The sequence below is a fragment of the Canis aureus genome, chromosome 26, assembly GCF_053574225.1.
Source record: "Canis aureus isolate CA01 chromosome 26, VMU_Caureus_v.1.0, whole genome shotgun sequence".
Taxonomy (NCBI): Eukaryota; Metazoa; Chordata; class Mammalia; order Carnivora; family Canidae; genus Canis; species Canis aureus.
The window spans coordinates 38005192-38058529 of NC_135636.1; the positions used below are offsets into that span (position 1 = coordinate 38005192).

General features: G+C 43.6%; 3 protein-coding genes across 7 annotated transcripts; 2 read left to right on the top strand and 1 right to left on the bottom strand.

The window, feature by feature from the left end:
- Positions 1 to 417: 417 nt before the first annotated feature.
- Positions 418 to 33557, bottom strand: WFDC5 (WAP four-disulfide core domain 5). 5 transcript variants are annotated; one of them, XM_077873319.1, is made up of 5 exons: positions 33303 to 33557; positions 7086 to 7299; positions 1543 to 1683; positions 1313 to 1453; positions 418 to 927 (listed from the first exon to the last, which is right to left on the bottom strand). In XM_077873319.1, the coding sequence occupies exons 2-5, from the start codon at positions 7147 to 7149 to the stop codon at positions 923 to 925; spliced, it is 351 nt and encodes a 116-aa protein (XP_077729445.1). In that variant the 5' UTR covers positions 7150 to 7299; positions 33303 to 33557; the 3' UTR covers positions 418 to 922. The 5 variants fall into 5 exon arrangements, with proteins under 5 accessions (XP_077729445.1, XP_077729443.1, XP_077729447.1 ...); XM_077873317.1 differs by having other exon boundaries at positions 33224 to 33557; XM_077873321.1 differs by having other exon boundaries at positions 7086 to 7200; positions 33303 to 33556.
- Positions 17529 to 19108, top strand: PI3 (peptidase inhibitor 3). The gene is made up of 3 exons (XM_077873315.1): positions 17529 to 17684; positions 18483 to 18728; positions 18938 to 19108. Exons 1-2 carry the CDS (start codon positions 17606 to 17608, stop codon positions 18725 to 18727), a joined length of 324 nt encoding a protein of 107 aa, XP_077729441.1. The 5' UTR covers positions 17529 to 17605; the 3' UTR covers position 18728; positions 18938 to 19108.
- Positions 30854 to 34175, top strand: LOC144298412 (uncharacterized). The gene is made up of 5 exons (XM_077873322.1): positions 30854 to 31036; positions 32389 to 32403; positions 33243 to 33401; positions 33720 to 33763; positions 33989 to 34175. Exons 1-5 carry the CDS (start codon positions 30938 to 30940, stop codon positions 33990 to 33992), a joined length of 321 nt encoding a protein of 106 aa, XP_077729448.1. The 5' UTR covers positions 30854 to 30937; the 3' UTR covers positions 33993 to 34175.
- Positions 34176 to 53338: the final 19163 nt, after the last annotated feature.

The following is a 53338-nucleotide window of genomic DNA, read 5'->3' on the forward strand; positions in this document are numbered from 1 at the left end:
AATAAAGCTATCCCAACTGTTCAAGCAACATTCCCCACATGTGGAGCAATCTGAAATCATCTTAGGGTGTACCTGGATGCAAAATTATACAACATTGACTCTTGAGAAAGTTCTCTCCTCGGTCCTTCTGATTATCCCAGGAAGGAGGCCACGGTTTTGAGAACTGTGTCTTTAACAAGTCTTTAACCCTTGCTAATCTTCGTTTATTACCAGAGTCAGAGAGCAGCCTTCAGGTAGGTTTCCCAGTGTTGGCAGGTGGCAGCATCCAGGTAGAATTTAATACTATTATTTAATATTGTTTAATCTGACACATCTCCTTTAACAGCCCTTCGCTGTTTTTGTTGCATTTGCTTTTACCATTACATTTTATTCATGGCAAGTGATCCTGCATATGCATTTATACTGATGATATCAAGATTTTCTTTTGAAATAGATTTATTTATATACAAAAGTGATTCCGTTTAAAGAAAAACATTAGATAAACAGTAGTATAGGCAGTAAGCAAGATATTGTGATGCTGTTTTGAGGGTGTGGTAAAAATGGTGGAAAGGAGTATGCGAACAGATCACGTCTGGAAAACTCTGCTAGAACGTACCTTCAAGGTGGCTGGGCTGCCTAATGGAGGGGTTTGGACCCCACAAAGAGAGGCCTACCCGAATTGGGCATTTTAGGTGGAGAAACACATAGACAAAGAGATGTGGCTATGGCACAGGGTGATAGGAGTCTATCTGTGCACCTTGACTCCCAGGAGGAGAAACCAGGGGTGGATGGATGGGTGGCAAGGGAAGTGACAGCAGATCGGTATTCATCAGAAGGTTGAAACTGCCTCGGGTAGAGATAGTGCTATCTGGGTGGCAGGGTCCCAGGCCCCCATCATCATCTCTTCCTGCTAGGAACCCCTCCTGAAGATCTGAAGCCAGAATTAGCCTGGGGAGAGAGAAGGAAAGGATTACACCCCCATCACAGGGCTCTGGGTTCTTGAGAAACTTTGATCCCCGTCTACCACATCAACCCAGCCCTGGTGCCCAGTAAGACAGGATGGCCCGGCCTGCTTCACAAGGGCCAGCTGAAGCTCAGGGCAGTGGAGGGCTGTGGTCCAGGTGACATAGCAAGTTCAGCAAGAGAAAGGAGGATCGCCAGTTCCTCCACGGTTCCTCCAACGCTCCTACCCCAACCTCTTCCCCAGGCCTGACATGGGCAGCCCCAGGCTCCTGGGAAGGCAGGTGTCCTGTTAGGTTTATTGAACTGGAAGGAGTCTAATGCCAGGGCTAAGAGAGGAAAGAACCTGCCCCAAGGTGCATAGGAACCATACCTTGGATGGGGTTGCGACAGTCTCGGCCGCAGGCGCCAAGGCAGCAACGACTGGAGCCCCTGCAGTCTGCGTCCTTGTGGCACAGATGCTGCACGGGGCTGAGGCACTGCAGGCGGTCCTCGGGGCAGCTGCCCGGCTTTACTGCAACACAGGGGCCTGGTGAGCCCTGTCTGTGCCCAGCCCTGGGGCTCGGGGCTTGGGTGCTCAGCAGGGGTGACAGGGATACTCACCAGAAATCATAGGGACACACTGGCGGAAGCAAGCTTTGGAGCAGCACTTCATTCTTGCAGGACACTGGCTGTCATCCATGCAGTGGTCAGGCACCGAAAGGAGGCAGGGCCCATCGTCCGGCGGGCAGCCCCCAAATTTCTCTGTAAGAGAACCCCCCAAATCTTGCAGCTGGAGGCAGTTCCGACTCATGTAATAAGCGCCAATCTGGGAATCACAAGATCTGAATTCTCTACCCCTTACTTCTTGCCTGTCCTTTGGCCAGTTTCTTTGTTTTTGTTTTCTGGGGGGCCTGGAGTTGCTTTTATTTATTTACTTTCATTTATATTTTTTATTCAAGTATAATTGACCTAACATTATGTTAGCTTCAGGTGTGCAACAATATGATTTGGTATTTCTATATATTGGGAAAGGATCACCACAAGTCTAGTTAACATCTGTCCCTATACATAGTTACAAATTTTTTTCTTGTGTCTAGTACTTTAAGATATTTTCTCTTAGCAAGTTTCAAGTCTGCAATATAGTATTACTACCTAGAGCTGCCATGCTGTACATTACATCCTCAGGACTTATGTCTCTTACAACTGGAAGTTTGTTCCTTTGACTCCCTTCACCTACCTCTCCCACCTCCCACCCACGCCCCCTGGCAACCAGCAATCTGTTCTCTGTATCTATGAGCTTGTTTTTTGTTTTGTTTTGATTTTTTAAAAAATCCAGTGTGAGATCATACAGTATTTGTCTTTGTCTGGCTGATTTATTTCCCTCAGTGTAACATCCTCAAAGTCCATCCATGTCGTTGCAAATGGCTGGTCTTTTTTTTTTTTTTTTTTTTTGACTGAAAGCCTCAGTTTTCTCTCTGTGGAATGAGAAGCTGGACTCCGATCTCCCGGGGCTGGTTTGAGATTCCGATGACATGAAGGATAGCAAAAAATGAAGTTCAGCATCTGTACCTGGGCCAGCAGGACATGCCTGGTCTGGGGCTGCCCACCTCTCTGTTTTTATCAACATCTTTTCCATTTGGAGCTCCTGCTCTGCTTTCAGCTGCTTCTCTTCGTGGGGACTTGCTTTTGCTGTGTGCTTCGCCTGGTGCTCTCTTCTCCACCCCATTTACCAGGTCTCAGTGGAAACACCGCATCCTTGGGAGACCCTACCTCTCTGACCTCAGGCTAACTAGGTTGGCCCCCACCCCTCCTCGCACTCTTGCCTTCAGAGTTTGTGACTCTGCATCTATTTGTCTGCTTCTCTCCCTTGGCTGGAGGCTATGAGAATAGGCTTCCCCCCCACCTGCTTCTCTCACCATTAGGCTGATGCACAGTCCTTGATGCAAAACACCAGCAGCTCAACGACTCTTTGAAGGAAAGGATTTTGAAGGGTAATCCAGCATCACAAGCCTGGTGCACTATGAGCCACACTTGCACTGTGTGCTCGTCCTGCTGCAAGTGGCCTTTGTGTCAGGGATCTGTAGTAATTCGATCTTTGAGGTGGTCCTCTGACAGCTCTAGAATGTTCTGTTCCGGAGCTTATCTAGCCATTTTTCTTGTTAGAATTTTGGGCCATTTCCAGATTTCATGCAGAAGGCTTGAATCTTCTTCCAGTTAGAGCGAGAAGTCAAAGGTTGGAAGGACAGTTAATGTCCAGACCCACAGGGGCCTAGGCTAGGACTCTGAGTCCTCTGACCTCCAGCCCCTCTGCTCTGGCCACCAGAGCCCTGGGGAGGGTGGAGGCTGGTCCCAGGCCTTCACTTTAGCATCTGAGTGAAGTTTCTAGAGCCCGCAGCAGCAGCTGGATACATGTTATGACTTTACCTGGTGTCTACCTTCCCTCTCTGGCTCCTGACTGGACGCTGGCCACGCACATAGTAGGCACCTTACTCATGCAATAAGCACTCAAAACCAGCTTCACCCGTTTGACTGGGTTGTTTTAAACTGAATTGCTGCCCCCTGCTGGAGAAAGAGCAGCTAGTCTGGGAAGGAGCCACCTGGGAGGAGGAGCCCCTCCTCCACAGGCTGGAGGTAGGGGGGACCCTGGGAAGGCTCCGAGATCCAGCAGGGTAGCCCTGGCCGAAGGTGCTCGAAGGTGCTCAAAGCTGCTCGGGCCTCAGGGAGTGAGCCGAGAGGAGTTGCCTGAGTCAAAGAGGCACCTCCCTGTGGGCTTGGGTGGTGTGCTGGGGACCTGGTCATACAACCGGGAGAGCTTCTGGGTGGAGGGGCTGGGAGCTGAGCCTTGAGGAATAGACAGACAGGAAGAGAGTCAGAACTGGCATTTCAAGTGGCTCAGTTTTCTCACCTGCAAAATAGGATAATAATGGTACCAATCTCAGAGCATCTCAGTGAGGAGGAATGCAGTGAGGGCACCTGAATCATACCCAGTAGGGCTCTGGCCCTGGAACTTGCCAGTATCCTTTTCTCCTCAGCCTAGGCCTCAACACTCTCCTGCCCAAACCAGCTCACACCCCAGGGAATGAGAGCCCAGCCTCTGAGGAAGGCATAGGTTAGGTAAGAGGGGGCAGAGAGGATGCACAGAACTACTCCCAGCACCTGTGGAGGAGGGAGCCTGTCCCCATTACTGTCCCCTTCCCGCAGGGCATAGCCAGGAATGCACAGGTGTATGTAGGCCGGGTGTGTGTGGGTCACAGTGTTCTAGCCCCAAAAAGGCAGGAAGAGAGGCCTTGCCCAGGAGGGGAGTCACCGTGTAGCTTCTCAGCAGCCCCATCCTCTCCCCCCACCTATTGATAGGTCAGCCCCAGCTTTTTGAGGAGGCTTGGGAGAGGAGAGGTAGGGGTGAAGCTGCCTCCCAACAGATCCTGGCAACCACACCCCCTATCCAGTTTGGGAGAACCTTGCACAGATTGGTCTCTGGGATGGGAAGGACCAGAGAAAGACAGAAAGCAGATGGACAGGGGCGGACCAGACACAGCCTTGTTAGCAACAGAAGATGACAGGAAGGCTCATCTTGCTGTCATGGGGGCCCACAGATCCTAATAATCCATGGAGATAACAACGGAAGAGCAGGTGTGGACAGGTTTGCTCCCCCCTCCTCCTGTAGAGACACACAGGTACGGGCACACAGACACACACGTGTGCAGCCACGCCTAAACCGATGTCTGCAGACACAGGTTCATACAGACAAGCAGACACAAAGATACACACGTACACACATGCACACACAATCCACATTCAGATGTACAGATGAGCACCAAGAAGCTGGCATGAACACATCCACAGCTACAGACAGGACAGGCTGGCAGCCCAGACCTGTGTAAGCTGCTGGAAGCATCACGAAGCAGGCCTCCAGCTACACACACACAGACATCACACTGCATGGCCTGCCTTCCCCAAACCCCCACCCAGTCCTTGGATCAGAGGAAACTAGCCACACTCACCTCCCTTCCTCCTAGCTGAGGCCGCAGGCAGCCAGCTCCCCACAACCAGGAGGGCCACCAGGAGGAGAAGGCTCCAGGCCCTCATGTTTCTGCCGCCGGCTCTTAATGAGGCCAGGGCCCAGGGGCCCCTAAATTAACACCTGCAGCTCCAGGGAGGCTAGAGTAGCTGAGTCAGGGGAGGAAGAAGAGGTGGATGGAATGGTGCATGTTTGCCTCATCCTGGCCCCACCCCCGACCAGGAGCCTAAGTGCAAGTGTGCTTGTGCAAGAACTGACGAGGGGTGGGAGCAGGTGCTGGGTGTCGGGGGGTGGGATCCGGTTCGGCCTGTATTGTTGACTTAGGCTCTGATCTCAGGCAGTCTGCTCCTTCCTCGGGCCTCAGTTTTTCTTCTCTGAATAAAGAATGAAGGTTGTTGGGACAGATAATCCCTTTCCTGACTCTCTAAGGTCTTGAAGCCCCAGCAATGGTTTAGGCAAGGGACAGAAGTCAGCTGTGAATGGCAAGGAGGGGGTGGCGGAGTCCCAGATGCCTAGGAGGCAGTAGGGTTAAGGTCAGAGCTCCCTGCTGGAGAATGTGGGTCCAGGCAGGCCCTGTGAATGGGGCCGACTGTGGCCTCTCCTCCAGGACTTCTGTGGATGGGGGAGAGAGACTGCCCTGCCTTTGGTGAATCACCTCCTGTGGCATCATAGAACCTCCCCTTGCCTAGGACTGGCTCAGCTGTCAGGGTGGTTGTTTGTCTGGCTGAGGTTCCAGTCGCAGCAGATGTAGGTGGCTTTTGGGACCCCTTCCCTGGCCCTAAGAGATCCTGAAAAAAAGTCACCGCAGGCAAGGGCTGCAGCTTAGATTTCACATCATCTGGCTCCTGCATTTGGTGGATGAGGTATGGGGGCTCAGGGTCGTAGGGGGCCCCAAATAGAGATCCCCACTGAACCATAGTACCTTACCAAGACTGCAGGAGGTCAAGACCATCCTCGCCACCCTCGCACTTGAAAGATGGGGAAACAATAGGCCAGAGGTGGGAGGGGACTGGCTTAAGGACCCACAGCTGATTCCCAACTGAGTTGGAACTTCTATCATTGCCTCCCCATGATCCTTATTAATTACTGGGTCTTGGAAGCAAGGCATTACTTCATCTGACCCTAAGAAAGGAGGGGTTTCCGTTCCAGGACAATCCTCACAGTCGGAAAGTTCTTCACTGGGTTTAACCAGAATCCCTTGTGCTGTCTTCTAAGCTCTCAGGAAAGGAGGGACCCTATATTCTATAATCTGATGTTTCTTTTGCAATAGGAGGAGAGTTTTATGTAGTTTTCCTGACTACAAACTATACATGTATATTGAATAAATGCTTTTTCAACTGAGATGATTTTGTAGACGTTTTCCTGTGTCTTGAAGTATCCTACAATACCATCATTTTTAATGATTACATGGTATTTTGTAGGACTGATATGCTAAAACATAAAGTTTCCAATTATGAAACATAGGTTTCCAGTTTGTTTCTCACTCAAATAAAACTGTGACAACAATCTTTGTATATACATTTTGGGTCACATCTCTATTTTCTTAGTTCAAATTTGTCAAAGTAGAAATGGTAGGTCAGTCAAAAGGTACAAACTTCCAGTTACAAAAAAATAAGTCCTAGGGATGTAATGGACAGAGTGGAGGCTACCATTAATAATACTGTATTGCATATTTGGAAGTAGCTAAGAGAATAGATCTTAAAAGCTCTCATCACACACAAACAAAGTTGATAACTCTATGTGGTGATGGATGTTAACCAAATTTATTTTGGTGAGCATTTCACAATATATACAAATATCAAATCATTATGTGTACATTGGAAATGAATACAATGTTATATGTCAATTCTATCTCAATAAGAAAACTCAAAACTAAAAATCAATTTTTAGAAACCCAAACAAGGGTACCTGGCTGGCTCAGCTGGTAGAGTGTGTGACTCTTGGTCTTGAAGTTGTGGGTTTGAGCCCCACATTGAGTGGAGAGATTACTTAAAAACAAAATATTTTCAAAAATAATAAAATAAAAACCCACACAAATAAAAAGAAATGCTAGGTCAAAAGGAGCGATTGCTTTTCAGGTTTTGAATATCTGGTCAAATTGCATTTCAGAAAGGAAGTAAATGAGTGTATGAGAGCCTCTACCTACCTCTACCTGCAGCAGACGTCTCTTGCCTTTGTCTGCCAAATATCTCTTCCCTTTGTGAAGTCATTGCTCCTGAGTCCTGTAATTCTGGTTGGCTGCCAATCACCAAGTACTTCTCCTGTCACAAGTGAAGGCACTTGACTCAGGTTTGAATAACTGGACTCTTCTCTCACCAGCCCACTCCTCCATGCAAATCCCAAACCTAGGAGGCAGGAGGCTATAAAGAAAACAGTCTGAAATTCAGTTGCTGCTGCTTGCAACCAAAGATCCTTAACAGATACACTCACCAAAGCAAGACAGGATATTAAAAGAGAAGTATATAAAGTCTTTGCCAATGGAAAAGTATCTCATTTTAATTTGCCTTTCTCTGAAATTAGTGAAAGAGCATTTCTTCATCTGTTTATACTGAACAGCTGTATTTTGTTTTTGAATTGCCTGTTTTTGCACTTTGCCCATTTTTATTGGGGATACTTTTATTGTTGAGTTGTAAGAGCTGTTTATATATTAGGGATACTAACTTGTCATACACAAGAGGCAGTATGGTAAAATGGTTAGCAGATGTAAACTGGAGTCAGGCAGACCTGAGTTTGAATCCTAATGCCACCAGGTTCTAGCTGTGTGACTTTGGACAGGTCACTTAACTTTTTTTTAACTTCAATCTATTTATCTACAAAATAGAGATAATACTTATTTTATAGAATTGTTCTGGGGATTGAATGAGATGAGCTTGATAAATGCTTATTTTAATCCCATCCTACAAATATCAGTTTCCTTGTTTTTGCTTTGTACCAAAGTTTTAAATTTGGGGAATTGTCAAACCACTCTTTTATATTTCCTTCCTTGGCTTTTATGCTGAAAAAAGTCTTTTTGACTCTGATGTCAGATAAATATTCACTGTATTTACCTATAATTCTTTTGTGTTTTTGAAAAACATGTTAATTCTTTAATCCATCTGACATTTATGTTGGGATAGCGAGTGTGACATATAGAAATACCTTTTTTCGAAGTTACTAAGCAGCTGCCCTGGTATGGCTTAGTGAGTAATTCAAACTTTGGCATTGCTTGGAATTCAGAACTTTATAAAAAACTGAAGTCTTATTTGTAACAGGGGCAGTTTCCAGGTTTTCTGTTTTTTTTTTTTCCTCCTTGGTTATTTATTCCTTTGCCAATACTACTTTTGTAAGTAAAATTTCACAATACATCTTAGTGACTAGTAGTGTTCATCACCCCTTGCTAATCTACATTTTCAGTTGTCCATGGCACAAGGATTCCATTCTTCCCGACGAATGTAATAATCTTTTTTTAAGTTTCAAGAACAAATTTGTTGCTTTTTGTTAAATATTTTATCATAAAAATTTCAAAACTACACAAAAGAACAGTAAGTACTGGGGCGCCTGGGTGTCTCAGTCTGTTAAGCATCTGCCTTTGGCTCAGGTTGTGATCTCAGGGTCCTGGGATGGGGTCCAACATCGGGCTGCCTGCTCAGTGGGGAGCCTGCCTCTCCCTCTCCCTCTGCCTCTCCTCCCATTCCAGCTCACTCATGTTCTCCCTCTCTTTCTCAAATAAATAAATGAAATATTTTAAGAATAGTAAGTACTTTTATGAAGCCTTGTATACCCATCACCCAGATTCAACAATTAACACTTTTCCCCAGCTTTGTTGAGATATAATTGACCTATAACACTGTGTAAGCTTGAGATGCCCAATATGATGATTTGATACATCACAATATGTGATATATATTACAAAATGTTTACCATGATAAGATTAGTTAACACATCCTCTATCTCACACAATTACAATTCTGTGGTGGTTGTTATGGTGAGAACATTACATTTTTTTTCATTTTCTTTTTTTTTTTTTTTTTTTGTATCTATATGAGATGGTGGATGTTAACTAAACTTATTGTGGTCATCATTTCATGATATATTTAAGGTAAATCATTATGCCAACAGCATAAACTTATATTGTGCTGCATGCCAATAGAACTTGGGCAGGGGGAGAGTGAGCAGAATTCAGCAAGAAAAAAAAAGCTCTAATCTCTTAGCAACTTTCGAGTATACAATACACTATTGTTAGGTGTTGTCACCATGCTGTACATTAGATCCCTGGAACTTATTCATATTATACATGAAAAGTCCCAACAATTAACATTGTCCAACACTTCCTTCCTGTATACCCCCATCCTTTTTCTGGTTGACACATTTTTAAGTAAATCCAATGTAAGGGGCGCTTGGGTCGCTCGTTTGAGCCTCTGAATGGTGATTTCAGTTCAAGCTGTGATCTCATAGGTTGTGTGGGGTGGAGCCCCACATGGGGCTCTGCGCTCAGCGGGGAGTCTGCTGGAGATTTTCTCTCCCTCCCACCACGTGCACGCGCTTGCACATGCTCTCTCTCTCTCTCAAATAAAAAAAACATCTTTAATGTAAATCCAAATGCATGTCACATTTTACCCCTAAATACTTGAGTATGTATCTCAAAAGAAATAAGGACATTTTTCCACATAATCTCAATACTGTTGTCATATCTAACAAAATTAACAGTAATTTCTTAACATCTAATATTCTATTTGTATCCTATTTTTCTTATCTCAAACATAACTTTTATGGCTGATTTGTTTAAATCAGAATGCAAGCAAGGTGCACATGTCGTATTGGTTTTAATGTCTCCTAAGTTTGTTTTAATGTAGAGCATTCCTTCCAACTCCTGTTTCTCCTCTTTCTTCTCTTTCTCCTCCTCCTTCTTCATCCTATTTATTTGTTGAACAAAACAGATGAAGTGTTCTCTAGTGTGTCCCACATCACTAGCCCACGATATTTTTTTAAAGACTTTTAAAATTAATTTATTCATGATAGACATAGAGAGAGAGAGAGAGAGAGAGGCAGAGACACAGACAGAGGGAGAAGCAGGCTCCATGCTGGGAGCCCAAAGCAGGACTTGATTCTGGGACCCCAGAATCACGCCCCGGGCCAAAGGCAGGTGCCAAACCAGTGGGCCACCCAGGGATCCCCCATGATATCTTTTAATATACTTCTCTATCCTGTGTTATTTCCCAGAGATGGACATTAGCTCTAGAGGCTTCATGGGGTTCACATTCAACTGTCAAGGTCATCTGGTAGGTGATGCTGTGTGCTTCCTGTCACATCACCTCAGGAGGAACACAGGCCTCATTAACCACATTTAGTGTGGTGAAAATAGGTCAGTGTATTGTAGGAGGGGTCTCCTTACATGCCACTCAAAAGTTGTGCTGCCCTACTTACAAACAGTGAATAGACTGTGGGGTGATGGTTAGGCACCCTATAAACGTCTGGTCCCAGTCAAACCATCTCATGATTTCAGAAACTGTGAATGATAATCGCCTGAATCAATGATTTCGCTAGGGATTGCAGAAACCCATCGAGTTTTGATTCTGATTATATTTAAGATATAAATTATGTTAGCCAGGATAGACATCCTTAACTTGTGGAGGCTTCCCATTTGGGGAAGAGCATATGTTTAAAAATCTTTTTTTTATTAGGGAAAATTTCAAACAGTGTATCTAGATCTTTTTTTTAATGTCATGTGTTGTGCCCAAGATTGCGAATCCAAGAAACCACCAAGGAGCCGACACGCATGCAAACACACGAGGGTTTATTACAAGCTCGAGCTTGGGTCCAAGTGTACCCAACACAGCGGAGCAGGGACTTGGACCCCGAGACTAAGAAGCGTAGCAGCTTTATAGGGGCCAGTGGCCCATGGGATACGCAGAAAGTTGCACAGTCATGTCGGTCCACACGCAGGTGGCCAATTGAATTACATCTGACCCTATAGTATCCATTTGAGCTGCCCTATTACTTTGGTCAGAATCTGAGCACAGTTTTGGAGGGCACAAAGCAGGGTTACATCGTTATGAGCCGATTTCCGATTAGGGTGTGCCCAGCGGCTTGACTAGGGTGGGGCCGCGCCTTGAGCAATAAGCAGGTCATGTGGGGGTCATACGGGAGGTGGCGGGTGTAGCACAAAATGGAGTTAGTCCTGCTCTGCTTGTCCAGGGCTAGGGGATTTTTGTTAAATTTCCTGGGTCCCACACATGTAGTAAAGTTTTGTAGTTTTTTTTCCCCCAGAAAATTTCTGTACACTTCTAGCTGAAGTGAATTTCTGTATACTCTAGGTGAGTTTATTTGTAGGTATTTTATAGATTTTGAAAATGTTGGGGATCCCTGGGTGGCTCAGCAGTTTAGCGCCTGCCTTCGGCCCAGGGTGTGATCCTGGAGTCCCGGGATCGAGTCCCATGTCTGGCTCCCTACATGGAGCCTGCTTCTCCCTCTTCCTGTGTCTCTGCCCCCCTCTCTCTTTCTCTCTGTCTATCATGAATAAATAAATAAGATCTCTTAAAAAAAAAAAAAAAAACTTAAAAAAATGTTTGAAAATGTTGAATAGGAAGTTTTTTTGCTATTTTATAACTAGTTATTGGTAGTGTTTAATAATATGAGTTACTCCGACTTATTTACCCAGAGAATTTCTATAATCCTTGAACCTCTTGAAGCTAAACTGTTTTTGCAGAATGGGGAAAATAGGAAGCTCCCCCTAGGGGCTGCTAATGGGAAAGTGAGAGAATGCATATAAGTATTTGCTACTGAGCCTGAAACGTAGAATATGTTTAAAAACATGAATCATGGTCACCACTTACGGTATCTTTTTATTTGCCAGGCCTGCAGGTCAGGCATTGGTTCTGGCCTAGACTCTAAGGAGCTCTGGTGCCAATGTTCTTCTGCAACCCAGCCTGCCTTCTTCCTTCTGTCCCCAGGGAACAGGGGGAGAGAGGCATGGGGTTCTTTGCTCGCCCATCCCCACCTTTCATCTTCTGCTTCCCACCCCACACCCACAGCAGGAAGCCAACTCTCTGAAAGTTAAATTTTAAAAGGTCAACTTCAGAGAAAGACAAATACTTATATTCAATTACATGTAAAATCTAAAAAACAAACAACCCTCACAAACTCGTTAAAAAGAGGTGAGACTTGTGGATACAAGAGGTGGGGATGGGGAGGACGGGCAATTGGAAAGGGAGAGTCCAAAGGTGCAAACTTCCAGTTACAAGATAAATTAGCACTAGGGATGTAATGGACAGCACGAGGCTACAGCTAACACCACGTGTGACGTATAAGGAAGTTGTAGAGAGAGTAGATCCTAAGAGTTCTCATTACAAGGAGAAATTTTTTTCTTTTTATTCTATCTCTGGAAGATGGATATTTACTAAACCAATTGTGGTAATCATTTCACAATATATGTAAATCAAACCATCATGCTATACACCTTAAACTTATACAGTGATGGATGTCAATGACTTCTCAGTAAAAACGAGGCGGGTGGGGTGGGGGGAGGGAGTCAACTTTACTCAAATAGAATTTCTTTCCTATTAATTTTTTTTCAAAATAAGTTAATTTTATTCTTTTTTTTTTTTTTAATTTTATTCTTAGTAAAGGAGTTGATATATTCAGATCCCATAAAGGCGGGGCTAGTATGGCCCTTTGCATCCAACCCTCTCAAGTTCAATGAAAAACAAAAGCAAATAACTGAAGCTCAGAGAGGGAAAGCTATGTGCCTGAGGTCACCCAGCAAATGAGGGGGCAGAACTAAGACTAGAAATAACTTCCAGACCAGTGTTTTTCCCACAACACTCAAAGTGGCTCATCCCGGGGCTTTGACCTTGCTTGGAGCTTCCTTGGAACAGAGCAATGGGACTGGTGCATAGACAGCAGAGTCATGAGGTCATCCAAGTCTGTCTAGGAAGCCTCTTCCCTGTTTGAGGTTTCCCGTCACCCCATGTCTGTCATGCTCCTAAATTACAGGTGTCTAGGGGGACTGCTCAGTCTATTAAATTACTCTAAGATTTCAGCCCTCATCATTTATTTCTCAAAAAAGACCACAGGAAGAGGTTACTGTGTAATCAGGGGGAGGGGGTGCCAGTGGAGGTTGAATCTCAGGCTCTAACAGCAGGGAAGAGGGCCTCCCAGGGGCAGCCACAGCATGGCTTCCTGCTATTCCCAGTGCTTACCGCTTACCTCACCACTGGGAGACCCTAGAGAAAGGAAGGAAGGGGACTGCAGAGTGGGTCTCAGCATTTGTCTGGTGAGCCAGAGGTTGGAGGGAAAGTGGGTCTGCCCAGCTGGGAGCTGCCTACGGATGTGGAAGAGCGATTTCCAGCTGTCCAAGGGCCAGTGTGGAGACTTCAATTCCCTTGACTCCTTTTATTAGTTTCTATGCCCTAGAGAAAGGGGCCACGTCCCCCAGTCTTCAGGGAGTTGTCTCATGGAGGAGATGGACTGCGTTGTTCAGCCGGGCCCAAGCTCCTAGTTATCTCTCAAACCTTTGGGATTGTTGATGCTGCGCCATCTTACATTCTCACCAGCAATATACAAGGGTTCTGATTTCTCCACATCCTCGCCAACACTTGTCCTTTTCCATTAAGAAAAACACTTTTATAGTCACACTAAGGGTATGAAGTGGTATCTTGTGCATTTTCCTAATGGCTAATGATGTTCAGTTCCTTTTGTGTGCTCATTGGCTTTTTGTGCATCTTCATTAGAGAAAAGCCTATTCAAGTCCTTTGCCCATTTCAAAATTGGGTTTCTATCTTTTTTTATCGTTGAGTTGTATGAGTCTTTTGTGTACTGTGGATAGTAGGCCCTTCTCAGATACCTGATTTGCAAATCTTTTCTCCCATTCTGCAGGCGGTCTTCTCACTGTAACGAGAGTGAACACTGACGCACAAAAGTGGTCAATTCTCTTGAAGCATGTTTTAAATATCCTTTGACTTGAAACTGTAATATATAAAGTGATCAGTGAGCTTACTCTTTTATCCATCTTCCTTCTCCCTTGTCCTCCTATTTGATAGAAATTGTACTGTTTCTACATTTTCACAGCCTGGCATATCCACATACTATTTGCTACTACTTAGTCTCACAGTTAAAAAGTCCAGCACTCAACTGTTGTCATTTTGGTAATTTCTACCAACCTTCCCTTAGAAACTGCTCAGGAAAGCTCTTAGAAATAACATCACTTGTGTTCTTGCACTTCCAGAAATATATTCTTGTAGTCTTTTTACTTCCAGGACAAACTCGTGGTGAAAAAAGAAAATCCTCAGTGCATACTTTCTTTCCTTGGGTGCCTTTAAGTTTTGCTCTGCTGTTTCCTGGCTGTCCTTCAGTCTGATTTTTTTTCAATTTTGTTTCTCTTTTTGTTTTTTTCGAGGGGCGTTGGCTTCCTGGAGGCTTCTGTAGCCATCTTTGCAGCCCAGACATTTTACTCACATACCTCTTGTGTTTACTACAGTGTGAACTTTCAGTACATAGACTTGAGCCTGCTTTTATTTAAAAAATATTTTCCTCAATTCTTTCTTATTTTAAAAATAAGTAGATTTTCACGGACCAGCTACCGAAAGGACTATATTACCTGAGTAGGAGTGGTGGAAGTTAGAATGGGTTTCCTAGTTTCTTAGCTCAAGGGCTCCCTCTTCCCTTGCTACAGTCACGGGCAGTTCCTTTTTTTTTTTTTTTTTTAAATAATAAATTTATTTTTTATTGGTGTTCAATTTGCCAACATACAGAATAACACCCAGTGCTCATCAGTTCCTTAAATACTTGGACTGATCCTTAGGTACTAGTCTGAAATAGGGGGGCTCCTACCATCAGCCATGGCCAAGGAGATATTGCTCCAACATTTCCAGATGATAACCTCTCTCCTAAATATGCCTCCTCTTTTCTGGGGTGCATTTCCTATTTCTTTTCTCTCTCCAAATCTCCCAGCACATCTTCCTACAGCAGTTGGAAAGTCAGTGACTATCTGTCCCAGATTTTTCCGCATGCAGGACTGCAGGCATGATTCGGGTTTTTATAATCACATGCATTCATACAATAAATAGCTGGATTCTTTTTCTGCTTGACAAGGATTTCTTTTGACTGCATCTGAATCATACCTGACACACACTATTACATTTTTACGTTATGACACTTGAATATTAAGCATCCCTTCTGAACACTGGTACTCATGGTTACATGTATCTAGCTGTTTATTTAGCTATAACTGTCAATTATGCTGTTTTCTTTATTCACTGGATTCTTTGAGTTCTTTTTTCTATGGATTATAATTTTCTTTGATATTTCAGATCACAATAGTGACTTTTTGTTGTGACAAGTGAAAAAATTAGAAACTGGTATATATAAAGCAAAATCCACTCATCTGTTTTTTTCCCCAATCCCATCACCATGATGTAAGCAATGTTAACAGCATAGTGTGTATTCCTTCACCCCTTTCTTCTCTTCATACATTAATAAACAGTGTGTGTTTCTACTGAAGTATTATCAAACACATATATTACTTTCTAACTTGTTTTCCTTTTGGTAAGATTCATGAATAGTGCTAGAATTCAGTACACAGAGATCTAGTGATATTCATTCTTTTTCTAATATATTTATAAATATAATAGGATCACATTAGACATGATAAGTTTTTTGGTGAAGCAATACTTTTTTTGTTTTTTTTATTTGCCTTTTTTCTCCTTCTACCTTCTTAATGTCTATTCCCCCATCAACTTTTCAGTAAACCTGTATTAATATGATGTGCAGCCTCCTTTATATAACCATAGCCAGATTTGTTTAATATAACCATATTAAAAACATGCTCTTACTATGTGCAAAATAGCCAAACGATAGGAGGTAATGTTCAGATAAGATGAGGAAAGGAGGCCACCCCAAGCTGTTCTGAGCAGGTATCAGAATGTTAAATTTTTTATTTGCAAACCATACCACAAAAGACCTTTATCCATAATATATAAAGAATGCTTAAGAATTAAGAAGAAGAGGGATCCCTGGGTGGCGCTGCGGTTTGGCGCCTGCCTTTGGCCCAGGGCGCGATCCTGGAGACCCGGGATCGAGTCCCACGTCGGGCTTCCGGTGCATGGAGCCTGCTTCTCCCTCTGCCTGTGTCTCTGCCTCTCTCTCTCTCTCACTGTGTGCCTATCATAAAAAAAAAAAAAAAAAATTAAAAAAAAAAAAGAATTAAGAAGAAGAGACCGATGAATCTATAAAAAAAGTAAGCAAAGGAAAAGAAGCTTTCAGAAAAAGAAATGTAAGTGGCTTCTAACATATGCAAAAATGAAAGTGAGAGAAATGCTAATTAAAAACATCAATAAGGTATGATTTCTCACCTATCAGACTGATAAAAATCCCCAAATTAGACACACTGTCTGTGCCAGAGCCTAAACGTACACAGGTGTTTCATCCACTGCCAGTGCAGGAACAAAATGTACAACCCCCATCAAGGGACATAAGATAAGACTATAAAAATTTCAAAAGCATTTGAAAGATGGTAACTATATGAGTTGATGGATATGTTCATTAGGTTGATTGTAGTCAGCTTTTCATAATATGCATGCATCTTAAAACATCATATTGTACACATTAAATGTATATGTAATTCATTTGTCAATCATACCACAATAAGCTGGGAAATAATTTCAAATGCATTTAATCTTTGTACCAGCAAACCTACTTCTAGGACTCTAGCTTACAAGTTAATGCAAAAAGCCACAAGAGGCATAGTTTGTAACAGTAAAAGACTGAAACCACCTAAGAGAACAGGAGTGTGGGTTTATGGAAAGTGAAGGTAATCCATAAATGATTTACCCCTCAGAAAATACACACACACACACACACACACACGAGAAATCACCAATCAACCAAAGTACTAGAATGTTACCAAGAACCAAGATCTTAAACCAACCTGAGTCCTTCTCACCCATCCAAAACATTTCTTGCTTCACTTCCAAAGTTAACCACTATTCTAGATTTCATGTTTATAGCTTCCTCATTTTTATCCACCCCCTGAGTAAATGAGTTGTACCACATATATAAGTCTGCCTAGAAAATCTATTAGTTTTCCTTAGTTTTGAGCCTTTTACACAAGCCTATAATTCAAACTTTTTTCTTTTGAGACCTGTATTTCCACCCAGCATTATTTTAATTAGAGTTGCTATGTGAGATCTAGAATCCCGCCTTCCCGATTACGTCCATGATGCATCTCAGAGACTACTCATGAAATGACAAAGTATAGTGATGTGTTCTTTGATTTTCAGGGCAAATTTCCCTTTGGGAGTTTTCCTCAGGGCCAGGAGGGCATGAAGGATGCTGGGAGGGGTGAACTGTTAGGGTAGGTCTGGGTGTGGCTACGGGAACAGAGAGTAATGGGGAAATCCTGGCTTTGAAATCAGAACACTGGACCCATCACCCAGCCCTCCTCCTCTGTGAGAAAGTGGGACAGTTCTTGGGGCTGTTAGAGGTGATGTAACACAGTGTCTGCCATTTTTCTCTGTGAACAATCCCTGGGGAAAGTCCCAAGTTCCCTTCCAGGATAGGGGTGGATCCTTCCTGGTAAAATGTAGGTCTTGTCCCATAGATAACCCCAGACCCACCCCCCTGGCACCAGGCCATGCTGGGCTGCATAAAACTGGTTGGCCTCAGCTCTTAGCCACACAGCTTCCTGACAACATGAGGCCCAGCAGCTTCTTGGTCCTGGCAGTGTTCCTTATCCTGGGGACTTTGGCGGCACAGGCAGCTGTCACAGGAGGTAGGTAGACAAGTGGCCTGGGAGAGGCTGTGTTGGGTCCTGCCAGAGAGCACTCTGGGCCAGCAGACTGGGCTGGATCTCACACTTGGGTCTGTGATGGCTTCCATTGTATCCAGAGAGAGCAATTAGTGTCCAGTAGAATCGATGTGCTTTCCACACTGGATTGAGATCTCAGGACCATTGCTGGAAGGAGTGTTGCTATGTGGTCTTGGCCTTAGGTGTTGATACCTGGGCAGAATGTACAGTGAAGGGAGGAGCCCCTGGAATCTGGGCCTGAGTGTAGGGTCTGGCCCTTTCCTGTCTGCCCCCTGACAGCACCTGAGAAATCAGCCTCTCAAAGGAAGTTACACACCAACAAGGCTTCAGAAATCGTGTAGTTGGAGGACACCTCCCCACTTCCATTTTACTAAGGAGGACATTGACTGAACCGACAATCTCCAGAGCCAGGAAGGAGCTGGGGTCTCCTGGTGTTTGTCTCAGGCTCTTCCCCCTACCCCAAGGACAGCTCTAGGAGTCACCCCAGTCTGACTTCTGCTCCTGAGAGGATGTGACATGGAGGGCGTGGGTGGAGAAATGGACAGCCAAGGGCACTGTGTGGGGGGCCTGTAGACCCTCTCCCCCAATCCCCAAGCACAGTCTTCCTGGAGCACAGACCCCAGCTGGCCCAGGTGACCCTGTCCTACCTCAGGCCTCGGTTAGGGAAACCCTGCTGTGAGCAGGGGCTGACCATGGAGGGAAGACTAGATGGTGAAGCAGGCACCAGGCAACTCAATGTGGCCACATTCGTTCTTTCAACAGTTCTTCCTAAAGGATCAGGCACGGACAGAGGTCGTGTTCCGGTCAAAGGACAAGATCCGGTTAGAGGTCGAGATCCGGTCAAAGCCAAAGGTCCCGTGTCCACTAAGCCTGGCTCCTGCCCCCCTATTCTGATCCAGTGCGCCATGCTGAACCCCCCGAACCGCTGTCTGAGCGACACCGAGTGCCCAGGGGCCAGGAAGTGCTGCAAGGGCCCCTGTGGGCTGGCCTGCCTGCAGCCCCAGTGAGGTGAGAGGCAGGTGGAGGGATGGGGACCCGGAGGGCACAGAGAAGGCTGAGCGATGGGGAATGACCCCGTGGGTGACAGAGAGGCTGTGGGGAGGTGACCCAGAGACCCAGCATCTCCGAGCCCATGACTGAGTCCTGAGAGGGCTGCCTCCCCTGCCTCTGAGCCCTCTGACCTGCTGTGTCACCTCTCTGGTTCTCTTCTCTTCCAGCCAGGTGGAGCCCATCCTCACTGCACCTGTGAAGTCCCCAGGGCTGCTGGCCCCACCCCTGTCGCATGGTCCTCTCCCTGGCCATTCTGCCTCTCTTTCGCTCAGGAGGCCCAAGCCCGGGCTTGCTGTCTCCCTCATTGACTTGGCAATAAAAGACCACTTTTGGCTCCATTTGCTTGTGGCTTCCATTACTTCTGTGCTCTGCGGAGCCCTGGGAAGATGGTGAGGAGCTGAGACTCCCTCTCCCCAGTGGAATGGAAAAGAGAGCAGGGGTGGAGACAAGAGGCCCATTCCTAGGCCTTAACACTAGAAGTCCACTAATGGATCCCAGAACCAGAGTCTGCATTTCACCAGGGGATTTTGCCTTTGGCCTGAGACCAGAGAATTGAAAAACAAAACGTGACACAAACTGCAGGCCGTTCCTTCCCCCTCCAGTCCACCACTGAGTCCTGATCTGGTTCTTGCCAGACCTGCCAGGATGACCAACCAACCCTATGGATAAAGCTCCCTCCTTTCCTTTCGTGTTCCCCAGGGACCCACATCCTCTCAAGATGCCATAGAGAGAGGCTGGAAAATGCCTACCTGGGAAGCATTTCACTTGTTCATGCTTGAGATGCCTCCATCGACACATAATTCCTTTGGGTTAAGCTCCTAGCTTTCTATTTTAAGTGTGAGTGAGGAGACAGGACGCACTAAGTCCTTGATCCTTTAGTGTGGGTGGTGAATATTGTCCTCTAGAGACGTACAGGGTGGGGGCAGGCAGACATGTATGGTGCAGATCGTCGAGGGTGTGTGTTAGGCAAACCCAAGTGACCTCGTGGCTCTGCTGTTGACCCACCTGTTCCACTAATCTAGAACAAGAACGCTCTCACAAAAGGAGGAGAATTTGGGATGGAATTGAAAGAGCACAGGCTTGGGAGTCAGGGGACCTGTGTTCTCATTCCAGCCCAGCCTCCTCACTTGCTGGATGACCTCAGACAAATGTCTTTCCCTCTCTGAACCTCAGTTGTCTATTCAATTTGAGGGGGTAGGGTGTAATTATTTGGGAAGTATAGTCTAGTCCTGACATCCTGGCCCTGAGACAACTCTTCTTTTTGTATTGGGTTCCTGATGTGAGTGGAGGTGGAGGGCAGAGACTTGGGGTAAGAGAGCAGGGAGCTCTGTGTCCTTTGCCCCTTCCAGAAGCATGCAAGCCAAGGCTCCCTCTCATTCTCCAGAGGACTGGCTGCACTGCCCTGGAGCTGTGATACTAGGACATTCTGGAAAGTAACCAAGATCAGTGCCTAAGCTTCTGGCCTGACAAGTACAAAATAAACCACTGGCGGTCAGATTAGTTCATGTATTGACAATTTCTCTATTCCAGATCCTATGCTAACTGTGTTATATGTACCGACTTATCTATTTTGGATAAGAACCCTCTCACATGGGTATAATCTCATGTCTTTAATTTTGTTAGAAGATTGAAGCCACAAGAGGTGCAGTCCCCATCCAAAATCACATAGTTTGTACATGATAAATCCAATTTTTAGTAAAACAAGCAATAATCAAAATACAAAATTTAAAATCCCGCTTCTATCAGTCAGAGACAAATACCATATGATCTCACTCATAAGTGGAATTAAAAAAACAGATGAACACGAAGGAAAGAGTGGAAGGAGAGAGGGAAACAAAACATAAGACACTTAACAATAGAGAACAAACTGAGAGTTGATGGTAGGGGATGGGCTAGATGGGCGATGGGCATTAGGGAGGGCACTTGTTGTGAGGAGCACTGGGTATTGTACGTAAGTGATGAATCACTGAATTCTACTCCAGAAACCAGTATTGCACTATATGTTAACTAAAATTTTAATTAAAAAAAGTAAAATTCCACTTAAAATACCAACAAAAATCATACCATTTCTTGAAATAAATATAACAAGAGGCAGGCAGAAACTTTAAAAAAGAAACCTATGCAACTTTTTGAGAGGTACATAAAAAAGCTTGAATAAATGCTGTGCTCCTGAATAGGAAGATGCCACATGGTGAAGATAGTAACATTTATCTCTACAATTTATTTTTCCCCCAGCTTTATTGTGATAAAATCAACAAATGGTGGAATTTAAGGTGTTCCTGTGATTATGTGATTCGTGTATATATTGCAAAATGTTTACCACGATGAGGGTAGCTAACAAATCCTTCAGGTCACATAATTACCATTTTTTTGTTGTGGTGGTGAAAACATTAAGGCTCTTCTCTGATAGCGACTGTCAAGGGTACAGCACAACATTGTTGACTGTATTCACCATGCTCCACATTAACTGAAAATTTATGCCCTTTGACCAGACCATTTCCCCTACCCTCCCAGCCCCAGCTACCACCATTTTACTCTGGGTTTCTCTATGAGTTGATATTTTTAGATTCCACCTAAGTGAAATCATACAGTATTTGCCTTTCTCTGACTGATTTCATTTAGCATAATGCCCTCAAGTTCCATCCATGCTGTCAAAAATCCAGGAATTCCTGTTCTTATATGGCTGGATAATATTCCATCATATATAAATATATATATAATGATATTCCATCATCCACTCATCTGTCAATGGGCACTCACATCTCACTAAAACTAGGGGAAAAAACTTGCCAGACTTCCAGGGTAGCTGGTATCCCTATAAATTTAAATCTTTAAGTACATTCTTTTTTGTTTTTTAAAGATTTTATTTATTTATTCATGAGAGACACAGAGAAAGAGACAGAGACATAGGCAGAGGGAGAAGCAGGCTCCTCACGTGAAGCCTGATACGGAACTCGATCCTAGGACCCCGAGATCATGACCTGAGCCAAAGGCAGATGCTTAACCACTGAGCCACCCAGGCATCCCTCAAGTACATTCTTTCATAACTACAGAATTCAACGACAAAAAGAAAACCACAGAACCCCCTTGGCATCAATATAGTCAGAGGTCAGGGAATTGCAAAACTTTCCTATTGCCTTTGCTGAAAAGACTCTTGATTTTCAAAGAGGTATCTCTTGAACTCTTACCTCTACCCATTTCAGAGAGCAAAGTGAGGTCCAGAAATATCTGTGTCAAGTAGAGGAGAGAAGCGGAGGGCCTAGGACTGAACTAAAATCATTCCCAGAGGAGATGTCTCCATTAAGTGTGAAAATACCAGAAGAGAGTCTGAGTAGAGCACAGCATCCTATGGATTAGCCCACCGTTCCTCCTAGTATTAACAAAACACTTCTTGTACAGGTGTGATGATTAATGAAGCATTATTGATGCTTTACTGAAAACTAAAGTCCATACTTTATTTATATTGCCTTATGTTCTTTTTATTTTTCAGAATCCCACCCAGGATACCATGTAACCTTTAGCCATTGGGGGTTTTTAGACTCTTCTTGGCTGTGACCAGATTCCCTGTTTTGATGACCTTGACAGTTTAGAGAGGCACTGATTAGGCATTTGGATAGGTCTGATGTTTTTTCTCACGATTAGACTGGGGTTATGGGTTTTTGAAGGAAGGCCACTAAGGGCAAGTGCCTTTCTCATCACATCATGCAAAGGATAGATACTAGCAACTTGACTTATTGCTGATCATTGGGCTGTCTGGTTTGCCAGGCTTCTACACTGTAAAGTCACTCTTTTTCCTCCCTCTTTCCACATTATTCTCTCAGGGAGAAAGTTAGTATGCATATCCCACACTTAATATACTCCTTGAGGAGGAGGAAGCTCAAGACATTACTTGGAATTATTCTTTATGGGAGATTTGTTTATTCTTGTTTTTTCACTTAACTATATCAATGTGGACTTACAGACATTTTATATGTTGGTTGCATTTTATTTTGTTACTCAAATTGTCAGAAGGATACAAGGTTATTAATGTTAATAACCACAATTCATGGTAAAGATGTGCATTTTAAGCATATAAGCACCACATAACACATATACTCTTCTCCTTTACAAAGAAGTAACTACAGCAAAACAAATGGACAAACAAAAAAACAGAAACAGACTTATAAATACAGAAAACAAACTGGTGTTGCCAGGTGGGAGATGGGCAAAACAGGGGAAGGAGATTAAGAGGTGCAAACTTCCAGGTGTAAAATAAATAAGTCATGGAGATGAAAAGCACGACATAGGGAATATAGTCAATAACATTTTTGTAACACTGTGGTGACTAACAGGTGGTGACTATTCTTATGGTGGTGAGCATTGCATAATGCACAGAGTTGTGAATGCACTACATTGTGCACCTGAAACTAATATTATATTGTATGTCAACCACACTTCAGTTTTTTTTAAAGAAGTAACTATAGGATATACAAGGAGATATAGATTACAGCTCACTAGCACTAGAATTTAACACACTATCTCTGTAAAACTATTTGCATGAACAACAAAAAAACAGGGATGCAGAAGATCAGAGTATTCTGAAATACTTCAATCAATAAAACAAAATGATGAAAATAAGTACATCAAAATTTACATCAAAAAAGCCGAGAAAGGGCAGCCTGGGTGGCTCAGTGGTTTAGTGCCACCTTCAGCCCAGGGCGTGATCCTTGAGTCCCAGGTCGTGTCCCACGTTGGGCTCCCTGCATGGAGTCTGCTTCTTTCTCCCTCTGCCTCTCTCTCTCTCTCTCTCTCTCTCTATGTGTGTCTCTTATGAATAAATAAATAAAATCTTAAATAAAAAAAGACAGAGTAAACCAAAGGACACCTAAAAAAGTAATAATAGTAAAGGTAAAATAATACATTTATAAGGTTGAGAATAAGAAAACAGTAGCTAGAATTAATAAATCAAAATCTTATTTTAAAAAATATTTACCAAATAGACAAACCTCTACCTACTTATCCTAGATAAAAAGAAAGGACGCAGAAATAAATAAAATGAAGCACCACAGTAGAAACCAGTAGTGAGAGAGACACAATCATCCTGAGACCATTTGGCAGACCAGCTTCTTTCCTCACCCCTTTCTGGCTGCTGTCCTGAGGGTGAGGAGGGGTGGGAGGGAGAGAGGACGCTGCTGGGTGTGGCATGTGTGGTTGTTAGGGTGAGGACAGAGGGGACCAGCCACTATCTTCCTTGATGCAGGGCTGGGCTGTTATTTTCAAGGCTGGTGATGTGTCAGCTTTAGAGAGTGGGGCAAGGCACCAACATCAGAATTCCAGTGTAGGCTCTTAAGGAGCTGATCTGCAAAACCAATCCAAAAAGATTTTTCCTAAACTTAGACAGGAGCTCAGTGAGGACAGGACAGGCAGAGCCAGCGAACGGCAGGGAAGCTGCCCAGAGGAAAGGCACAGAACAGAGTTTCTCGGTGGCATCTTTCCTGTGCCACCGCGAACGGACAAGTGCAGCTGCCCTGGCCCGAGCTGGGTGTGGTGACCCTTCAGGAGGGTTTGGGTCACACCCCCTGGAGGTAAGCCACAGAGTGTAACACTGATGGCAGCTGAGGACAAGGAAGCCGCGGAATGGAGTGACCAGCAGGGCAACCAGGGGGAGCGGCTACGGGCCTGGCGCCAGCTGCAGGGGCTGGTGCTGAAATTCGCCCCACTTCCCTGCTGGAAGAGCGCCGGCCCCCTAAGGAGCTGTGCCCCCGTGTGTGCAGAGACACGCACCCCACAGACTGGGTCTGACTGCGACAGGTGCAGCTCAGATTCCCCTCCAGGAGCCCCTGTCCTCCCAGCTGCAGCGAGCATGCACAGCTGAGCACTTCTCAGGCACAGGCGTAGTGCTCCAGTGGGGGACCCCCAGCCAGGGATGGGGTAACGCCCTGGTGCTTTCTGCCCAAGCGATGACTCCTTTAATGGAAAACACTTGCTCCAGAGCTCCCGGGGAGGCTGGCGGCATAGCGATGGCTCTCTGTCTGTGCCCAGCCCTGCTTCTCTCTGGTACTTTTCACTAGTGGCATTTTGCAAAGGAACTTGAGCCCCTTGCTCTGTCTCAGCTCCTGCTTCCCCAAGAACCCAATCTGCAAAACGTGGCTCCAGGGATTATGAAAATTCAGGCTCGGGGGTATCGTAAGAAAGAATTCAGCAGCATGACCACAGCCAGAAGCACAGCTCCACGACTGTGTGATGTGGACACGCGGCTGTTGCACACTCGCTATGGCCACCAGTGCCCCTGACGCGTGCTGCTGTGGATAATGCGACGATGTGGCCCTGGGAAAGAACCCCCCTTCATCCTTGCTGCTTGGAGTCACTCGGGGAGATCTGAAGTGCCAGAGGGAGGATCAGATTTGCTGAGCAGCCCTAGGTGTCTGGGGTGAATGAAAATGAGCCTGTTTGTTCACTATCTACCATGGGAGGGCGTCTCTGGCTCTCAACCAGACTCAAAACAGACTCAAAAAGAAAGGTGCCAAACGTATAAGAAGGGAATTCCACAGAGTGGGCAGTCAACAAACACTAAGTCGCCTCTCCTCTGTGGATTTCCATAAGGTTCAAAACTCCCCCATGCAACTTTTTAAGCTGACACCCACAAAGGGAACGCCATAAATGTTATAGCCTCGGCGACAGAGACCACACTCCCTGGTCCCCAAGGGAACGTCCTGGGAAAATGCCTTCTCATACTAAGCTAGACAGCAAGACAGCTCTGTTACCAGTGTTTCCCTCCGTGGTAACTTATTTCACAAAGTCACTTAAAATAAACCTGAATCACTTTTCTGACCCTATTCTAACTCCAGTTACATTCTCAATTTTTCCACGCTGTGTGATGCTTGGTCTTCCCCAGTCTGTAACCTAGTGTTTTTATGGGGACACTAATTCTTCAGTAACATCTGTCTTTTACTTTTAAAACATGCAAGATCTTTTACTCCCGAGTCACAATAAAGCACAGCACTGCGGCCTCCAGGCAAGCTGATGTCACATCTTGTCAGCGGACACTGTCAAAGCCTTGGCCACCAACACATTCACTCCCCTTCCTGAAAGGTGAGATGCTGTGGCTATCGGCTGCAGCAATAAATTCTTGCATCTTCCTATCTCTGTGTCTGCTGCTTACAACCACTAAGCCTCACATGACAGTCCGTGCCTGCATTGTTTGAACCAGTACTGGTGCACATGTGGTGGCTGCAGAGAAGACAGAGAGAGCAGGCATCCGGACTTTCCTTCATCTGTGGGGGACCTGAGCTCAGCCTCCCACTGCCATCACTAGCCCAGCAGGAGACTTCCTAATTATAGGAATGGTGTTTGTATGCTTAGCTGTCAGGAAATGAACATTGTCTAACCCACTCCCATTCCCACTGTGAGCACCATCCCCTTTGCTCTGGGTCTGGCCTCAGCTTCCAGCCTATAGTTTAACCAAATGTAAAAAGGAAGGGGGTTGAAGCAATAGGGCCTCCGAGGCCTCTGGGCTGGCATTCTCTAAACCACCTACTGCCTCATAAAGACACTTTCAACTTTACGTGTAGTGGTGAGGAGAGGGAGCAAGCATGATGTGGGAGGCCACATGATACTACTGAAATTACCCAGAGATGCTGGTGGCCGAGCCCCAAATGGGAGGCCTAGTCAAAAGGCATGCAATTAACTGGGAGCAGCTCACATGCTTCTGCCAGAGACACAGCATTTTGCAGCTGAGGAGGTTTGGGCTGAGATAAAATCCTGATATCATATCGGCAGGCCTTGTGTGCATTTTGGGGGTTGAGGATCCAGAGTCACTGATCATTTTTGCACATCCTTTGGCCACTTCCTAGGCTCTCCTTGTCCAGAAGTTCCTCAGATGAGGACACTTTGTTCTAGCCAGCCATGTGTGTCTGCCCCGAGGAGTTCATGAATGACAAGGATCATGTATAGACACCATGTGCTTCTCAGCTTGTCACAGATGCCCTGGACCACAACCTTCCACTGCATGTGGAGTTGGAAGTCCCCTTTGACATAATCCAGATACGCACCCTCATCCTGCAGGTGGGAAAACTGTGGAGCCATCAAAGTTCACACTAGGAGTCAAGAGCACAACTGGGCTGGGAGCTACCTATTTTGGCACTATTTTTTTTTTTTTTTCTCTTTCCATTGGATGTTCACAAACCCTCAAAGACAGTTAGCCTTTCAAAAAAAAAAAAAAAAAAAGTCCCTTGCTGATCTATTCATTTTACCTGAACCAGAAATCAAGTTCATAGCAGGCACTCCACGGTGATGGGATGACTCAAGCCAAAGCACAGAGTCAAATACAATGTAGGTTAGGGAAGAAGATAAGTCCGCTTCACAAAATGCCAAGTCAGCCATTATCATGAGGTGTTCTGTATCATTTCATTGTCCTTCCAATGACCTTCCTGCTCTTCTTTTGCCAATTTGCTCCTCACCAGGCAGAGATCTTTGCTTAGACACTTGGAGTCTTTCTCAAGCAAGAAAGGTCCTAAGAGACCAAGCCACTCATTTCACAGTACCCGAGACAGAGGCCAGTGGTAGATAGAATTACCCAAAATCAGTGGTGGGAAACCAGTCTCATAGGCCCCAATAAAAAAAGGAATCATGTTTGTTTTAACTTGAACTTCTTTAATTATGGGTCAAGTTTTATTTATTTTCATAGGTGAATTATCCATTTTTCTGCTTTTGAAAGTACTGACTCTTTCATTTTTATCAATATATTCCTTTTTAATTTTGAAATACTTTTCCCCCCAAATTTCATTGAACCCTATTCTAATATGAGTATCATTATCTTATGTTATTTTTTGTTTGCAGTTGTCTGGTTTGTTTTGCAAATCTTCAGTCCCTCTGTTTTATCTGTATCTTCTGCACACAGGATTAGACAGAGGTTTTGTTCTTTGGCCCATAAATAGGATTAATGCTATCAGATCTTTTCTTCTACTAGTCAGCTTGGAATAGAGTGGTTTCTGGCATTTCTTGAAGGAATAGTGGGAAGGAGTGCATAGGTAATTAGGGCACAGTAGGTACTGTAGGCAGTTATAGTTCAGGAACATTTCTACCTTATCTGCTCAGGTCTCTGCCCCAGGAAAATATTGCCCCTCAGCTCTTGATACTACTACCCTTGGGGCACACACATAACCTTGGTAGGAGCTCGGAATGGCTAAGTGGAACCGTGTAGCTCACATGCCTTATGTCTGACAACTTAGAAATTTTTATTCTATGTTCCTCACATAAAAACTCAGTTGGTCTTTCCCTTTTTCTCTTACACATGGCATTTCTTACAGGGAGATTAGGATTTTAGTATAGAATGATTGGAAATATGTTTTCAAGCCATCCTTCCTCCAGAACCACCTTCCATGTGTTCTGAATGCATACAAGGTCACTCTTGGGATGCTTCACTGGTCCTGTGGTCTGCCCACAAGCCAATTTTCATGGGTCAAAGTAAAGGAATGCACTTAGACTATTAAAGATCTTCTCACATTTGCAGAAAACTGTACTTCTCTAGATAAGTTGGGAATATTCTCTTTGTATCCTCTCTCAATATATTAATGAATTCATTGGTGGTGGCAAATATTCCTCACAGACTATTGGGCTGTAGCTGTTTACTATTTATGTAGGAAATCTTTTGTTAGAAAATTAATTTTGGGGGCACCTGGGTGGTTCAGTCAGTTAAGCGTCTGCCTTCAGCTCAGGCCATGATCTCAGGATCCTGGGATCAAGCCCTGCATCGGGGTCCCTGCTCAGTGGGGAATCTGCTTCTCTATCTCCCTCTGCCCCACTCCCTACTCATGCTCTCTGTCTCTCTGTCTCTCTCTCTCTCTAATAAACAAATAAAATCTTTTAAAAAATTAATTTTGTCGTTTGGTTTAAAAAAAAGGGGAAAGACTGAAAAGAATCCAATAAGAAAACCAACACTCTTACTTTTTTATCCAACACTCATTCCCATCACCACTAAAACATGTTAAGTTTCTCCCAAACTTTGCAAATCTCTGGAGCTCACCTTATCTACAGGTATGGTCCAGACCCCCACTCCATTGCAAATTCAGACTTCTTGAAAATGCTACTTCTATTCTCTATCTTCCAACTGACAACTCAACATAGCAACAGTATTAATCTTCTGTAATTAAAGTTACTAGCAGCCACCGAAGACAGTAAAAACTTTGGGTACATATCAGTCTTTGTCCTGATGACCCTCACAGCCAGTTTTGTAATTGGCACATACTGTTTGCTTCTTGAAACCTTCTTTATTTGGCTTCCATAAAGTTGCACTGTCTTCAATGTCTTTTTTACATATTCTGCTGATGTGGATATTATCATAGGATTTCCCCTTTATTTATTAGTAAGGAGTATTCCACTGGCTGACTTTTGAATGTTAAATCAACCACAACCTCATGATAATGGCTGACTTGGCATTTTGTGAAGCGGACTTATCTTCTTCCCTATGACTATTCCTTCTCAGGTAAAATAGAATGTTATCTCAAGCCCATTTTGAAACAAGGAGAAGTACAGGCTTATACTTGTGATGGAGTATTTAAATGATGGCATCATGGAAGGATTAGTTTTGTAACCTGAAGTAAGTTCTCTTCTCTGGACTGAATTTTTTCTATAAATACAGAAGGCTTAGCCTGATGACCTATGAGTATTGATAAAGATTTGCTGGAGCTTATAGGGGAAGACAAAGGCCTCTGACATCATGTCCATGCACAAAGTCCCTGGGAACTCTGACAATGTCTCCTATTGAGCAGGACTGAGGAAGGTAGCATTTATTGATAAGCTAAGAAAGGGCAATGCCTTTTGTGACTTCAGCTAACCCCTGGCACATACAATCAAGGAAGGCATACATGAGAAACCCAATTCAGCTCTCAGCCAAGGCTTTTCTGGCAAAACGAAGTATACTATTTTTCCTTTCTCTGCTCATTTTTGAGAACCAAGTAGCTATGATGGGACTCAGTGGTAAGTGTAGGAGGTGGGCTTGAGGAAAAGCTAGTCAAGGAGAATGGCTTTTAAGGATATTCTGGGTGCTAGCAGAGAACCTATTCAGGCACATATTCTTTTCCCCGATGGGAATGAATTCTGCTGCTGCAACCCAAGCCACAACCCTCTGGGGGAACATCATGAGTTGGCGGGGAGCAGGTGGGAGGGGTAAGAGATGGAAGGGAACTTTGGAGATTATTGAGGCCAGACATTCTTATTATTAATTACCAGATGGATTATACAGATTTCCAAACAGAACAGGGTCCACACTATTCTGGACAAAAAAGGCAGACAAGAGGTTGGCTCCAAAGGCAGTTATTATACCCCAACTTTAAAGCAGGTATATGTTCAGCCCAGGGTGTGATCCTGGAGACCTGGGATCGAGTCCCACGTCAGGCTCCCTGCATGGAGCCTGCTTCTCCCTCTGCCTGTGTCTCTGCCTCTCTCTCTCTGTCTCTCATGAATAAATAAATAAAATCTTTAAAAAAATAAAATAAAATAAAGCAAGTATATGGCAATGATCATTATCAGACAAAAAATCCTAATCAAGAACAAGGGCATAGTCTAAGGGCAGTGACATGCCAGACTAATATCAAGGTAGAGAATCACTCAATCATATACCACAAGGCAAACACCAAGACAGATCCCAAGGTAGTGACTGTATCCAACCCAACAGCAAGTACATGACAATCATAATAAGTCATACAATCTTAATCAAGTTGAAGGATGGGGCCAATATATAAATCACATGTACACAGCACTTAGGCATATACACAATCCCAGATGTGTTTGTGGCCTTCTAGATTCCCAAGAATTCCCACGAATTCCCATGAACAGGATAGAAAGCTTTAAAACCTCCTAGACATCTCATTCCCCACTTCTTTTTATGTTTTTTGGTCAGCCTTTCACTAGCTCCAATTGGTCTCACTGTCTGAAGATGCCATAATGCCAAACAAATTGACTCAGGGAGAGGATTGACCACAAAGAAAAGCTCTGAGTTGGGTGAAATAAAAAAAGGCTCTTTTTATGAAATTGCCTGGTCAAATCGTGACAATTTCTTGGTGATAGAGTTTTTGAGTAGCATCAAAGGTACTCTGTACTTTGGTGACAGCTATGCTGCCCGTTTTCACACCTCCTGCAATGCGAGCCTGCTGCCCTCAAGGCTACCTCCCAGCCAGGAAGAAAGGGATATGAGTGGGGCATGTCAAATTGCCACAAAGCTCTTTCTTCTTGCTGAGATGCACCTGTTCCTCTTGAATAAACACTTCATGGATTGTTGGAAGCCTTGGGTAAGTTCTAAAGTTCTGAAAAGGTTGATTTTGACAATATTTGTTAGTATTCTAACAGCTTTTATGGAGGAGTAGTCTTTATCATTCTGTAGCAGGGATTTTATAGAGGCTTGCTATCAAAGGAACTCAGTGAACTTCTAATCCTGTACCATTATACTCTTCTATCATTAATAGATACATGATTTTTTACATATTCTGCTGATGTGGAGATTATCATAGGATTTCCCCTTTATTTATTAGTAAGGAGTATTCCACTGGCTGACTTTTGAATGTTAAATCAACCACAAATGATTGAAATAAGTCCCCACTTGTTTATGATGCATCACCATTTTTTTTAAAATTTTTATTTATTTATGATAGTCACAGAGAGAGAGAGAGGCAGAGACACAGGCAGAGGGAGAAGCAGGCTCCATGCACCAGGAGCCCGACGTGGGATTCGATCCCGGGTCTCCAGGATCGCGCCCTGGGCCAAAGGCAGGCACCAAACCGCTACGCCACCCAGGGATCCCTGCATCACCATTTTTATATAGGACAAAATTCACTGGCTAATATTTTCCTTAGGGTTTTTGCCTTACATCTATAATAAGATTGACATATAGTTTCCTTTGCATGTCATACCTTTGTCATGTTTTGGTAGCATAAAACTGCAGTGAATATCAAGTTTCTTTAAAAATAGAAAGGTCATGAGTGGGCATGTGGGACTGCAAACAAAAATCCTGAGAATAAAAATGCAGACACTTTTATGTTATTTGCCTGCTAAACCCATTGGAAAGAATCTTTTTTTTTTTTTTTCTAAACGAGGACAAAAACTTCACAGAGGATAGGCCAAGCTAGAGCTAGAAAGGAAGATGCACAGTGGAAAAATGCCAGGAGGTAGCTATGAGATAGCACCGCAAAGAAAGGAATAGGTGTAAAGAGTTGCCGCTCCAGGGACTGAGCCTTTTCAGCAGCTCTGTCTCCCACAGCTGGTGCGGATTCTCCTGTGAGCATCCAGACACCTGTTTCTTCCCATTGCTTAAGATGGGTATGTTCTTTGCCACCAAGCAAGCAGAAACAACACACACGTTTATGGGAGGGCAGGGAGAGCTAGCAGGGTCTTCAGGCCTGGACTTCAGGTTCCAAAGGGACCTCCATTTAGATCGTATCAGCAAATGAAGTTTATACAAAGTCATGGAGGCATAAAGACAGGAGTTAAGGCACAAAACATCGTACGACTTCCAGCTCTGCCTCTGGTGCCTGACGCCAGAGGTCTAGATGGTCTTGATGGTCTTGATGGTCTCTGTAGGTCTAGATAGCATCTTGCTAACAGCTCATTTTCTTGCCTTGTCTTTGTGTCTGTGTGCGTTTCACAGGTTCATCTTTTCAAAGTAAGCTCTTCAAATGTACCCATTTCTGAAGTTTGCTGGGAGGTGGTGGGCTTTATTTATTTATATTTTTTAAAGATTTTATTTATTTTTTTTGGGGGGGGGGGGGAGAGAGTGTGCACAGGAGCAGGGGGAGGAGGGGCAGAGGGAGAAGCAGATGCCCCCTGAGCAGGAGACTCTACGTGGGGTTGGATCCCAGGACCCGGTGATCATGACCTGGACCCGGTGATCGTGACCTGAGCCCAAGGCAGGGGCTCCAGTGGGCTGGGCTTTAAATTGTTCCGGACACTTAGCGGAGTTTATCTGACCTAAGGAATCGCCCTGGGAAAATCGGTTCTCTCTTATAAGGCTTCAAAATCCTCTCCTTAAAGCAAGAAGTATTAAGGGCCAGGCCAGCCCCGACCCTCCTATGCGCCCGGGGGACTGCAAGGCCTCTCCTGGAGCGGGGCTGGGGGCGGGAAGGAAGCCCCCGCCTTTTCCAGGTGGGAGGGAGGCACCGGGGACCTCGGACCCCGGGGGGTCACAGCGCCCCCTGCCGGCGGGCCCCCGCCAGAGGCGATATAGGCCAAGAATCCCCGCGCACCTTGCGCACAGGCTCGGCGCGATGAAGCTGCTCCCGCCGGCGGCGCTGCCCGCGGTCCTCCTCCTCCTCCTCCTCCTCGGCCTCCCCTCGGCGCAGCCCTGGGGCCGGGGGCGGCGGAAGGGTGCGTGTCCCCGGGCGCAGGGGGCCCGCGGGCGGCGGGGGGGGGGCTCCCTTCGGAGCGGTCCCGGGGACCTGCTGGCGCCGGTGCCCGGCCACGACGCCCCGGCGCCCCCAACTCACCCTGTGGCCTCTTCCTCAGCTGTGCAGAAGCCTGGATATTGCCCGGAGTTTTTACACGAGTGCCCTTTCGTCCTCTTACCTCTGTGCTATCGTGACAGAGGTTGCAAGGCGGACCGCAAGTGTTGCTTCTACAACTGCAGGCGGCAGTGTCTGGAGCCCTGGCTCAGCCTGGACTGAGGTGAGAGCCCCCCACTCCCCCAACAGCCGCCCTCGGGCTGCGCCGGGAATGTTCCCGAAGAACAAGGTGTCCTGGCACTGACGCTGCTCTTAGGAGTCTTTGCGATCAGAGCTCTTCCCAGCTGGGGTGGGCCTTGAGATTGGGCTTGCTGCCCAGGTCGGCCTGCCCAGGGCCCCTTCCTCCAAAGGGCACACAAGTCCACTTCGTGTGACGGGCACCGGAACGATGGGGCCGTTCGGACAAGATGATCCACAAGATTATCCCTCGACTGTTACTGAATTTTTATTGTGTTCAACTGCCATTGTTTTTTTCTTACAGTTTATGATAATGAATCACTTTCATCTCCACATTTCAACTTCCAGGTAAGGGGATTGGAAGATCCTAATTCCTTAGGATGGCTCTTAGAATTCCCTGTCCCCTGTTCCTGACTCCTGGGCAGCACATCTGGGCGCTCCTGAGATGAGGGTACCCAGCAGGATGCAGACCAGGGTGGTCTTGGGATCCAGTGAACATCCTCCTGCCCTCTGCACCCCTCCACCCCCACCCCTTTGCACCTTCTCACATCTGAGTCCCTCCTCTCTCCCCAGGTAGAAACCCCTTCCTAACCAGACCTGAGAAGACCCATCCGACAGGCTCAGACTTGGATAACTGATCCCCAGTTCTTCCTCCAGGCTCTCCTCACTCACCAAACGTCCTTTTATGGAGAGTTAAATGCTTATTAACATGAAAGAATGCAAAGAAATAAAGTGTGACTTATTTAAATCTACATGAAAATCTAAGACTGTTGGATATCCACCCACCACCCTGCCCTTTCTCTGTCTTCTGCCTTTTGGGGGGGATCCTTTAGAGTTTGTAAGAAGGGAGCAGGCTACCCTTTTATATTTAATTTTGGCTGGTTCTTGACTTCTCGTTTTCTGCTGTTTCTCACTCTCAATGTCTCCTGACCCTCAGATTTTCTGTTGGTCAGGTTCCAGGGGCATGTTTTTGAGTCATATCTTCTGTGTGTGGATCCTGTGAACAGTAGCTCCATTACCTGGAGATGGAGGAGGAAGCTTTTCTGCTACATCGTCTGTGGTACTGCTGTGGCCGCCTTAACACTTGGAGTAGGATGGTCTAGGGCCAGGTCCGGAATTTAGGGCTGGAAGTGGAGCAGGCCATGCCTTAGTTCTAAGTTATGACATTAGGGTCTAAAATTTAGGACCATCATCAATCAGGAAAAGGAAAAGCTCTGACCCAGGTTAGCTACCTTAGGTGAGTCTTAGTTTGGGGGTTGAGCCCCTAGTCTACCTAATAATGAAATGTTATTTAGCCTGGCATCTTCTCACCTCTTGCTATGTGATTCAGTCTCAATTAGGGGTCACACAAGGGTTTCAGGTCTGGGAGAGTGATCTTTAAAAAATTTATTTTTCTTTGACACGTACACCTGAAACAAATTTTTGTAAAGGCACTATTGCCTAGAAGGTTTTCAGTTGACATTTTGTCATTGTTTATATGACCGCAAGTGCTAAAATTTTAGGTATGTGATGAAAATTGTCATTTAAATATGGGACCTCACTCTAATTTTTAAAGTGTCTAAGGGAATTTAATTACTATCTTCATTCAGTAGTCATATGTATCAGAGAAAAAACTTGTTCTTTCTTTTCTGACACTCTTGTGTCTCCTGCTTTTTTTCCCTTCACTGCCTGAATAATTCAAGCCCCAACAAATAGATGGGCATGTTCTTTGAAGCCTCTGAAAAGCAGGTGTCAAGATGAGATTAGATCATAAAGAGTCTATTGGGGGAAATGCCAGGGAGGGGTCGCTGGGAGATGAGGAGAGCCATCAGGCCATGAGGTAGGCTGCCTGCCTCGCAGGAGTAGGGCAGGGTGGAGGAAGTTCCAGAAGACAGGGCAATATAGAAGGTCAGCCATACTCACACAGAGCGCCTGAATGAGTGTCACCTGCCACCCGAGTCCTGTGTCTCTCTGAATAATAGGTCAGAAATGGCTGGGCTCCTGGCTAGCTTGGGGGTGACCTCTTCTTTTTTTCCTAAGTCAGGAGTTCAATCAAGTCCTTCCATTGGGCACAGCAAGAAAGGGAATTGAGGCAAACACTGAGGGCTCCATCTGGGAGCCTGTCCAAACTACGTGAAATCATCCCTTGACTAAACAGCTCTGTCTGCCATATTCCGTCCATCTGTCTGTGAACCCACTGCTCACCCTCATGCTCTACATCTCCTTGTGCTCTTATTCCTCACCTCGTTCCCTTTTGATGGCTATCTGCATTTCTTTTAGGTCCTGGCTCATTTTAATCTTTATTACTGTATCTTACTATCTTCCTCTCTCTCTCTCTGTCTCCCTACCCTTTGTCTCTAACTCTCAGTTTTCATCATAAGGTTTCCAGATGTTTGTCTTTATTTTCTCCCTCTCTCTTTCCACCATTCCTTGTTCTGTGTGTCTGTCTTTCCCGGGGGCCAGGGACACCCGAATGTGAGCCCTATGCATAGTTCCCTTCTGAGCCAGTGACTCTCATTGCCTAGCTATGAGGCTGTCTCTGGCACTGTCCCCTGGCTCTTGTCTGGGTCATGACTGCCCCCCATCCCTGCCACCTTCCTTTTGGCTTCTGGGGACTCGTCTCACTTCCTGAGAAGATGGGCTCTTGTGCACTTGTCAGACGCACGCCTTCCTTGTCCATGTTGTCTCTCTTCACAGAAAGAGAAAGCTAGAGCCTGCACCTCTATAACACCCTGACTGGTGCCAGGTCTGTCAGCCCTCGGGTTTGTGCTAGGGTGACCAGCCATGCTCAGAGAAGCAGCAATGCTGGCCTACTGCTTATTATATAAGGTACAGAAATCCTACAAATGTTCCAAACCTGAGTAAGAAGGTTCTGTCTACAAGGAAGGGGCCAAAGGCTGAGACTGAGGACAGAGAGTCTTGGGGTGCTACAGGACTCCTTCTGAAGCTGGCTGGGGACAAAACCTGGCTCTGCCTCTGCTGCTGCCAACTTAGTAAATCTTCTTGATGGCTTGTGGACTGAGGGTCACCTACCATTCAGTCCCTCAGGGGGCCCACTGGATTAAAGGCATCAGGCCTTCCTTTATGAGACTTTTCAGCCTCAGTTTGGATCCTGGGGGCAGGGGAGAGGGACTGGCTTCTAGGGAGAAGGGTGAGGCGAGGCTGGTCCCTGACAGCAGGAGAGTCTTGAGTTCTGGACCTGCTCTGTTCAGTTCAGGTGAAGCCTGGGAAGTCTTCAGTGGTGAAACGCACTTGTAGGATGCCCAACCCTCCAAACTTATGCAAAAATGGTGCTCTGGGTTGGCACAGCCTAAAGTAGTACAAGGGCAAAAGCAGAAAGTGGTATATTGTCCCTGTGGAAGGTAAGATGAACTAGGTAGGCTCAGATGCAGGACCCACTGGACATCACCCTCCCCCAGTGTGGCCTAAATCCACTGGCACTCTGCAGGGTGGGGGTGGGGGGCCTGCCTCACATACAACGGCTGGCAGCACCTCTGCCTTTCAACACCACCTTTTGCTGTCCTCCAGGCACAGGACCTAGCGCATCTCCTGCCCCAGTGCTTCTCTGCCTGAATCTCTCTGACCTGGGCCATGGGAGGAAGAAGCTGGGCAAAGACCTAGGTTTAAATGTCAGCTTTGCCTCTGACTTGCTATTGCCTCAGGCAAGTGGCCTACCTCTCTGAGACTCAGTGACAATTGGTTTCTTCACTATTAAAATGGACAAAACCATGTCCTTCAAGGTAACAGTGGTGCAGGGAATTTGTATGCTATAAAGCACTTATACATGGAGGGCTGTTGGTATGGTTATTCCCCAGGTTGAATGGATTCTAGTTTGATACCAAAGGACAAACCCAATAGGACCACCAGAATATAAATAGCAACTTGGATTAGTCCAATGGCCAGATTTTACAGATGGGAAAACTAAGGCCCTGATGCAGTGAAAAGCCAGGATTTGAACTCAGTGTCCTGACCTCATGAACAGTGCTCATTTAACTATGCCACCATCATTCTCTATCTCTGCCTGACCTAAGGCAATTCTGGGGACTGGTGGCTAGGGGTGCCTATGGACTTGGATGTCACCTGGCTAGTTCTATCACTATAGCTCTGACCTGCTTTTCTCTCTACAGACTAATCTCTGGTGTAAGTGTTCTCTGAATTTTCTTTCCCCACTAAGCCCAAGAACTTCCAAAGCTCCTTGATGAAGACATGGTTTTATCACCAGTACCTTCTCTGGGTTCAGATTTGGCCTGATTCATCTGAGTATCCTTAGCAGCCAAGACAGGACTTGCATACAGTAGACACTCTGGAAATGCCTATTGGTTAGAAAATGAATAAGTAAATGTGTTTCTTCTTCATATCCAGTTTCATTGATCTAGTGGTTGGGTGGAGGAAGTGAGTGGCAAGTGCCACTTGTGCGGCACATGTGGCACTTGTGCGGCCTCCCTGCAAAAGCATGGGGAGTGTAAAGGATAAGGAGCAGATACCTTAGAAATAAATTTGACCAGGAAGGGAAAGATCTGTACACTGCAAACTATAAGACACTGATGGAAGAGATTGAGAAAGACACAAACAGAAGGATATCTTGTGTTCATGAGTTGGAAGAGTTAATATTGTTAAAATGTTAAAATAGTGTTAATATAGTTAATATAGTTAAAATAAAATACTCTCTGAGGCCATCTACAGATTCAGAACAATGTGTATCAAAATTCCAATGGTATTTTTCACAGAGATGGAAAAAACAATCCTAAGATTCCTATGGAAGCACAAAAGACCCTGAAGAATCAAAACAATCTTGAGAAAGTACAAAGCTAGGGGTATCACCCCTCCTGATTTCAGACTATTCTGTAAGGCCACGGGGATAAAAACAGCATATTGCTGGGGTGCCTGACTGGCTCAGTCAGTGTAATAAGCGACTCTTGATCTCAGGGTCATGAGTTTGAGCCTCACACTGAGCATAGAAAAAAACCAACATATTACTGGCATGAAGGTGGACACATGAACCAATGGAATGACAGCCCAGAAATGGATGGTTGCATATATGGTTGACTAATGTTTAACAGGGCAACTGAGAATACTCAATGGGGAGAGGATAATCTTTTCAATAAATGATGTTAGGAAAACTGGATATCCAGATGCAAAAAGAATGAAATTGAACCCCTATCTGCACCACTCAAAACTTATCTTGAAATGGACCTTAAACATAGGACCTGAAACCATAAAACTACTAGAACAAAATATAGGGAAAAACCTTCAGTCAGTCTTGGCCATGATTTTTTGGATACAACGCCAACAGCATGAAAGCAAAAATCAGCTATTGGGACTACATCAAACTAAAACACTTCTGCACAGCAGAATCAACAGTCAACAAAATGAAAAAGTAACCTACAGGATGGGAGGAAATCTTTGTAAACCATATATCTGATAAAGTGGTTGACATCCAAAATATATAAAGAATTCCTGTAACTCAGTAGCAAAATCATCATCATCATCATCATCATCATCATCATCATTATCATCATTTGGGGGCACCTGGGTAGCTCAGTGGTTGAGCCTCTGCCTTTGGCTCTGGTCATGATCCCGGGGTCCTGGGATCGAGTCCTGCATCAGGCTCCCTACAGGAAGCCTGCTTTTCCCTCTGCCTATGTCTCTGCCTCTCTCTGTGTGTCTCTCATGAATAAATAAATTAAATCTTAAAATAATAATAATCTGGACAACTTGAATAGACATTTTTCCAAAGAAGACATAGAAATGGCTAACAGGTACCTGAAAAGGTACTCAACGTCACTAACCACCATGGAAATGCAAATCAAAGACACAATGAGATACCTACCACCTCATGCCTGATAGAGTGGCTATCATCAAAACCAGAAAACAAACGAGAGATAACAAATGCTGGCAAGATGTAGAGCAAAGGGAGCCCTTGTGCTCTGTTGGTGGGAATGTAAATTGATACAGCCGCTATGGAACACAGTATAAGGAATCCTGAAAGAACTAAAAATAGAACTACCACATGATCCAGCAATCTCACTTCTGGGTATATATCCAAAGGGGATTGAACCACTATCTCAAAAAGATATCTGCCTTCCCATGTTCACTGCAGCATTATTCACTGTAGCCAAGGCATGGAAACCACTTGAGTGTCCATTGAGAGATGAACAGATGAAGAAAACGTGGTACACATGTACAATGGAATATCACTCAGCCATTAAAAAAAGAGAAGGAAATCTTGCCATTTGTGATAACATGGATGGCCCTTGAGGGCATTAAGCTAAGTGGAATAAATCAGATGAAGACAAATACTGTCCAATCTCACTCATGTATGGAATCTGGAAACATCAAATTCATAGAAACAGAGATTAGAATGGTTGTTGCCAAGACAGAGGGGTGGTGGAAATGGGAGATAGCCAAAGAGTACAAACTTTCAGTCATAAGATAACTAAGTTTGGAAATAAAAGATGAGTTAACTTCTCAGGATCACTATACAGCATGGTGACTATAGTTCACAAAACTGTATCATATACTTGAAAGTTGCTACCAGAGGAGAGTTTTAATGTTCTCACTACAACAATGCCAACAAAAATGGTAATTATTTGAGATAAAGGATGTGTTAACAAACCCTATTGTGGGAAACATTTTACAATATATACATGTATTCAATCATCACATTGTACACCTTAACTTACACAAGGTTATGTGTCAATTACATCTCAATAAAGCTGGGGGTGAACAATCAAAATTTATATAAAAGGCTAATATTTATAGCAGTTTTTTCCCATACTTATGCTCTTTACTCCACTTTCTCCCAACCCTTATAGGTAATAATTCTATTTTTTTATCCTTCTTACATTTTCATTATGTATATACATTCTTCTTTGCATTTGTTTCTTATGTGAAGGATAACTTACTACATACACTGTTTTCACGTAATGATGTAACTGACGATTACTTCATCTCAGCTCATAGTGACCTTCACTTGATTTTTTAAAATGATGTTATAATATTATATTGTGTGGATATGTCATAAGTTTATTTATGACATTTCCTAGTCTTGCATTAATAAGCAATCATTTGCTATTACAAATGTCATAAATTATGTTAGCATGACTGTTGACATATGTCCTCAGGGTAAATTCCTAGAATGTGAATCCTGACAGGGTAGATACTTAATTTGGTTAAATACTGCTAAATTCCCATCCCCAGAGACAGCACTGTTTTGGATTCCTACCAACTATGTCTGAGAAAGACTCTTTCTTCACAACTGTGCCTATGAAGTTTGTTGTTAAATTTTTAGATTTTTGTCAGTCTGGTAGAAAATGTATCAGAATATAATTTCAATGTGTAGTTTTCTTATATGAGATATTGATATTTACTTTTTCCTTATTTCAGGAGCCATTTTAATTTTTTCCTGTAAATTTTCTATTCCTGTGTTTTACTCACATTCCTATGAGTTTTGTATAGTTTTCTCCTTTATTTTAAAAAGCTCTTTACAGGGAGCCTGGGTGGCTCAGTCATTTGGGCATCTGCCTTTGGCTCAGGTCATGATCCCGGAGTCCTGGAATCAAGCCCCACGTTGGGCTCCCTGCTCAGTAGGGAGCCTGCCCCTTCCTTTCCCTCTGCTGCTCCCTCTTCTGGTGCTCTCTCACTCTCTCTCACAAATAAATAAATAAAATATTTTTAAAAAATAAAAATAAGCTCTTTACATATGAGGGAGATTAGCTGTTTTTCTATGATATTAGCTAACTTTTCCTGTCTCTTGATATTGACTATAATTTCTTTTCTTTTTTGCTATGCATTAAGAAGTTATTATGGCTTTCCTAATATCATTTGTTACAAAGTATGTATTTCTCCAATGACTTGAAATGCCACATTTATCATACATTATATTTCTGTTTGTAGTTGACTCTATTCTTGAACTTTCTACTTTGTTCCTTCAATTTGTCTATTCACATACCAATACCACACTACTTTAACTCTAGAAGCATGATGGTATCTTTTAATGTAAAGCTAGTCCTTTTTGATGCTTTTCTTTTTCAGAGATTTTGTTGCTATTCTTACTTGTTTTCTTTTCATATGAAGTTTAGAATCAACTCTTCTAAGCCTGGGGGAGAAAAAATACCTTACTGGTACTTTTTTTTTTTTTTTTTTAAATGAAGAGCAGCGTCCAATTTATTTTTTTATTTTTTATTTATTTATGATAGGCACACAGTGAGAGAGAGAGAGGCAGAGACACAGGCAGAGGCAGGCTCCATGCACCGGAAGCCCGACGTGGGATTCGATCCCGGGTCTCCAGGATCGGGCCCTGGGCCAAAGGCAGGCGCCAAACCGCTGCGCCACCCAGGGATCCCCTTACTGGTACTTTTATTGCAGTCATGTTAAATTAACATGAAGAAATTTGACATTTTTATTTTGCTGTGATTATTCCATCCAAAGACAAGGGATGTCTTCCAACTTAAGTATACTTTTGAGTATTTCAGAAATGTTCTAAAATCTTGGTAATTTCTTATGGTGCTTATTTCTAGTGTTTAAATTGTTTATTGTACCGTAAACGAAATGTTCCCTCATGTTAAATCTCCTAACTTCTTGTTTACATGTAAGAAGAGCAATGATTTTTTTATTTTAATACAAAATCCTCTCTATGTTAGGTGTAGCATGGAATCTTTCAGCTTTGATAGATACACTATCAGGTCATCTGCAATGATAATTTCAATTATTTATTTCGAATTTTTATGTGTCTAATTTTTAAAAATTTTTTAAATTTTAAAAATTGTACAATACATTGGCTGCTTCTTCCCTTTTTTCAAAAAAATTTGTTTTCTCTTTTTTGGCTGCTTCTTCCAATTTAATATGAAGTAGTAGAGAAGTTAGTGGATATCTTTTTTCTTAACCTTAACGGAAGAGGCTTTGTGTTTCTCCATGAAGAAGGTATTGGTCAATTTTTTAGTTTATCGAATGTGTGTACATTTTTAAAAAGTAATAAATGAGAGTGAGTTTACTTTTTGGAAGATCTTTTCAGCATCCATGAAATGAATCCTATCATTTTTTTCTCCTTAAATATACTTATATATACATTATATTAAGGATTTCCTAATGTTTTGTCATCTTGTATTCCTCAGGGAAAAAACCCTCATTTGGTCATGATGTCTTACTTTTTAAATATGCAATTCTATTCTGTTTACTCATATTTTATTTTGGATTTTTGAATTGGTATTTATTAGTGAAATTGATGTGTGGTTTTCTCCTTTTATGTAACTTTTGCCAGGCATGGGTGTCAATTTTATGCTTACTTTATAAAAAGACCTGGGAAAATTCTTTTTTCTGTACTTTGGAATAGTAGTTTAAGTGACACTGGACTTAATGTGTCATATCTTTGAAGGCTTGAGAGCAGTCTCTGAGGAACCAGAGGGGGGTGTTTTTTTCAATGGTCTCTATTTCTTCTAGGGAAATCTATCTACTTTCACTTTTTATCTCTATTGGAGGAAGATTTGGTAAATGGCACTTTCTTAGGAAATTATTTAACCCAAAATTTTATATCTATTTGCATAATTCTGTGCAAATAAATTTCTTGTGATATTAGAAATTTCCCCTGTTGGAAAGCTATTTCTCCTTCCTATGTCCTATATTGCATATTTGTGCTTTCTTACTTTTATTGATTAGATTAGCAGCCATTTGTTTATTTTTTATGGGTTTTTTTCTGAAGACATTATTTTATTTATTAGTTCAACTCTACTTTTGAGGTTCCTAACTTGTTATTTTCTGCTTTTATCTTTATTAATGTTTTTTACTTGTTTTACTTTAGTTTACCTTTGTGTTTCTTCTGTGCTTTTTTTTTCTTTTTTTTAAAATTTTATTTATTTATGATAGTCACAAAGAGAGAGAGAGAGAGAGGCGGAGACATAGGCAGAGGGAGAAGCAGGCTCCATGCACCAGGAGCCGGACATGGGATTCGATCCAGGGTCTCCAGGATCGCACCCTGGGCCAAAGGCAGGCACTAAACCACTGTGCCACCCAGGGATCCCTCTTCTGTGCTTTTTGAGCTCTGTGTTTATTTACACCCTTTGAATTTTTTTTTTTTTTGCTATTTATATTTAAAACTATGGATTTTTCTCCTGATTACTGCTTAATTCACATCATTTAGAGTCTCTCTCTCTCTTTTAAATATTTTATTTATTCATGAGAGACACAGGCAGAGGGAGAGGCAGGGAGCCTGATGTGGGGCTCGATCCTCAGACCCCAGGAGCATGCCCTGAGCCAAAGACAGAAGCTCAACCACTGAATCACTCAGGTGCCCCCATTTAGTCTTTTTATTTATTTATTTTTTAAGATTTTATTTATTTGTTCATGAGAGACATACAGAGAGAGAGGCAGAGACACAGGCAGAGGGAGAAGCAGGCTCTATGCAGGAAGCCTGACGTAGAACTCGATCCTGGGTCTCCAGGATCACACCCTGGGCTGAAAGCGGCGCTAAACTGCTGAGCCACCCGGGCTGCCCCATTTAGAGTCTTACATGCAACATATCACTATCAGTAATTTTTTAGAAATTCTGTGATTCTAGTTTTTATTTCCTCTTTGACCTGATAGTTGTTTTACAAAGAGTTTCTAAATTTCTGGGAAGAAAGACAGTTTAAAATTTTTTTTTGATCCCTCACCACATTGCATGGCTACTAGAGAATATCGTTTCTGTTGTCTCTTCTCTATGAGAACATATTGGGGATTTCCTTGAGATCTGATATATCATGAATACTTATGAATGTTCCACTGCTTGAGAAACACTATAGTTTCTGTTAATGGTGTCCAAAATTCAACATGTATCCATAAAAGTACTGTATTAATTATTTTGTTTAGTTCTTCTACATTTTCACTGTCTTGGTAAGAAGCATTTTACAGAATTATTGGAGAGTGACAGACTTAGCATGTTTTTCTTTAAGGGGAAGAAAAATGAAATAAGGCAATTCATCTCAGGAAAAAACAAAAACTATAAATGCAATGTAATCATGGCATACAACTCGACTCGGCAGTGACATTAAACTGAGTTGTAATAGTGTTATCCTTGAATATGGATTTTACCAAAATTGTGATATATTTATTTTGGGAGCGTATAGAGATCTTTAGAAGAGTGAAAATCCATAACAGGAAGTGAGCAGATAAGATCTACATCTGAAGAAGTAAAAATTGGCAGGATATGCATACAATTATAAAACACGAAAGTAAATTCCACAGAAAGAATAGCTAGAAGAGTTGACAGCAGTTACTTGTGGGGGAGCAGAAAGGCAGTGAGGTAGAGGTTGGGAACTGGCACACTCTAGAGGGAGGCCTAAATGTACTGTTGGTTGTTTTGTTTTGTTTTGTTTTGTTTTGTTTCTATGCAGACTCCACGCCCAGTATGGAGCCCAACTTCGGGCTTGAACTTATGACCCTGAGATCAAGACTCAAGCTGAGATCAAGAGTTGGACTCTTAACCAACTGAGCCACCCAGGTGACCCACTGATATTTTTTTTTCCACTGATTTTTTTTAAGAAACAAGTACTATTTTAATCTTCAAGCTATGTACATGTATCGCTATGTTAATAAAAATGAACTAATTTGAGGTATTCTAGACAGTATAGTTCCAATTTTGCAAAATAACCACAGGACAAAAGCTGGGATAAATACATTAGAATATTAATATCAAGTATCTGTAATGAAACAGTTGGCAAGTTTTATTTTCTCTCATACTTTCCCACCGGTTACAACCTCCCAGTGTTGCTGCAGGCACCTTCAGAGGGTGTCCACATTGAGGGTTGTAGGGCCCTGGGAGCTGGCTGTGCTTCCCTTCCTCCCCTACCTCTTCTCCAGATGTTCATGCTTTCTGCTACCCTCCCCACATTCCAGGGCCACTCCCCTGGGTACGGATTGTAGTTCATTTCAGCAGAAAATTTTGACACTGCCAGGGATGGAATTCAGCATTGTCAAAACCTCTAAAACTCAAGCCAGGAAGAAGCTGGTTGAGAAGCTCTTGTGGTGATGGGAATTAGGCTGTGAGGATGGGAGGAGTTCTTGGGGGCACAGCTGTCTCCCTCCAATTACTGGGAATAATTTTGTTTGTTTATTTATTTATTTATTTATTTATTTATTTATTTATTTATATTTTTAATTTAATTTAATCTTAATTCCAGTGTAGTTAACATATAGTGTTGTTGGAAGGATTTTATCTATCAGACCCCCCTGTTTTTTCCACTCTTTCCAAATCTCTCTGTGACACTGGTCTAGGTTTCTTTCCTGGAACCTCCATGTCTGCTCAGATCTTGAGCCAAAGGAAGAATTTTCTACTTGTCCTATCTCTGAATAGACATAATTGCCTTTTAAAAAACAAATAGTCTTTTTAAATAGCATGATATAAAATAATAATAACTGGGCAAGGTCAGGTGACCCTGGGGACAGCCAGGTTGATGGGCCTGGGTGAGGAGGGGACTTTTATCCAAGGCAAAGAGGGCATGTGCCAATTGGAGCAGAGACAAACAAATCCAAGACCAGGCAGGTAGTGAAAGGGCCAGAACAGGTGCAGTGCCGACCCAATGGCCTGAGGCTCCAAATGCAGCCCAGCAGCACCTGCTGGGGTGACGTATGCAGGACCCCAATGGCAATAAAAATAACACCCGCTATCCACTGACAACTTTCTATGTCAAGACAACTCTACCAACTGATGAAGGTAAACCCCTCCTTTCAGACAAGAGGAGACTATCTTAGAAGGCTAAGTGATTTTTCCAGCATCATGGAGATCGTTAGTTGTAGAACTGGGATTTTCCAGAAGGTGGGCCAGCTTCATGGGTTGGGAACCTGAACAGTCACACTGGAATAATACTCTGCTGCAGCCATCTTAAAATCCTTAATTTTTTTTTTTTAAGATTTTATTTATTTATTCGAGAGAAAGAGAGAGAGAGAGGCAGAGACACAGGCAGAGGGAGAAGCAGGCTCCATGCAGGGAGCCTGATGTGGAACTCGATCCCACGTCTCCAAGATCACGCCCTGGGCTGAAGGCAGCACTAAACCGCTGAGCCACCCGGGCTGCCCCTTAATGGTTTTTGCACAAAGGATCTTGCATTTGTTTTGCCCTGAGCCCCACAAATTATGTAATTGGCTCCGAGAGGCCTTCAGTAATACTAGTTTTCTGCATTTTCCTTCTTCCCTCCAGACCAAACCTGGTGTGTATGTCTTATGCCCAGAGGATCTGCCCAAAGTCTCCTAGTTGATTATGGAAACTTTTTTTTTAAGTTTCTATTTAAATTCCAGTTAGTTAATGTACTGTGTAATATTAGTTTCAGGTGCACAGTATAGTGATTCAACACTTCCATACAATGCTCAGTTCTCATCACAAATGCACTCCTTAATCCCCACTCCCTCTTTCACCCATCCCCCACCCACCTCCCCTCTGGTAACCATTAGTTTATTCTCTATAGTTAAGAGTCTGTTTCTTGGTTTGCCTCTTTTTTTCTTTTTTTTTTAAAGGAAGCTCTACACCCGACTCATGGGGCTTGAACTCATGACCCCCAAATCAAGAGTCTCATGCTCTACAGACTGAGCCAGCCAGGTGCTCAAATTATGGAAACTTTTATAATAGAATTCACTGGAGGCAAATAGAAAATTGATTACTTCTTTATAGGGTTTGAATTTCTCAAATCCCTCAGCCCTGCTGTTATTCTGTAGTTTGCGATTCCTCTGGGAGGGGAGGACAAAAATGAATGTGGTCTTGTCTAAGGAGACCTATATTTTGCTTTTAGTGGCTTGTTGTTTTTAAAATAAGTTTCTGATCTCAGAATTGCAGATGAAACCATTCTGTCCTCTTCTTTCTGAAATCACTTACATTCACATAGAGGACAAAAGACAGATGCCCACCCTGGAGGGTTTCTTTTAACTTCTAATACTATTGTTGTTAACACTTTTCTTCTTTTTTACAATTTTGTTTATACATTTGAGAAAAAGCGAGTTAGAGAGAGAGAGCATGAGTGGGGAAGAGGGGCAGAGGGAGAGGGAGAAGCAGACTCCCCGCTGAGCAGGAAACCCAACATAGGGCTCCATCTTGGGACCCCGGGATCATGACCTGTTCTGAAGGCAGATGCTTAACCGACTGAGCTATCCAGGTTGTTAACACTGCTAACAACACATGAAGAAGGAAAGGAATGGTAGAAAACTCACAAAGGGGAAAAAATTAAAAAATAATGATCATGATACACTGATGAAAAATAAACAGTGTGCCCTATAGAATCACAGAAATGCTCAGAATTGGGGGACTGAGGAACTCAGGAAAGATGGTTTTAGGGCTAGGATTGCTATAGTTAGCAAATAAAATATAGGCTGACCAGCAAAATTGGAGCTTCAGTTCATCAGATAAACAGTATTTTGATTAAAAAATGAATTTTTTATGGGATATACATATACTAAAAAAATTATTTGGTATTTATCTGAAATTCAAATTTAACTGAGTCTTATATTTTATTTACTTATTTGAGAGAGAGGGAGAGAAAGAGAGACAGAGCACGAGCGGGGAAGGGACAGAGGGAGAGGGAGAAGCAGACTCCCCACTGAGCAGGGATTTCCCCATGCAAGGGCTCTATTCCAGGACCCCAGGATCATGATCGGAGCCAAAGGCAGACATTTAACCAACTGAGCCACCTGGGCGCCCCAAATTTAATTGAGTCTTATATTTTATCTGGCAACAGCATTTAGAACAGTGTTTGAACATGTCTGTAAGGAGTAGTCAGACTCATAGGCTCTGCTCCCAGGGGCCTCAGGCTGTCAGCGGGAGGGGGAGATCCCCTCAGCGCTGGGGGTCCCTACCTCAGCCTCCTGGTTTGCCTGGCAGCTGGGGGTGCTGAGACAGCTCCAGTGAGGCCACAGCCCCATGCCAAGGTGTGATTGGCGGGGCCCCCAGTGCCCTTAGAGTCACATAGACTTCACCGTGAAGTCCTGTGACTTCCTTTGCCCTGTGCTCCTTCTCATACCTGGGACTTTGATGTCCTGGTTCTGGGCTGTGGAAGGAGGTTGTACTTCCCTGCTGAGTTTGAGTCCCTGGATTCAAGCCTCTGCCCACAGTTGAGGGTGGAGGCTGAGCTGCAAGCTCCACCTCGGTGGGCATCCCAGGGACATGAGGGGAGGGAGGGGGTTCTTTGTGGGGGCCTCCCCTGGGAGTATGTCTGAGCCACCTGGGCTGCCCAGTTTGGGTAGAAGCTCTGACTTAATGTTCTAGATAGATGATGGCCAGTGTGGTGAAGCTGAGGATTGCCACTGTGAGTGGTTCAGGGAGTCCATTCTCCACACAATCCCAAATATTGGGCATTCTAAGCTGAAGCCTTGGTCCTACCGTGGATACTTCTTTATGCCTGCTCCTTAGTGTATCCCTGGAACCCAGAAAAAGGCTGGGCACAGAAAATGTGATTTGATTTGAGAATGAATAAAAGCTCATGCTTCTCTCTGCATAACCCAGGGTCTGTGATTCAGAGTCTGGCCTGGAGCCTGGGAGTTGCTGGGAGCAAAAAGACTCCCTCTGACACCATGACTCCTTATACCCCTGGGCAGATTTTCCCCCTAAACTATATACCTAGAATTCAAATTGCTTCTAGATTTTACCTTTTGGCAAGGCTAGGTGTTCTTATAGAAAACAAGTAACTCTGCCAACTGAATGGGCCAATTTGTACTCCTTCCAGTGGTATATTAGTTTCTGCTTGCCTGTAACTTAATCAGTAATGTACGGTCAGACTTTAAGTCTCTCTGTAATTTTGTAGCAGAACTAACAGAGTATTGCTTGAGATTTGCAGACCACTGGCTTTAAGGAGTGAAGGACCAGATTTTCCCAGAAGATAAGGAGGCCTGACTATATTTGAAAACAACTTTCACTGATGCCAGCAAATCTGTTCAGGGTCATGGTGACATACAACTAAGCAGCCCAGGCACGTGCTTCTCCTGCATATAGCCCCCTTCCTTTTTCGGATGACTTTTTTACTTTTTAAAATTTAAATTCAATTAAATAGCATATAGTGTAGTATTAGTTTCAAGGTAGAGTTCAATGATTCATCAGTTGCATATAACACCCAGTGCTCATCACATCATGTGCCCTCCTTAATGCCTATCACCCAATTGTCCCATCCCCCTACCCACCTCCCCTCAGGGACTCTCAGTTTGTTTCCTAGAGTTAAGAGTCTCTTATAGTTTGTCTCCTTCTCTGATTTGGTCTTATTTTATTTTTCCCATGCCTTCCACTTTAAAACCCTCCAATTTCCCCTGGGCTGGGAAGATGGTCTTTGAGCCATTAGTCTACCATCTTCCCAGGTTTCCAGCTTCATCTATAAATCAGCCTCTGCTTTCCCAGCATCATTTGTCTCTCGAGTATCAATTTTCAAGTGGCAAGCAGTCGAACCTGAGTTGAGAACCAGTCCTCTGTCCAATAACACTTGTAACTGTTAGACACCGGGGCTTCATTCTCTCACAGAGGAACCAGGTTGAAAAAGGCTATGAAGGGCTTCGAGTACCTCTATCCATATTTGTATCTATATCCATCTCAGATTGAAATTTAAAAAATACCTATTACTTGAAAAAATATCTATTACAGAAAACATGTATTTTCTGTATGAAAACATGTTCTCTTTTGATTTGCATACATGATTATTTATGAGGCTATATATACATATTCAAGCACTCAGCTAATCATAATATAATTAATATCTATGTACTTAGTGCTGCATGAGAAAGCAATTGCACAATCTCAATGGCATAGCATTGTGCAAGTTTATTTCCACAGATTCAATGGATTAGTGGGGATGTTGAGAGGGCATTCTAACCTTCTGTAAGTTTCAAAAGACCCATCTAGGAAGAGCCATGTAGGGAAAACCCCAGCAGGAAGAAATCAGCTGTGAGGCTCATTTCCTGTGATTTGATTTCTCAAATCAAATCACATTTCCAATGAGAGGAGATCTAACAGTTATTGCTATCAATTAGATTATCGGTAGGGAAGGGCATGTTGATGTGACCCTCCCTTATTTCTACCCCATTTCTCAATCTCTATCTTCTAGCTCCATCCATCAGGTTTCTGTCTTGATACCCATCACCATCTTGTTGGCACCAGGTCACAATCTCAAGTGGTGGAGGGATACACCCTTCCCCTTGGAGATTGCTGGCATATTTCAGAGAAACTTTTCCAAATATAAGAAAAGGAACATTACAAATCTGGACATGGTTCTTGTCTCCAAGGACTACCATGAATTGGGAAGGCAGGATTCAAGCTTGGCTAATGGCTCTTTCTGGCTTTCTTTGTTAGTTTGTTCAATGAATAATTCATTGTTTCATTCATTCAACATGTACCATGTCAGGTTCCTGGACTAAATAGAGAGGTATTGTCTTTGCTCTGACGACAATTGCCCCATTGAGCTAGGTGCTGGGATATATTTTTTTTGGTTGAGTGCTCCTGGAAGTAAGACCTTGGGGCAATAACTTGAGAACCAGTAATTTATTTGAGAGTTGATCAAAGGAACACTATTCAGAGAAGAGGTTTGTGAGACAGGGCCGAAGGAAGCCAAAAAGGGTGCAAAATTTAGAAGATTGCTGGTCTCTTGCAACTGGGGCTCAAAACTATTGGAAACTCTGGAATGTAGTATAGAACCTGCCTTGGAATTTCCATCCAAGGGTGAAAAGATGCGGTATTTATCCTCCACCTCCTGTCTGTCTCTGACTTGGTTCTGCTCCTTGAGGCACCTGGCTCCCCTGACTTGGGCTGAGAGAAAATCCTCAGGCAGGGTAGCCCAGGTGCTTATATTAGATGCCACCGGCAGGTACTGAGATGGTGAGTGCCCTGAGATTATAGACAGAGCACAGCCAGGGTCAGCTATAAAACCTGATGGTAAACCACAGCCCAAACAATTTGGGCTGGAATCAAGATGTACTATAAAGCTTCAGGTCTTAATCTGCTCAGGCTGCTATAAGAAAATATCACAGACAGGGTGGCTTAAACAACAGAAATTTATTTTGTACAGTTCAGTTCTGGAGCCAGGGAAGTCCAAAATCATGGCACTGGCAGATTTGGTGTCTGGTGAGAGCCCTCTTCCCAGTTTGCAGATGGACACCTTCTTACTGTGTCCTCACATGGCAGAGAAGGAGAGAGACAGACAGGGAGAGAGAGAGAGAGAGAGAGATCATCTCTCATATCTCTTCTTATATTAGCACTAATCCCATTCATGAGGTCTTCACCCTCATGACCTAAACATCTCCCACAGGACCCACTTCTTAATACCACCACAATGTGGATTAGGGCTTCAACATATGGATTTTGAGGAAATGCAAACATTCAGCCCATAACACTACAGTAATAAAGTCATTGTGGTATTGGCCAAAAGACACACACATAGATCAGTGGGGAGTACATGAAGAGACATACAGTCAATTGACCATTGACAAAAGCACAAAGAGAATTCACCAGAGAAAGTCTTTTCAGCAAATGATACCAGAACAATTAAACATCTGTACATAAAAATAGGAACTTTGATCCATACTTCACATCATTTACAAAAACTAACTCAAAATTGATCACAAACATAATTGCAAACATCAAAACCATAAAACTTTGAGGAAAAAAAACAGAAGGAGGAAATTTTCGTGACTTTAAATTATGCAAAGATTTCTCAGATAGAATGCTAAAAACATGATGAAGGAAAAATGGTAAGTGGTATCTCATAGAAATTAAAAACTTCTGCTCTTTGAAAAACAGTTAAGAAAATAAGAACAGGCCACCAATTGGGGAAAACTATTGGCCAAATGTATATCTGTTAAAGTATTGGTATATAGAATATATAAGGAACTTTAAGATTCAATAATGAGAAAACAAACAACCCAATAAAAATGGGTAAAAGATTTGAACAGACACTTCACCAAGGAACACACACAGATGACAAATAAGCATATGAAAATAGTCACTTTGTCATTAGTCTTTAGGAAAATAGAAGATAAAAGTTCAATGAAATACACTACATATTTTTTAGGATGACCAAAAGCAAGCAAACAAGACAAAACAAAACAAAACAAAAAAAACCACACACACACACACAGACACACACACACACATACACACACATCAATACCAAGTGCTGCCACTAAGGCAAAGAAATGAGAGCTCTGGTGGGAATCCCCTGCTAGTGGAAATGCAAAATGGTACAGCCACTCTGGAAATAATTTGGCAGTTTATTAGAGTTAACATACATTATTACCACACTACCTATCAATCCTACTTTTAGATACTACCCAAGAGATGTGTAAACCATATGCACACAAAAACCTGTATACCGGGATCCCTGGGTGGCGCAGCGGTTTGGCGCCTGCCTTTGGCCCAGGGCGCGATCCTGGAGACCCGGGATCGAATCCCACATCGGGCTCCCGGTGCATGGAGCCTGCTTCTCCCTCTGCCTGTGTCTCTGCCTCTCTCTCTCTCTCTCTCTGTGTGTGTGACTATCATAAATAAATAAAAAAAAAAATTAAAAAAAAAAAAAAACCTGTATACCAATACTCAGAACAGTTTTATTGATAATCACCACAATCTCAGAGCAACCGCCGAATCCTTCAACTGGGGAATGCATAAACAAATTGGACATTTCTGCAGAGGCCCCTTTTAGGCAAACAGCCTTGAGCAACGGAATCCAGACAGACCCCTTAGGCGACCCACCTCAAAATATCCGTGGGCCCTAAAAAACCAATGGGCTTACTTACAACCAGGCACGATTACTAAAAAAGAGAAGATTCCATATGTGGCCATATCTCTTCATCTTCCCCTCCTTTATTTTTTAAAAAGATTTTATTTATTGATTCATGAAAGACACAGAAAGAGAAAGACAGAGATACAGGCAGATGGAGAAGCAGGCTCCAGGCAGGGAGCCTGATGTGGGACTCAATCCTGAGACCGCGGATCACGCCCTGAGGGGGCAGGTGCTCAAC

Bases quoted from the DNA above. Each gene is read 5' to 3' on its own strand.
- WFDC5 (XM_077873316.1), bottom strand. From the start codon at position 5,007: ATGAGGGCCTGGAGCCTTCTCCTCCTGGTGGCCCTCCTGGTTGTGGGG. The intron at 1,684-4,922 runs GTGAGTGTGGCT...GTTCTCTTACAG, and splicing joins CTCAGCTAGGAGGAAGGGAG to AGAAATTTGGGGGCTGCCCG. The intron at 1,454-1,542 runs GTGAGTATCCCT...CCTGTGTTGCAG, and splicing joins GTGTGTCCCTATGATTTCTG to TAAAGCCGGGCAGCTGCCCC.
- LOC144298412 (XM_077873322.1), top strand. From the start codon at position 30,938: ATGAGTGGGGCATGTCAAATTGCCACAAAGCTCTTTCTTCTTGCTGAG. The intron at 33,402-33,719 runs GTGAGAGCCCCC...TTTTTCTTACAG, and splicing joins CTGGCTCAGCCTGGACTGAG to TTTATGATAATGAATCACTT.
- PI3 (XM_077873315.1), top strand. From the start codon at position 17,606: ATGAGGCCCAGCAGCTTCTTGGTCCTGGCAGTGTTCCTTATCCTGGGG. The intron at 17,685-18,482 runs GTAGGTAGACAA...TTCTTTCAACAG, and splicing joins ACAGGCAGCTGTCACAGGAG to TTCTTCCTAAAGGATCAGGC.